We start from the raw sequence: 64,544 nt of genomic DNA, 5'->3' as shown, positions 1-64,544 counted from the left end.
GAACTTCTTCTGCTATGCTGGTTCGAACCCTGCTTGAACTTTTTTTTTTAATTTTTTCAATCATACTTTAATCGTACACTAAATATGACATTATATTTTTATCTGAACTTCGAATATTTTTTTTTAAAGTTTTTAACCGATTACATTTAACATATGTTATTTTCAATGTACGAAGTACATGAATCTGGATGGTACTTTTCGTAAAAACAGTGAAAACATAACAATTTCAAGCACCACGTACATTTACTGAAAGTTTTGTTTTCACAGAAATTACAAAATTTTGTATTTAACTCTGATGGAAAGGCCGCTTCATTTACATTGATAAAATGTGAACGATTTTCGGATAGTCGTACCTTGTAGCTCGTACTTTTTACCTTATACTTCAGGTAAAAAGGGATATAGCTGGGAAAAACAGTTTTATGACATTACCTGCTAACTTATGTTACTGTTCTACAATGAAACGCTATGTTTTGTACCTTTAAAAATATTCGACTATGTCCTTTTAAAATTTAAGATACAACCCATACTTTGTATTAAACTGGCAAACGGGATCACTTTTCCTTTGTTTCTAGTTAGTTCTATTTAGTTCGTCATAACTAATTGATACGGTTATTTCAAAACAATCGAGGAAAATCATTATTAATTAATTTCTGCAATTATTAATTCTACTGTTTTGTTTATGTTATAAAAGTAAGAACTCCTCTTATTGAAAAATACCACAGCGTGCACAATACTGGTAAAGAGTGGAATCTCATTTTAATTTATTAATTTTCAATCTTAAAGTATTTTGATTTTGAAAAATCGTATTAATAATATAAATATGTGTGCTCATACATGGGAATAAAAAAAAATTTCTTTTTTTTCAATAATTAAAATATGATCAGGAGGTCTTAAAACGTGTATTTCCGTAAAATAAATTTTACAAAATTTTTTTTTCATTATGGGTACTTTGCTTATGTGCGCCTAAGTAAGTACATAGGTCGGAAAGTAAAAATGCCTGGGCAGTCGAGAATCTCGGCTCGAGAATCCAAATCGTATGCCGTTGACGGGAGGTCGGATTTCAGTTGTTTAGAGCGAGAAGGCAAATGTGAGCCTTTCTCTCTCGACTTCCACGAGGCGATCCGAAATTACTTCGGGCAGCTTCGGAGAATCGAGAAAGAGGGCATGCGTCAGTTTGCCTTTGTCGACTTTCCGAAACTCCACGTGCTCACGTACGAGTATCTGGCATGTGTGCGTGTGCACCCGGCGGTGCTTTTCTGGCATCTCTGCTCATCAGTAAGGCTTTCTAGCAGGCCCTGCCTTAGACGACTGGGATATTGGGAAGTCGTTCGAGGAGTGTATACATATAAAAGAATAAAAAAGCAACGCGAATCGTGATTGTTCGCAACACTACCCTGAAAAGCAAACGCGAAAAATAGTATTTCGCAACTCTACGAGCAATCACGTTTATCAATAATTCGCAACGCTATTTTTAAGCAAACATTCGGTACCTAAGTTTGCAAAAAACCAATCGCGTATCGTGTCAAGGCGCAACACTACCCTGAAAAGGAAACGCGAAAAACAGTGATTCGCAACTCTACAAGCAAACGCGATTATTGGATATTCGTAACTCTATGTATATTATAACCGCGAGTTATGGGGACGGATGGCTGGCATGTATGGTGCAATCATGTACCATCAGGTACATGCATACGTGAGCGAGTCAGAAAAATAAACTAACTACAACTACAGACGAGTTAAGTGACAAAGTAGTAACAGGAATGACTTTCCATTCTCATCCGAGGATGAAGATGAAAAGCCATTTGTTGCAGCCCACTCTTGAGACAGTTTGTCAGGGCCTTTTCGGCTCATTGAGAGCCTTTTCTTTCTTCGGCGGTCCTGCCGATGCCTGAAACTTACGAAAGACCGGGCTCGAGATTTTGTGCAATACGTAGTCTTCCAACAATATACGAATTGTTGCAAGAGCATACGTGGTGAATCTCGAGCGGGACGAACGTTTCGAAAGGGACCTAATCCCGACCGCGAGCGCGAGAGAGCGACTTTAAGAGTCGCGCGATTCGAGGAGTCGAAAATAAAGCCGAAACAAAGAGCACAAGTGCACCGTTTGAATCAGCAAGATTTCTACTCTCGAAATCGTAACTACAGGAACAGAACTGCCACGCGAAAACGCGCCTACCCGAATTACTAATGTGGACAGTCCTGCCCTGACCCTACCTACTTAGGTTTAAACACACACACCAGAGAATAAGTTATCTACCTACCTAACCCTATATTTAAAAAAATGCAAAACTCAGTCTCTCAAACAAACACTCCACGGTTCTGATTCTCAATGTCCGGGCGCGACCTAAACTAGAGAGGACTCCCCGGGGTTCCTCCGACACCCGGACACAACCTCATTCATACTCTAATTGTGTACGTACCAGTTTTTGCAGTGAACTGACAAAGCTAGTGCCCATTGCGTACTTTTATTATTTATGTAAAACATTTTAATATATCTAATATAGTCTTTATTAAAATATACTCTATACATATACGATTATATAAGATTGAAAAGCTAATTCATTATGCATTTTACGCATTATGCATTATGCACGAGACACTAGCATTGTCAGTCGCACAGATAAATTATTATTATAAATGTTACAAACTAAGTCATCGTACCCCGTTGCCTTCGCTCGTGCAAATAACACTTGGGCATGTGCATGAACTTAGGCAACGAACACGGGAAAGTATCCTGAAAATCCTGACTAAAACAACTGGTTATTAATAATTAACTAAACGGTATCTATTCTCAGTTAAAATGACTCAACTTGATATATGTAATATATCAACAACAGAGCACGTTAATATTGAAAGATATTATTATTCAAGAAAAATTTGTGATTGAAAGGAGGGTGTTAAGAAATGCCCATTTTTGGCATCGACTGGAAATGAAAAATTCATGCAGGATCTTTTAGAGTGTTTCTCAAGGAACAAAAAATGTCTTTATCACTTTCCCGAGAAACGATGGGAAAGTTGTCAAAAATACGTTCAAAGTATGAATGTGATGATAATGGAACTAACGTATATTTTACATTTCGTCGTCTTCTTCTTCGGATATCGAACTGCCCTCGAAATATTTAACGACTTTTTATACGTCCTGCGATTACTTCAACAGTATATTGATATTTTGTAATGAATTTCGATTCATTAACTTGTTCAACTGTTAGTGGTTTCCGAGTTTCCACTACAGAGTATCGAAAGCCACGATCCGCAAGGAAATTATCACCCGGTTCAAAGTATCTTAATCGACAGTATCGAAGCGTCTTAAAAATGATTAATAAGAATCATTAATTGAAACTAATAAATCTTACTGACTATTAAATTAACGGACAAATGAATTAAGGGTAGTAACCAATTAACGCCATTTTACTTAAAACGAAACTGCATTCACGACACTCAAATAGTTTAAAATACTTTGTATATGTACTAATTGATAAAAGTAAAACCGCACTGGAAGCCATACTTGCACATTCATGTGGATGCAAAGTCGGAGCACGCGTTGTTGGGTGCTGTTCCCATGTAGCCATGATTATATGGTACTTTGGATTTGCTCGATTTCATGCTTCTATTCATCTGCCTGCTGAGTTCCTTACTACGTATTTCGAAGACGGTTCGATATCCGAAGAAGAAGACGACGGAATGTAGAATATACGTAAGTTACGTTATCATAACATTCATACTTTGAACGTATTTTTGTCAACTTTCCCATCGTTTCTCGGGAAAGTGATAAGGACATTTTTTGTTCCTTGGGAGACACTCTAAAAGATCCTGCATGAATTTTTCATTTCCGGGCGATGCCAAAAATGGGCATTTCTTAACACCCTCCTTTAATTGTTCAAAATGTAAGACTTTAATAAAGATTTCATGATAAAATAATTTACATTGCAAATTGAAATAAAGTTAAATTATTATTCAAAATATTCAATTAACCTTGGTCGATTCTGTCGTCAAAGTAAATTTAAAAAAAAATAAAATTAACATGCATGTTCCTTTGTGTTTAAAGATTGCATAATGCCGAGCGATTATCCTCGGCCGCAATTACCGTTAATCCTGTTAACGTACAATAACCAAGAGATTATCTCTAATTGGATTTGTATAGCGAACGGTGATTGAAAAACGTGTGTATTATTAGTTTTTCTGGCATCGGTAACGGCTCATTACCTTTCGATTCGAGTGTGCTAACGGTGTTAGTGACGTCAGTACCGTGAGAGAGTAGTGCGCCAATAATGTGACAAGGAGAGACGGCCGAAATTCAGACAGCGCCACGGAACGACCAGTAAGAGTACCGCGGCGACGTCTTCGGCTGTCAATCCGTAAACATTCTTACGGCGACTTCTGACCGAGACGCATCGGCCCCCGATCATATTTCGATCAGAAGTTAATCGCGATTTAAGAGGGAAAATCCTCTTGCGAGAAAGCCGAAAAGACTGCTATTGTTAAAAGGGTGTAGCGAGCCTTGCTCGAAAAGGTCGGAAATTCATTCCCACCTTGCTTGGAAAACACGATTCGCATCTCGATTCGTGCAAGTTCACCTGATTCTCGTTCGAGCAAATCTCGATCGAGTTTAATTAGTTTAAATTTACTGCATATTTTGGAGGGCTCGAGAATACACCAATAGGGTGTTCGACCCCTCCTGTGCGGAATTTAAAGGTCGATTCCAACGTATACACGTTGAATCATACAGAAGTCGGCGGTACCGTCCATACTTCTGTGTGATTGCCCTTCGGCTTAGGAGACACCAAAAGGGAGGCACCTACGTGGTGTACCTCCTGGTGGGCTCACTGTAGTCAGGTCCACGTCCATTTTGGACGTGTGATTTTCGGTCTTCGCCTCCTTATTTCTACAGATCCCGCCGGTGTAACGTTTAGAGGAGCACCAGTGCGGAGAAGTAACGGAGTCGTGGGTCAGGCCCCCGCGTAGTTCAAAATCTGCAACGTCACGTCGAGTAGTATCGGCAGTGAACAACGTGTGTGGGCTCGCAGTAACTCGGCAAATAAGTCATCTGTTGGAACGTGTTAAGAGAAGCCGCAGATTGACGGTCGTGCAGTGCACTGCAGTGCGACTCGACGCACAGACTCAGTGTGCATACTCACGGGAACAGTGCATTAGGAGCCTTACAACCTCCTCTTGCATCCCCGTCCACTGGGCAATCGACCACTGAATCGGCGAAGAAAAGAAGTTTAATTCTTTTCCTAGCCAAAATACAGTCCACTTTTATATTTCGTAATTTACGAAAGTTTACATTTCTCCGCTCCGATACGTTCGAATTACGAAGCCAGGAGCGCGAGCAAACGAGCGCGACGAAGATACGTATACCGTGTACGTGTGTCTAACACATAGTCGTGTTTTTCTGTTCATAGGAATCTTGGCCTACCTCAAGCCTGCGAGTTCGGCGACCCAGCTTCGCGGAACGGCCAGACACGAGGCCGAATATTAATATTCTCATTGAACAGTCTCGTTAATTTATTATAATTGTTATTTGGGTTTTCTTTGGTTTGTTTTGTAATAAAAGGTCGGTCCTAAAGACCGACGAAAAGAAAACCATTTGTGTCCGATTCACTTCCCCTATAATACTCCCACACCTCTATCCGGACTCACACGTTAAAAGTATATATCCATTACTTTTTAACACTTTGAGTTGAAAAACGACCAGTCGCGAAACGCCTTCTTGCACATAAAATACATCATATGATGTATTAATTAATAAAACGAATATTTAATAATTATATTAATGATGTAAGGTACTTTACTCAATCATACGATTAATATAATGTGTTTATGCGTCGCAGCGTCGACAATTATTTTAGCGACGATTAAACGACGCGGAGGAGTCTTCAGCGAATCCTGAAGTCCTATCAAAAGATGTGTGTGGACTGTAACTTTTGCTTTGTATAAGCTCTGGTGAGCACGACTATTTATTGAGACTATGGGTGATGTGTCTTCTTTGCGAGTGTGGTTTAGTCTGATTCGAGAGTGTTCGGGGTCCGCGCACGAAACCTCGAAGATTTTCCACGCGAGTGGATTGGTCGTCTTTTTCCCTAATCAGGATCTTAGACTACGATTTTCACTAAGGTTTACGCCCCTTTGCCAACCCCGATAGAGCGGGGGTGAGGGCAATGGGACGCATGGGGGTGCTCTCGAAGGCCCAGCGATGCAGCCAAGGATGCCTCCAGGTTGACCGTGCCCGGCAACAACCGTTACGCACATGGTTTGGCCGACCCTTCGGCCGCTCCAGGTTTATGATTCGGTCGGTTATTAAACGAAACGAAATTCTAAAGGCTAAAATAAATGGAAAACTCGAAGTGACTGAAATAAACTTTACTATCGCGAAAATGAGATTGCCGGTAATAGAAAAATAAACTCTAAAATATTCTTGGTCATTAAACGCGAAATAAACTAACACTCCCGTCCGTGTCATAAACGGACCTTCGAGAATCATCGCGAAAGGTGTTCCGCATCGGTCGGAACATACTCCCCCCCGTTGATCGATGCAATCGATCAACTTCTAACGTAGTGTTGTATTACTATTACGCGGGGGCGGGATACTATGCCTATTCTCTAACTTGTGATAGGTTATGTTATGCAAAACGACTGAAGTATGTCTGGATATACAATAAACCTAACTGTGGCGCACGATACAAGATATACCTAACATTACAATATAACTACAAGATAGTCAGAAACATACAAATGAAAATGTGTTATATACCTGGGTAAATGTGTGAGAGGGTGTGAAGTGTGAGGCTCTTAATCCTAATTATCCTACAACTGTACATAAATAATACATATGATACATATAACGACGAACTAGGTGTTAGTTTCGATTGGTAACGGTGCCACCTTCTTCAAGGCACGTTTATACGTGCCGTGCGGGGTCTGGATGGTGACCACGCGAACCACGCCATCTTCGCCTGGGTGTAACGCAATTATCCGTCCCATTTGCCATTGCAAGGGTTGGCAGTTGTCATCTCGGATGGTCACCAGAGTTCCTTCTTTAAGGTTTACTCCGTCTCCAAGGTGCCATCTGCTCCTGGTGTGCAGCTCCTGCAAGTATTCGGTTTGCCACCTTCTCCAAAAATGGAGTTTGATTTTCTGGATATGCTGCCAGAGTGACAGCTTGTTGATTGGCGTATCAGCAAAATTGTATTCCGGTAGGCTCACTAATGACTCACCTATAAGGAAATGGCTGGGCGATAGGGCTAGGAGATCGTTGGGATCAGAGGATATAGGTGTCAAAGGACGAGAATTTAAAATTGCTTCGATCTCAACGATTAGCGTATAGAATACCTCGTACGTGAACATAGCGTCACCAATTGTTTTGTACAAATGCCTTTTGAACGACCGTACTGCAGCCTCCCAAAGTCCGCCGAAATGCGGAGAGCGCGGAGGAGACAGATGCCATTCAATGTTTTCTTGTGTTAGGAACTGCTGCATCTTGTCTTTATATTCATTAGCCCGTAAGAAGTCAAGCGTCTGTCTAATTTCATTTTTCGCGCCTACAAAATTAGTGCCGTTGTCGGAATAAATATGACGCGGTTTTCCTCTTCTCGCAAGGAATCGTTTAAGTGCTCCAAGACACGATTCTGTCGTTAAATCGGTGGCTAGTTCTAAGTGTATTGCTTTTGTTACGAAACAAACAAAAACGACCACGTAACATTTCAATTTTGTTTGATTCCTAAATTTCTTCTCTTTAATAAGAAAGGGTCCGCAGTAATCGATTCCTACGGCTTCAAATGGGCGTGTATACGTAACTCTATTTTTGGGTAAATTCCCCATTAGGTATTGTGGTGTCTTGGGGTTGTATTTGCAACAGCGAATGCATTTATGTAATACTTGTTTGACAATGCTCTTGCCAGATATAGGCCAATACTTCAATCGTATTGTTTGTAGGGTGGCTTGCATCCCGGAATGGAATTGTCTCATGTGTACCTGTCTAATTATGAGTTCGGTAATATGGTGTCTGTGCGGTAATATTATGGGGTACTTCTGTTCGTACCTGAGCAGGGCGTGTTCTAACCTGCTACCGACTCTTATAATCCCATTCTCGTCGATGAATGGGTTTAAGCTAACTAGTTTACTTTTTTTCGAAATACTCTTGCCTTTCTTTAAATTTTCTATCTCGGATGGGAATGCTTCTAATTGAACTAATCTAATCACTCGAAAATGTGCGTTTCGAATTTCTGCTACTAACAACGGGCCTGTACTCTTTTTATTATTGCGTTTTGCATTGTTACAAAACCGGAGGATATATGCTAGAATTCTATTCAATCGATCAATGCATGAGTATTTATTTAGCAACTCTACGGATGGTTGCGTAATTAGAGTTATGGGGCGTCTTTTCTCTAGAATTTCTATTGCATCTAAGTGAGTGACCGGCCAGCGAGATTCATCTAACCCTAACCAATGTGGGCCGAATTTCCACATTGTGTTCTCCAACAGCTGAGAGGGAAGTTGTCCTCTCGAAACAAAGTCTGCAGGATTATCTGCTGTTGCGATATGGAACCACTTGTCCGGACGAGCTTCCGTTTGTATTTCATTCACCCGATTGGCAACGAACGTTTTTAATAGATGTGGTGGTGTTTTTATCCAATGTAACGTGATGGTGGAATCGGACCAAAATCTAACTTGTTTAAATTCTATCTTATGCAATGCCTTCCTAACTTCCTTGTACAATTTTACAAGGAGCCTGGCCGCGCAAAGTTCGAGACGCGGTAGCGATATTGTTTTCAAGGGCGCAACCCTTGATTTTGCACATAATAAATTTACCGCGTGTTGTCCACGTTCGTTAGTGGACCTGATATATATACATGCACCATATGCGCTTTCGCTAGCATCACTGAACCCATGCAGTTCGAGCGATGCTGCATTTTGTATGGCGGTTCGACGCGGAAGTGTAAAGCTATTGAGTAAATGTAACTCGTTTCTTATCTCTATCCACGCTTGTTCTATTCTTTGGGGAACAGGTTCGTCCCAGTCGACAGCCGATTTCCATAATTGCTGCATTACGATTTTTGCCTTGATAATTACTGGCCCAAGCAAACCGAGTGGATCGAACAATTGTGCAATCTGTGATAGAAGCACTCTTTTGGTAATGCGAGATTGCTCTAGCGATATTTGTTTGAACGAATAACTAATTTGATCATTCGCTGGATTCCAATATACGCCTAGTGTCTTTTTTGTTTGTGACGGATCTAGACATAATGATTGTTGCTGATTTTTAAGTTGCAAATCAGCAATCAACCTTGTGTCATTGGAGGTCCATTGTCGCAAATGGAAACCTCCGGCTCTAGCTAACGCGACGCATTGCTGCTTGATGTCTAATGCTGTTTCATAACTGTCTGCTCCCGTAAGCAAATCATCCATGTAAAAATCGCGTGTAAATATTTCTGCCGCTACAGGGAAATTTTTTGCTTCGTCTTTAGCTAATTGATTCAATGAACGCGTGGCTAAGAAGGGTGCAGGAGCGGTGTCGTAAGTGATCGTATTCAATTCAAATGTTTTGATTGCTTCCGCCGTCGATTCGCGCCATAGAATTCTTTGGTATTTTCTGTCGTCTGGATGAACTATAATTTGCCTATACATTTTTTCCATATCGGCTATGAGAACAAACGCGTGCTGACGAAATCGAATAAGTATCGAAAACAATGTATCTTGTATTGTCGGGCCAATTAACAAAGTATCATTCAATGACAGACCGGAACTACCTTTCGCGGAGGCGTCAAATACTACCCTAACCTTTGTGGTCGAGCTTGCTTCCTTTATCACTGCATGATGAGGTAGATAATACCCTACACTATCCTGCTCGTTCTCTATCTCCGTCATATGCCCTAATTCTAAATATTCGCGTAAAAATTCTGTATACTGTGTTTTTAACTCTAAGTTTGACTGGAGCTTGCGCTCTAAGCTATAAAATCGTTTTAAAGCCATTATCTTCGAGTTGCCGAGAAGATCCCGGTTTTGATTGAACGGTAACCTAACTATATATCGTCCGCGTTCGTTACGTGTTGTGTTTTCTCTAAAGTGATTCTCGTACTCCTTTTCTTCCGCGGACAAGAAAGTTTTCTCCGGAAGTTCTTCGATTGTCCAAAATCTACTAATTTCGGCATCAAGAGACGTAGCTACCTGACACACTTGACTTGCTCTACCTTGTTTGCTGATTATCTGATTATTTACCTCGCCGGTAACTATCCAACCTACTTGCGTATTTTGCAATATGACGGAGGGTCTATGTAGTTTAATCTGACCCGTTTCTAATAATTTGTAAAACAACGCACTACCAATAAGTGCATCTATCTCCCCTGGTTTGTGAAACTCTGGGTCTGCCAATTGTACGTGCCTCGGTATATGGAAATCGCTCAGGTTGACCTGGCGCAACGGCAACCTCCCCGTAATCGAAGGTAAGGCAATAAATGTTACCTCTGCATTAAATGGGCTAGTTTGCGATTTTATCGTGGATTGAACTAAATACTTCGCATTTGTATTGAGTTGCCCTAAACCGGAAAACGACAGATCTATGTTTTTCTGCTTCAATTGCAGCCTTTCCGCGAGTTTATGCGTAATAAAGTGGGTTTGCGAGCCACTATCTAATAATACGCGACACGCGTGCTCCTTATGGTGCTTGTCTAAAATCGTGATTCTAGCGGTGCCGAGCAATACTTCCGAATCGAACGACGCGGTCAAGGTGGTCTTAATGCCTTCCGCGGATGTTGATGGGGTGGATAAGATTTGGCTCGTCCCGACTGGTGTTTCGGTCGGAAAGTGAAGCAACGTATGATGCTTCTTGTCGCATTTACGACAATTTCCTAATCGGCAATTAATCACGACATGGTTCGGACGTAAACAATTTATGCAAAGTCTCGCCTTCTTAACTATGTTTAAACGATCGCGAGCGGACAATTGCAGAAACCGGGTACATGAATAAATTGGGTGTTCCCCCTTGCACATTACACAATTTTGCTGTCGCTCGTTCGTTGATATGTACGAATGATTGCGAACCTGAGCCTTGGGGCGCAACCTATCATGAGTGTTGTTTGTCTTAGAAGAATTTAAGATATCCGCTCCAAGATCATCCCCGCGCGCATATTTATTGATAAAATCTAAGAACTGTTTAAACTTGGGAATTTCCTCATCTTCTAATGTACGCTCCCACGCGCGGCGAGTATTCTTATCTAGTTTACTAGACACGATATGTATTAAAAATGCATCCCAATGCTCGGTGGGTTGATTTATGGCCTTTAATGCGTTTACGTGTACTTGAGCCTTCTCTGCTAACTGTCCGAGGTTCCCGGGTGTGTCTCGAGTGATCTCCGGAAGATCGATCAACAATCGCAAGTGTGCGTTTATAATTTTTCTGGGTTTGTTGCATCGCTTGCATAACAAATCCCAAGCCACCAAATAGTTTCCTTCTGTCGCGTTCAATGCTTCAATTACTGCGATAGCCTCCCCACGAAGAGCATTTTTTAATAAGTGAAACTTCTGCACACCGATCAACTCGTCATTATCGTGCACTAGGGATTTAAAGGTGTCATGAAAACTATGCCACTCTACGGGATTGCCGTCGAATGGCTTAATTTCTATCTTGCGTAAAAGTGAACTAGTTTGTCTAACTGTATTTGGCGATTCTACTACTCGATTTGCGGACACGGTTCCGCTAATTCCGCGTTGTTCTTTCAACCGCTCGCTGATTGTTTCCGCGGCACTATAATAATATTCTTCGAACGACTCCCATTCCGGCGTATGGTCAGATTCTTCGTCTGCTATTTCAATAGCTACTTGCACTTCCGAAAAGGCATTGAATATTTGCTCTAATTTGGACTGGCGAATTTCCAATACAGCGATCGAGATTTCGCGCTGCTCTGCGAGGAATGACTTTAAACGCGTTAGTTGGGCCTTAACCGCGGCGCGACGCCTTCTCAATGCTTTAAGGTCAGCAGATTCTAACGAGGGTGTCATATTGTCGAGATCGAAACACGTGGATGGGATAGATTAATTGGAAAGTGAATCGTTAGCACTCACCGATACAGATTATTGCGATACTGCCGTCTCTGGACGCTAGATGCGATACTGCTCAGCTGCTGATAGGATGCTGATGCACTCCTTCTGCTTCTTGTATGACGATTGATCACCGTCGTCGAATGATTCTCCAACTACCGCTCACTGCTTCGCTTGGCTGCTGTCGTTCGTGCAGGAACGTCGTTGGCTCGTTGGTTTCTCGTGAATTCGCCTTCTGAATCTGCTTCCTGGCTTAGCTTCCACTGGTCTTTGCCCAATGTCTCCCCAAATGGAGTACAATATTGTATAATAGCTGGAACCACTGTCCAACTCAAGCGCGATATTGTATATTGTAGCCGGAACCACTATCCGGCTCGAAGGACCAAAAATGTTTATGCGTCGCAGCGTCGACAATTATTTTAGCGACGATTAAACGACGCGGAGGAGTCTTCAGCGAATCCTGAAGTCCTATCAAAAGATGTGTGTGGACTGTAACCTTTGCTTTGTATAAGCTCTGGTGAGCACGACTATTTATTGAGACTATGGGTGATGTGTCTTCTTTGCGAGTGTGGTTTAGTCTGATTCGAGAGTGTTCGGGGTCCGCGCACGAAACCTCGAAGATTTTCCACGCGAGTGGATTGGTCGTCTTTTTCCCTAATCAGGATCTTAGACTACGATTTTCACTAAGGTTTACGCCCCTTTGCCAACCCCGATAGAGCGGGGGTGAGGGCAATGGGACGCATGGGGGTGCTCTCGAAGGCCCAGCGATGCAGCCAAGGATGCCTCCAGGTTGACCGTGCCCGGCAACAACCGTTACGCACATGGTTTGGCCGACCCTTCGGCCGCTCCAGGTTTATGATTCGGTCGGTTATTAAACGAAACGAAATTCTAAAGGCTAAAATAAATGGAAAACTCGAAGTGACTGAAATAAACTTTACTATCGCGAAAATGAGATTGCCGGTAATAGAAAAATAAACTCTAAAATATTCTTGGTCATTAAACGCGAAATAAACTAACACTCCCGTCCGTGTCATAAACGGACCTTCGAGAATCATCGCGAAAGGTGTTCCGCATCGGTCGGAACATAATGTTTTCACATTATATTAATTCATATTCTACTCAATTATTTAATTCATATAAAGATAATAAACATATTTCATATATTTTATCAAAATTGTGTAATAATCATATTGTGTAATATTTATTGATAACATTAAAAAACGCGAGTGCAAGAAGACCCTAGCTTGCACTAAAAAAATATAACTCATGGGTATTTTTCATACCCGCGGTCACTTAACTCGTCAAAAATACCAAGTATACAACTGGTCACCCGTGTTGATTCGGATATTTCATCCTACAACATGGTTGGGGACCAGAGGAAACAAAATAGCATGCGACTCACCAACTGTAGAATTCAAGCACCCGGGCGACGATGTCGCCTAGTAGGAGTTAGCGATACGTTTCTTATCTTTTAAAAGCTCGGTCAGGTTATGTTTACATTCTCGGACGCCGGCCTCTCGACTTCACCTTGGAGATGGACTCATGAATTCCTGATCTGCGTGACACTAACACTGTTGTTTTATGCGTCTATACTATGCATTGTCTGTGCCCTTAATCCCTGTGTTATGAAAAAATATCGCGTTAGGCGTCTACTTTACACTTCGTTTATGCCTGTAGAAGACTTCTTACCAAACTGCGTCAAGTTCAATGTTATCGACACCGCGTCAAAGAAGGTTGGATATCTAGTGAGAATTAAAATAAATATCTTTAGAAAATTTAGTAGAAACAAAAGAAACTTTTATATGAAAAACTGATTGAAATTTAGATTGAAAGTTAATACTTACGCATTATATGGTTATAATTAATATATTTTAATTGATCTAGTTATATATGCAACCAATAACAGATCGATATTAGATGAGCCAATGACAGCTTCTCATTGTGACGTCACAGGAGTATAAAGATTATAAATCATTAATTAATTGTTTGTTTGATATCTTTTTATATTAATTTTATTTTCTTCCTGTCTTAATTTTATTTATTTTCAGTTCTTCGAGATATAAGGTTTAACCTTTATTTCAAAGATACACATCAAGAGTCGAGACGGACTACGTGACTCCCTCACCCCACTCCCCACTCCTCGCGCGAGAGACGTGTCCGATCCTGTTCGTCATTCTTCGTCTGGAAAGTGGTGTGAGAAGTGCGTTGACAGCTTCGCGTCTAATTAGGTACGTATTTTTTATTTTTAACCATTTCTATTCTCCTCGTCATTCTCCATCGATGCAATTATACAATATTAATAAGTGCATATTAACAAATTTGTGTTTTATTTCTGTAAGAGCCCGTAATTACAATTCAAACACATGGGGCGTTCAACTACGGTCAAACGTATTTTTCATTTTTAATCGGTTCTCTTCTTTTCGTCATTATCCATCGATGCATTTATCCAATATTAATAAGTGTCTGTTAACAAATTCGTGTTTTATTTCTGCTACAGCTCGTAATTACAATTTAACCACATGAGACTCTCAACTGCGGTCAAACTACGGTCACGCTATAGACGCGACGCCATAATGCTTTGAGAGTTTGTGAACACGTTTCGACAAGAAACCAGTATCTATACGAAAAAGAGTATTTGGCGATGCCCACATGCGAAAAATGTAAGTATTCTTCGTATTTTGTTCCGAGTGCGCTTAAAAAACATTGTTTGATCTAAATTTGCCATGAAGTTTTCAAATACGGTAGAAACCTTTTCGTAAAAACATTTACTCTTTCTTTTTAAAGGATCCTGACATCTCATCATCGTACTTGTGGATCCAGAGAAACTCGACGATGATCTTGCAGCTGACCTTGATGCTGACTTCGTTTCTAACGTCGCTGATGACTTCGCTGATGACTCCTACTAGGCGACATCGTCGCCCGGGTGCTTGAATTCTACAGTTGGTGAGTCGCATGCTATTTTGTTTCCTCTGGTCCCCAACCATGTTGTAGGATGAAATATCCGAATCAACACGGGTGACCAGTTGTATACTTAGTATTTTTGGCGAATATAGTGATCGCGGGTATTTTTTGTACCCAAGCGTAGGAACATATACATACACTCGCCGCGGAAAGTATGTTGACAAGTTTCAAAAGAGTATTTTTTCGCTGCTAAATAAAAAACTCAAGTTGCGGGAAGTAAACAATTAACAAATATTGATTAATAGTATGTAACAAAATATACATTGTATGATAAATCAGATATGATTTTTATTAGCTACAAAACAATTGACATTTGTATTAGCCATCCGCGGAAAGTATGATGACAATATGTAATTTTGTAAAAAAATAAAATTTGAAATAACTGAAAGTATGGACTTAATATGAAGTTCGATATCCTCGATTGTTTATGACTTCCTGAAGTTTTCTTGGCGTACTTTTTATTAATTTATCAATTGTATGTTGGTCTATTTCAAACCAGGCTTTTGATAATGCCCTCTGGAACAAGATTTTATTATTTCTGCAGTGTTCGTCTACGTTTCTGTCTAAATGGTTCCATAAATGTTCGATAAGGTTAAGATCTGCACTTTGCGCTGGCCATGACAGTAAATTAATATTATTTTCATTAAAATATTTCTTTGCAACTTTACTTGTATGTTTAGGAACGTTATCCTGTTGTAGAATAAATGAGTCTTTGATGTTCATGTTTTCAGCTGATTGTACTAAATTTTGCTGCAAAATGTTCACATATACCTCTCCTATTAGTGTACCTTCTATAAAATGTAAATTGCCTACACTAGCCAGTGAAAACCAGCCCCATACTAACACCGACTCACCTCCATGCTTAACGGTTGGAATAATTATTGAGGGTTTAAAACATTCACCTACTTTTCTCCATACAAATTTTCTTCTCTTACTCGAACGAAGTTCAAATTTTGACTTGTCACTGAATATAACATTTTTCCAAAAGTCTATCGTTTTATTCACATATTGTTTAGCAAATGCTAAACGTTTTTGAGCATTACGCTTACTAATAAACGGTCGTTTCCTCGCTACCCGGCCATGAAATTCTGCTTCTTTTATTCGCATACGAATTTGTGTCTCTTGTATAGGGAGACACATTTCAGATTTTAATTGTCAGGTGGATATGAAACGATTCTTAAGCACCTCTCTTCTTATTCTGCGATCCCGTTTGATTGTGGTCTTCCTCGGACGTCCCGATTTTGGAAGATTTTCTGCAGTACCATTCTTTTCCAGACGATTTACTATTTGTCTGACACCTTCTGCAGAGATACAAAAGTCTGATGCGATTTTTCGAAGCGAATCTCCTTTCATACGCCTATTAAATATTTGTGATCTCTCAGATGGTGTGAGTTCACGAATTTTTTGCATTTTGAAATAATATTACCTTGAAAATGATAAAATGTAACTATAAAACACTACAATTAATGTTGAAGGATACGAGAAATGTAATTTAAGGACTAAACTTTGAACAAATTAGAGTAAAATACAACCGAAAATATCTGTCAACTTACTTTCCGCACAGCACTAAAGAACGTTTTAATAATAAATACTTGTATTCCAAGTTAAGCTCGAATATCAACTGTTTGTACCATCTCACGAAACACTGACAAAGCATTATGAGGAATAGAAACCTTACGTGTTTTGTTTACAACCGGGGAAAGTCCAAAATAAAAGATTTTTAAACGTGTCAACATACTTTCCGCTGTGAGTGTATATGCCTACATAGGTCGGAAAGTAAAAAATGTCTGCGCACTCGAGATTATGCGAGTTCGAATTTCAGCTGTGTTGAGAGCAACAAGGATAGACTCACATTCGCCGCCTTTCTCGAATCCTCGAAGCTACACTTTTTCAATCCCTCCCATAGTGCCCCCTCGGCGTGGCGCATCACCCAGGCTGGGCGGGGGGTCCTGATAGGAGCCCCCCTCCCGCCAGGCGGCGTAGGGTCGGACCGGATGGGGTGGCAGTGCCTCCTGTCCGGGTCCGGCGCACGGAGCGGCACCCTCGGTGGCATGGTGCGGCCATTAGCTGCCGGCCGCCGAGGGGTAGAAACGGGGTCGCGGGCGGTTGCGAGTTGGGGCTCGCAGCCGCCACTAGACGCGGCCCCGGGACGGATGGCGGCAGGACGAAGTGGCCTCGTCCTGCCGCTATGAGACAGGGCGATTGCCGGGGGGACCGTTTGTCCCCTGCGGGTGGGCGCAAAGCAGGGGCACGGGGAGGATACCGGAAGTATGCTTCGAGCGATTCCCGGTATCCTCCCAAATCGTGCGGAAGGGTCACCGTGGGGTTTTTAGTGGGTAGGTCCCGCGCCAGTGATAATGGCCGCGGGGAATCCCACACACTACTCCCGCCTCTCCCCAAAGAGGTGGGAGGGAGTCTTTCGAAGATTTTCCCCACGAAAATCCCTCCCATAGTCAACTCACATGTATTTACGCACACACTACAGCTGGCTGCCCATCAATACTAATTCAGTGCCTAGTTTCTCAACTGATCGCCATCCATGAGAAGAGGCCGCTAAAATCACCTCCGAATTTTCAGGTCGGTATGGCAGTCAGATTCGGCCGCGAAAGTCCATAAGGTGAAAGCACAGACGAGGTATATGAATAGACGTTTCACGTAATGTAATTTTTCGGCCGGAGTTTCTGTGGTCCCGGGACCCCATTACCATTTTCGTGTCACTCGCTACGTTATCAACAGATTCAGAAATTAACACAAGAGGAAGTGAGACAGAAAATAAAATTACATAAATTTTATTATTTTTTAACGGAATTAAAGCTGTAGGGTCCATCATTGGACATTAATCGATTAATTTCATTGGAGAAATCAATCGATTAAGAGTATTTAAAAATTTCAAGATTATTAAAATTCATAAGGATGTATTTCATTGATACGTACACCGCAAATTCTCTATTTTTAATTTTAAATTGTAATACATCATTTATTAAAAAAATAACTCGGCAGGAACGTATTTGCGACTCGAAATCAGTTTAATCAGACTGTGCATCGGGCCCCCGGAAACTCCTCATTCCTCGCTTTCGCACACTATGCTCAATTGCGTGTACGTGAGCTCGTTGAGTTTCGGAAGAGCCGAGAAGAACAGGCTGATGCTCGCTTTCCTTCTCGCTCTTGCATCGCTGACGTCGTTTACATTTCTCGAAAGCAAGTCTGGCATCGCCAACCGTTCGAATCGTCAGTAAACGACAAAAGCCATCGTGACTGACAGACCTTACATTTCTCGAAATCGGACCTGGGCGCTTTTTGAAGATTCATTGATTTTCCATACGAAGCGACCATGCGTTGTATACATATACATGTTATACATGCTAGGAACTATAAATTGTATAACTTTCGTTGTATATCTACTTTCTAATAACATGGGAAAATTTTAAAATATAAAAAAATGTAAGAATACTGTAGAATTTTTGCAATGGAGAATTATTGAAAGAAAATGAGGTAATTATTTAGAAAAGGCCGGGTCTCACCGATTTCGATGATTTTTGAATATGTTGTAGAAATCAACATTTTGAGCAACTTTTTCCTATACATATAACCGCCGCTCGGCCTTAGTTTCCGAGATTTTTCTTCAAAAAGATCGCTACTACTACAATGAATTCTGTCTATATGTACATATCTGTGGCTCTGTATTGCATCAGTCCACGATCGTTGCTTTTTTCTCTTGTTTGTATTAGTCGGCATGACAACCGACGACAAATAATGTATAATGTGTCGAGCTAAATCTAGTTCTGCATTGTTGTCAAAGGTTCGAATATTCTGAAGTATGGAACTCGCCAAATACATTATGTAGGCTATTTAGGTGAATTCTTCTTCCGTCGACAATATCATGCTAATGATCTAATAATTAAATTTGTCGAAATAATGGCTGAAATCTTTCCCACTTCTGATAATATCAATAAAGAAAATTGAAATAGAAAATGAATGCGTGGCCGCCGTTAGGCGGCCGGCTACACAAATCGAGTTTTTAAGCACAGCTGTTATACGCATTCATTGCCGGCCGCCTCGATGTATCTATAGAAACAATAAACAATCGGCGAGTCGTATACATACTGCAGATTTTTTGTCAACAATCGGCGAGTCGTATATATATAACAGGCACGTAAGTGTAGATAGAATTCATTGTAGTAACAGCGATATTTGTGAAGAAAAATCTCGGAAACTAAGGCCGAGCGGTGGTTATATGTATAGGAAAAAGTTGCTCAAGATGTTGATTTCTACAACATATTCAAAAATCATCGAAATCTTTGAGACCCGACCTTTCCTAAATAATTACCGAAAATGAATTGATTATATACATATGTTTATATCGGACACATCCCTCGTCATTCGATAGCTTATCCAAAACAAACTCTGTATGCAAATTTTTAACTTGAAATCTCGACCGTGGGGGTAATAATGTCGTGAAAACGAAAATCATGTTTTTGTACAATTTCTGTTGACCTATTAAGTAAAAAAATGTAAAACAATACAGAGACATTTCTTGTACCGGGGCACATATTTTGGGAGATTTTCAGATTTTTTGATTGAAGAACTAGGTAGTAAAAAATAAAAAACTGTAAAAAATGTCGAAAAATGCCGATTACGTATTGAAGAAGGTCCGGAACTACTTTTATACTTTTATAGTAAACAGGTATTGCTGTTACTATTATTCTCAATTTTTTTCAGATTTTTCATTCTGGTGCGCCGCAGTGAAAAAAAATAAAAACCGATTTTTTCCTCATTTTCTGCGTATTGGAATAACTTACACGTTGAATTTTTATGAATTCTTCAATATATGAGTGTTTTCTAGACTGTTTAATGTTTGTACACTAGGCAGAATTATATAAGAAATGAAACAAAATTAAATTAAATAAATTAATAAACTTAACTTAACTTAATTAATTAAATTAATTAAGTTGCTCGTCTGTATGCACGCTTCCTTTTTGTACATGTATGACTTTTGAACCCATTTATAAATAAATAAATAAATAAATTTTAATTTGTTGGTTATTACCTAATCATTTTTTATAATTATAATTTTATTACTTTACATTTTTTAAATTTCTTACAAATAACGTGTATCAAACCTTGAAATGAGAACACAAAACTTAATGTAAAATTACATTGAAATTCATTTGGTTGTTTAGACTCAATCGTATTAATAGTATAAATATATGAACGCACGTCCATAAGCGTAGTAAAAAAATGTCTTTTTTAATAGTTAACCCTTTGCACTCGGCACCTTTTCGGACGTTAGCTATCAGCAACTCGACGCTACTTTCTCGCGAAAACAAAAACCCTTGAGTCGTGATATTATATGGTACAACTTTGGAACCAAGTAAGGCATTGTGTTGAAATTTGGTTTATATGTATTTATGGACATTGAAGAACACATATTTACAATACAAAATAAAAATTTATTTCTCATAATTTTCTATGGTATGGTAAATTCTGAAACAATTCCCAATATACATAGCAGGTTGATTTATACATGTTTCACAATAAAATGTTGTTTGACGTCTTTCTCCTGGTGTTTTCCTGTCGGAACAAATAATGCAGTCCCGGTTTCTTTGGCCTACATTTGGAATATGTAGCTTATTATTCATTCTATTGTCCGACAAAGAACGTTAATTTATTTAGATTATAACGAAGATAGCAATAGGAATGGTTCGACTTTGAATGAAGTTTCGATTTTACGTTTATAGTTTTTTACGTTTACGTTTTATGTTCTTTATGTTAAATAATTTTAGTAAACATTAAATAATATAGTTTATATAGTTACGTTTATTGTCCACGTGTTTGAATCCGACCATACGCCTCTGACCATCCTCGACAATCCTTCCACTTCCAACGTAAAAACGGCTGATATATTTCTCATTTTAATAGAATATTTCCCATTTTAATAGGAAAGTACAGGAAAACATGTGTTTCTTAAAAAATTGCGGTGAAATCAGTTCATTCTCCTTAATCACTAATAAACTTTCATGTCCCCTCAGAGGGGACAACCGAGTGCAAAGGGTTAAAATATGTTCATAAAATATTATCGTTTTAAAACGTGTATTTCCGTAAAAACAAATTTTTGTAATTTTTTCTTCATTATGGTATATTGCTTATACATTGTATATGCCTACACAGGTCGGAAAGTCAAAAATGCCTAGGCAGTCGAGAATCTCGGCTCGAGAATATGCGAGATCGAATTTCAGCTGTGTTGAGAGCAAGAAGGATAGACTGACATTCGCCGCCTTTCTCGAATCTACGAAGCTATACGAAACGCCAGAACTCATATACAAGGTGGTTGACATTAGTGTGTGTGAGTGGTGGGGCAGTTCCCTTTCGGCACGGGTCTGCCGTCTGATAATACTCCACTGTCTTTTCCAATCCCTCCCATAATCAACTCACATGTATTTACGTACCCACTCAGCTGGCTGCCCATCAATACTAATTCAGTGCCTAGTTTCTCAACTAACCGCCATCCATGAGAAGAGGCCGCTAAAATCAGCTCCGAATTTTCAGGTCGGTATGGCAGTCAGATTCGGCCGCGAAAGTCCATAAGGTGAAAGGTCTATTCATATATCTCGTCTGTGATTTGATTTTGACTTGACTGAGGCACTCTATCGATAACATTTTCAACGCGCATGCGCGGACAGCTTTTGTGGGACACGCCATTGAAATGACGTTTCTACGGACACGTTGTCACATGGGCCCTCCACACGTTCGCCTTTGCGCAGACGCGTTGAGTCGGCAGTGTAAGGTTTACAATTCGTATGCGTGGAACTCGTGTGACAATTCGTTATTTTGAAGGTAATTCCTATCTAAGAAAACGGCACGAAAAATGTCAGGAAAGTCAAAAGCATTTACGAAGGAAGAGGAGCTTCTTCTCCAGGACTTTTCGCGAAACGTATCAACTAAATCCTCGGCGTTGTTCTACGGCAATGCATTCATCGTCTCTGCGATTCCCATCTGTAAGTAAAGAAGCCGAAACCGTTAATAAATATACGGTTTATCGTTATTGTGTTAACGTTCGTGCGATTTCTGAGAAATTTCAATGTGTGTTTGTATCATGGATTTGAGAACGAGTAAATTGTTACGAAGAAAATAGAGCGTATCACGAGTTAACCTCTATCGTTCTGTTACAGGGCTTTTCTGGAGGATTCACCTGATCGATATATACGCAAACTTGATTTCCTTCGTTTTAGTCACGTTAACCAGTACGTACGCTCTCGCGCTCGCGTATAAAAATACGAAATTTGTCCTGAAACACAAGGTATTGTAAATTGCGTGCTCCTGATCTCGCTGTCCCCGCGTTTTTTCAATTCTTTGAGGCAAAGCGTGTTTCGTTGTAGATCGCAGTAAAGAGAGAGGATGCTGTAACAAAGGAAATGAGCAGAAAGCTAGCGGAAGATAAAAAGATGAGCAAAAAAGAAAAGGATGAAAGGTAATTCGACGTGTTAGATACTTTAGAGTAACAGTAATCGTGATGTAATGCATTCAAATTTTTATAGGATTCTGTGGAAGAAAAATGAGGTGGCTGATTACGAAGCAACAACCTTTTCTATCTTCTACAATAATGCCTTGTTCTTAGCGCTTGTAATTGTGTCTTCGTTTTACATTCTAAAGACGTTCACTCCAGCCGTTAATTATATATTCTCTGTCGGTGCGACGAGCGCGCTTCTGGCACTGTTATCGACTGGTTCTCAATAATGTATGCAATTCGGGGATGTGTGACATTAAGTGCTTATTATGCCAGATGATTTTGCGAGATTCTGTAATTGACCTTTTGATACGAGTGAATGCGTACATATAATAAAATCATCTTTATTTATAGTAATTTTAATTGTATTATTTAATTCCTTTACAGTGTAAATGAAACAATTATTGTAATATATTTTTATTTTCAGTTAGAGTACTAGCCTCGAGAAATACGCCGTTAAACGGCGATTAGAAGTTTGTAAGAAAAAGTGCGATACTTGCGTGCTTCACTTACTGCTTTTGTTAATCTGCTTAGAATATGAGGTCGAGGAATCAACGGATTATGCTTGTTATCGAACATTTCGTGGTTGAAAAATTCATCATTCTGGCAAAGCGAACGACTACATTAACCACCGCGGGTAGCTGATAATTTTAATACGAATCAATTAAACCGGGTTTTATTGCGAATGACGAATTATAGTGAATCGCAGATTGTAATCCATTATAAACAGTCCAACGCGGATCATTCTAATGCTTTATTTGCTTGTTTAAATTGGAGTCTTGCCAGCGTATAGCGCGCCGAAGGAAAATCTCTCGCCAAATTGTATATTCTATTCCTGTGGCAGTAGTGAAAATACAAACATTTACTTAAACGATACCAACCTATTATAGATTATTTTAAAAACGTCAGTACCTCTTGGCATAATTAACGAATCTGTATATAATGCTCCGTTTACCATACGTCGCGCCGTTCTATAAAGAAATGAAAAAAGAAAAGTGCAAGTCTCGACAGGCAATAAGAAAAATCATTTTGCGGGTTTTCGTATTGCAAGGAATTTTCATTGGTGCGATCGTACGTGTGCATTTGGCAAAGACCTATCATTTTCCTCGTTTGATATATCGCCGCATGATATTCGCATAATCTAGACTATTTTTTTTTATTATTACGCAGCAAAACATTGGGAGTCGTAATCTACCAAGAATCTTGGGATTTCCATTGGACTAAATGTTTCGAATAGCCGATAAATAATAGTTTACAACGTTTATTGTACAGTGTGGCACTTAAGCACGTGTAGTTTGGACCTTCTCCAAAAACGTTAATCCACTTCCAGACATTACCTCGGTGATTCTCACGGAGGAACCACATTAGCTCACTTTATTACAATGTTGCGTTTTTAATAACCATATTATCTCTCCAGTTGTCGATCCTCGATTTAGAAGAAGCGATTTGATATTCTTGTACAGGGAAAAACGATTAGAGCTACAAAAAAAATGTCACGAGAGAAAATTAGACGGCACTTAAAAAATTTAATTGTATCCTTTTCTTAAACGGAATTCTATAATTTTTATTGCACTATCATTTATGCCCTAAACTTAATGGTTCAAGAGTTATACCACTTGAAAGTTTACTAAATTATTTTTATGGACTTTACAGATGTTTTGAACAAAAATTTATCGTACACAATGCCCTACTACAATCTTGGATAAAAGTAATTTAATATTATTGTTAGCGTAGTCGCATATTCAGACGAAGTTTATGTACTTATAATTTTTACGGGGGGCAAACTGATTCCATCAATTACGCAACCGGGTATGTATTTCATTCTACCGATTGAGATTTAATATAAGCCTACAGTTTATGGTCCTGAACAGTTTACGGTGATAAACTTTAATAGGCGTAATAAAATGTTTCTTTATAGAAGTATATTTGAAAAATACAATCCTCGAATTTAGGAAAAATAATGATAGTGAAAAGGAGAGACACAAGAAGCTGTAAGATATGAAAAGGTAACGTTTGTTTATTTTTTTCCTAAATCTCTGTCCAGACCGGAAAAGACACTTTACTGGCAACTATCCATTGAACCACCACATTTCTTTGATAGTCTTCGAGAAACTTGACCTTGCTGACGAAATCTCGAATGGAGACACGGAAAAGGACGGTCCGTCGAGCACTTTAATATATTATACAACGCAGTTCTTTCTTTATCCGTTTTTAATAATACCTGTATTTATTTTGGTTTTCGGTATCGAATCCCTGAAACAAACAACAGCGAGCGCATAAAAATAATTTAAAGAAAACATTTTTGCAGATCAGGATCAGTTCAACAGGATTTGATAATCGAAACAGTCAGAATAGCAAGTCTCTCTTGCTACTACTCAAGAATCCCTTGTCTATCAACAAAGAACAAACCGGCAATCGTACGATGTTTCTTGAGGGTCAACAACCCAAACTGCGACTGTATTCGCAATTACGACAATAAGAAAATATAGGGGTATCGGCGTGGTAAGACACAAGTATAAGTATTGCGAATTTTGTAGAATAGAGCCTCGACCGTCAGAACAATCATTAAATCTGACAATTTAATTGAACGAAAGATCTGAATTACGAATTTAAATGTAATCGTTTTTCAATTGTACTGTAATTAATTAGATTGTAATTCCGCAGAGTTCTGGGAGTGAATGAGGGAGGGAGGGAGGGGGCGATCTGAAAGGCGAAAACTAAAAGACGGCCCTGATTTCGAGCCTCGCGGCACCGTCTGCATCCCAGAAATAGCGGCAAGCGCCTTTCCAAAAGCTTAAGGCCCGCTACGAGTAGCGAAGCGAAGAGAAGGAGAGCTCAGGATTGGCTGGAGGTCGCGGGGTGCGGTCCGGGACCGGCACGCAACCGCTATATCCTCCTATTCGAATATTACCGCAACGGTGGCCGTTGCTCGTGACAGTGCTCGACGGACAGCCAAAACCTCCACCATACGTAAAAACCACGACGAGAATCTCTCACCCATCGCGAGTCAAGTCGTCCTGTACGCGAACACGACGACACCCTCCCTCCCGTATCAGTAGTATACACAGTGTTTTAAAGTAAACGTTTATAAGTAAAAAAGACCGCGCCACCATGGTATGTTCTATTGATGATATCGTAAGTCGTCGCCCTGGTAAACATACACGTTTTCCTACTGTTTACTTTATACTTATTTAGTGTAATTTTTTTTTTTTAATTTTGTTCTCTTTTATCTTGAATTACGTAGTCTTGCCTCGCCTCACTCTCTGTCTTTCTATTATCTATTTGGCTGTCGTTTTTCCTTTCTGCGGCACCAAGTTGGGCGAAACCATACTTTCGAACAGAGTTCGATAATTTGTTCCATCGTTGATTAGTTCCTAGAGACGCGACGGTATTTAACCCGTTACCTAACCCTGTAACTTTCAGTAAATGTAATGTAAATAATAAATAAAATGTAAATGTAATTTAATAATTTAATTATTCGTTTCGTTAACGCTAGATTTACTCACTTATGAAACGATTTACTCTCGTCGAGTGAAAAGTATAGTTCCGCCCGTTTCCGCCAAGGAATGCCTGCATCCACCGTTCTTGTTTCTCTGTTTCTCTCGCACATTTATTTTCCTTTTTTTCTCTTTCACACTGGTCGCCGCAATGTCTCGTCTGTGATTTATGTCTCACACATTGTTTCTGACCCTGTATCGTACACAGTGATTGATTGCAGCCTTAACCGGTGATCGAAATCGGCCGAGATCGCGGGTGGAAATTGTTGTTGTTCCAGAGATGCGAGGTCCTGGAAACGTGATTGTTACTTAGATGGCGAACCTTCATCGAGCCTCCTTCCTTCCCGTCGATTCGAAGAGCCCTTGGTCCGTATAGTTTTCCCAATCGTGCTCGGTCGGTTCAAGTTACCGAATTTTTTGGAACGATTCTAAATAAACTCCTCGAACCGACGGAACAAAGAATGTGGCTCGACGTCTGACCATGCACAGTTATTTCTACTTGCGTTAAGTTCCGAGCAGTGGTGGGACTTTGAATCTTATTGTGTGTTGCAACACAGATTTGATGTTAAGAAACTCTTGTAAATCTTGAAAGTTTTTAAAGTCTCGAGTGTTGATTTAACGAATGTTTAATATCATAAGTAAACGCGTCACTGTTGTCCATGCAATTTCATAAATTAAAGGAAATCTGAAAACATGTTTATGATGTAAGAAAAATATATTAACGAAATACTTATTTATTCAATGAACAAAACCTTTGGAAATTCTTTAGAATTGTAAGATTTTTAAGACTTTCAAGGCTTCGATGTAATTCAACTTTTCCACAATTTTATTTATTCGAAGCGTTCCAAATCCCATCGCTGACATTCCGAGCACTGTGAAACCTTAGCTTGTGATTATTATCTCATTTCGATCAAATTGCGAATCTGTCAGTCGTGTAACCAAGAGTAATATATTTGATCGTGGTTGCGAATTGCACGTTTTTTTTAATTTTTTAATCGATGTTAACACGCACGAAGTTTCTTCGATCGGTTTTGTATTCGGAAGAGTATGCTTTCGATCGGATTAACAAAAGTACCGTCGATAATTCTTGAACATCTACGGATAACCATCGACGGAAGAATAATTAATATCGATGAATTAATATCTCTCCGGAAACGTCGACGTTAACCTGTCAGAAGACGACGTCGAATTTAAATTGTGTTTGTGTTCACAGGCCGACGAACTTCCCCCCGAACAAATCGCTGGTACGTAACAGTAATTAATTCCCGATAATTCGTACGGTATCCGTTCGTTTCGGCGCGAAGAAAGTTGCTATTCGGGCGCGGAGACGTTGGCGGGCTAAAAAAAGACCCGCGATCCGCCTTCTTGCTCTCCAGGATCGAATATCAACGGAGGAAAACTTGTATCGCGTTTACCAAACCGTGACTATATTTAAACTTAAGAGTCATGCCCAGTACGCGACAATTAATAGGTGAAAAGAGATACTCGTTGCAAGCGCGAGATACCGTTGGAGTTGGCGGGTTAGTTCGGATTACACTTTCGCTGGAATTACGAAATAGTTGCTGACTACTGATCCGCCATTTTATTTCGATGTATTAAAAAATGCCCGACAAAATCGAATCATCGACCGATAGATCTGTCGTCGAGCCTCTGTCGCGTAACGTTCTCAATCAGGCGCGAGAAACAACTTTTTAGAACGAAACTTACGCGACAGAGGGTGAATTCGGTATTTGGCGGATCGTTGTTCGCGCCATTCTTGGCTTTCTGGGTGTTTTAGTCCACTCGACGTTCGTCGAAAGCGAACGGGTATCGTGTTTACTGGACGCAAACTAAATTTAGTATCACTCTTTCTCGCTCGTCGCTTCCCTTTCTGCTTCTTGACCCTTCCATCAATGTAAACCTCGTTTAATCGTTCCGGAAGATCTCGCGGCGCGTTACGGCCTCAACTATCTTTAGTTTCTCGATCGTCTCGAAACTTGCAAAACGCAGAGGAGAAGCCGGCTTTGTTCTCGCTGCGCCAGGCATCAATTTCTGAAACGAAAGAAACTCTGTTATCGAATCTTTGGGGCCGCGGTAACGCAAGATTTATCGAAACCCGTCATGTTGAGGATTACGTTACAATACGGTACTTATTTTAATTAGGATACATATTCATGTATCATTGCATCGATCGAGTTCAACGCAAATTGCTAACAAACGATGTTTATGAGTTCTGTAACCGTGAGTATGGAATCTGAGGCTCGTAAATCTAGCTTCAAGAGCGAAACCGTGGCACGATAAACGCGAATAAAAAAAAAAATTAAAATAGAGCGAGGAACGAGAGGGGCCGGATAAGTTATCTCTGCTTCTACACGCCGCGTTCCCAGAGTTTATTTGTGCATTGATTCGATCGAGGGCAGCCAGCGGGTGGCTATGTATAGCTACGGAACCGAGTTAGCGCGTATCGCGTGACGATTCGATCGCAGGAATCGGATCGGTAAAAATAGAGGAAGGATGATTCTCCAGAGGGAAACGACTCGACGATCGAAAAATAGAAGTCTGTTGCGTCGTTTCTCCGATGATTCTGCAAAAAAAAAAAAAAACAAAAAAAAGTCAAAATTTTGTGACCACTGGACATCGTTTCTCTAATCATTAATTATCTGCAAAATTGTTGCTTCGTTACCAAAAAATTACCTGGAGGGCGACGAGAATAATTCCTCGCGCGACCAAAAATCATTTTCTTTGTAGAATTCGGCAAGAATATTTTGCTTTTTTACGAGCTCGTGTTACAAAAACTATACATTAGAATGTATCCGTATCGAGTAAATTAATTCGATAAGTTCTCCTACGTGTTAAATCATTTGTCTGGAACGGTATAGTTCGGTGTCCAACATTTTTCCAACGGTCAACGTATATGTTAACGCGTAAATTACCGTAAAATTTCATCGCGCGGATCGTCGCCAGTCGACAACGGTAAATAAACGTTCTAACTAGTATGAACGATGGTGCATCAGGCCAACGGTGCTTCGAGCCAGAATCGCGGGGGTACGGAAGGGCATTAACATCGGATTCTAAATCTGAACCGTATCGTCGGGAGACTCTCAACTCGACGTGTCGACGAAAGTTGGACCGAGATCCGTTCCCACCGATTCTCTTACCTTCGCCAGAATCTTTACGTTCGAGCAATTAAAAAAGAAACCCGAGTCAAGAGTAATTTATAAAATTTTTCACTCTCTACGTCTCCCCTTAATCGTTCTTTTTCATAGAACCTTTATCTTGCCGTGCCATTTTCATTTCTAGATTGACTATCCATTACCCTTTCTCTCCTTTCTCTTCTAATATTTATCTAACACTGCCTTGCCTGCCAACCTCTTTGTTCTTCCTTCAACTTCTCACACGTGCTCCCACGTTTCCTCCTCCGCCACAGTGGCCGACATCAGGACAAAAATCGAGTTTTAACTTTTACTTAGATCACCGAAATCAATTATTTTACGTCTTTAACAATACCCTAAAGTTTATGAAAAACAAGTAAAATGAATTAAAAGTTATTAAATATAAGTTGATATGTATATTTAAGTATTGTCGTTAACGGTCATCCGTTTAATTTTGTAATATTTTTATATCTGTTCAAACTCATCGTATACAGCTAGAGCTGCATAAAAAATTATCTAAAAATTTGCTTATAGTATAGCTTTTTATACAATGCATCGATAAAAAAATGTTTAATAATTATTTACAAGTTTAATAATTGCCCAGCGTATTAGCTCGATTTTGAATAAAAAAGTAAATTTTCGATGCGCAATTTAATAAGTTTGCCTTATTATGCCTGAACGAAACTAGGATAAATCTTTTCTTTAAAGTATCCTTAAAATTAAGAAACAAATCCCGTTTGCCTATTTTTGCCTATTGAAAAGATATTAATAATATAATATTATCTGTATTTTCACGTAGACAGTTAAGGGGGGATTACCCAGGATCAAGAAAGGCTATTTATGTGAATCTCTTATAAAAAATATCTTGAATTAAGTTCATTGCATGTGTTAATAACATATTAAAATTAATAACAAATTGTTATTAACAAATGAATATATTTAAAATGGAATCTATATTACTTAATGAGCGAAATATATTGGACTATCTACTTTGTCGTGGTGAAAAGACTTATAATCGCATATATTTTAAAACATAATTAAAACAGCAATTAAACCAAATCCAGTCACTGTTTAACCTGAAGATAATGTTCAATATTAACCATCCAGAAATCATCACTAATATACTATATGTATATATGAAATCTCTTCCATATAAGATTCGCCATAGTTAATTTTTAAATTTTAATTTGATGTTCGAAATAAGCGACCCCAAAAACACACATTAGATCACCAATATTAAAATAATATCATTCAGTATTCAATGAGTTACCGATTTTTGTCCATATTTTTCGAACTCTGCCAGGTTGAATCAGCCATTTTGAATTCCACAATTTCGAATGCAAATTCAAAATCAGCATGCCCAGTTACTCAGGTATATTAATTTTCAAAAAAATTTATTAAATTTTGATTTTTCCGTCCGCCATATTGAATCGACCATTTTGATTCAAAATTTGAAATCTATGTCCAAAACAACCTAGAGATACCAATTTTCTAAAAATTTACGGCAGAATTCACCGAGTTACCGAATTTTGTCCATTTTATCTGGATTTTGCCCACTGCGGCTCCGTCTCGCGTATCTTGCACTTTCTTTTTTCCTTTTTTAACCAAATACTTCTCCTTCCTTGACCTCGTTTCCCAACCGGAGTTCCTTCCATCGCGAATGGTGAGAAAAGATGCTACACAATAGCGGAAAATATACGATTTATAATATATCGATTAAAAAAATCTCTCATAGAAACGATGGAAACTTTTGCGTACCTCCAATAGTAATCCCTCGAAGATCTCGAAAAATGCTATGATTATGTTTCCAGTTCTTCGCAAAGCGTTCGACAGCTTCGATAGGGAGAAGAGCGGGAGCATCCCCACCGATATGGTGGCCGACATCCTCAGATTGATGGGCCAGCCCTTCAACAAGAAGATCCTGGACGAGCTGATCGAGGAAGTAGATGCTGACAGTAAGTAGAATGGGTCAGACATTGGTTGGACAGAATTGTAAATTTGAAATGTAAACTAACCATTGATCGGGGGCCTTGATTCTGATCACAGTCGGGCAAAATATAATCAGATTAATTTCTAGAATCCGGACGCCTCGAATTTGAAGAGTTCGTCACATTGGCCGCAAAGTTCATCGTTGAGGAGGACGCTGAGGCCCTGGAAAAGGAACTTCGAGAAGCATTCAGACTCTATGACAAAGAAGGTGAGTTCTTGAACTTGTTGCGTGTCTCTCTTCGATTCTCTGTTAATTCATTTCAATATTTTCCTTTCCATTTTTTCTCACCCATTTCTTGGGTCACGGCGAAAGGTCAAGTGGTTCGTTTGGGTGTCTGTCGCGTTTCAAAATAATATTGTAAAGACCTCAACCTTCTAAAAAAAAACACACAATTTCTTTTAAACTAGGTAAACTACTTAAACCTCTGTCTTACGATATTAGACTAGTATACGGATCTCAGTTCAAAGTACCATGACGTTTTGAATGTTCCAAATTCTGTCACGAGTCATTTAACGTAATTTTATCGAGGTTTGCATATTATAAAAGATTAAATGAGTGCAGAAATTTAGCCATCGACGTTTGGTTGGCGATAAACTGGAGTACGAGGCGAAGAAAAAGCTGAGCGGGACCAGAACGAGGAAAAGATGTATATCGGTCGTACCGGAATAGCTCCAGTTCTTGGAATACGTAGTAAAAGCATCGACGACGTCTCGTTTCGCATGAGAATGAAAGCTGACCGAATTCGAGAAGTCTCGCAACCCACGGACCTAGATGGGCCGACGGCCAAGAATCGACCGCATTTCGTCACAATGCCTCCGTGAATTACGATTAAGCCAAAGAGTTTCGGACGTGTATTAATGCGTTAGTTCTGCACGGTCGAAATGCCTTCATCTTCCACTCCTGGATCTATAAATCATGTTACAAGATCGAGACGTAATTGATCCTCGAGAGGGACCGGTTTCATAAGTTACAGCTTCTCAAACTTTTATCGCTTGCATCCCCCCGTTCGCCAAACGAAATCATTAACGACTCCTTTGGTGAATTGTCTAAATTGAAGAGTACAAAGTCATTATGAGTTTAATTAAAATGTTTGGAACGATAATCACATTTGTTTTAAACTCACTTTTAAAGTGTACTGAAGAAAAATAATAATTTAATTCTAATTGTAAATCTTGTATCGAATATTGTTTCCTCCCAGGAAATGGCTACATCCCGACTACCTGTTTGCGCGAAATTCTGAGAGAACTCGATGACCAGCTCACGGACGAGGAATTGGATATCATGATTGAGGAGATCGATTCCGATGGATCCGGCACCGTTGATTTTGACGGTAAATCTTCTTTGAAACGTTTCTGTTGCTTGTTGCAGGGCATACGATTACGCGTGGACGTCGTTTTAATAATGGAGTCGCTCACAGAATTCTTTAGTATTTTTAAAAATAACTATTCATACCAAACTTGTGGTTATTCCGTTATGGTGTTTACTGCAGTAAGGAGCAAAACTGAACACACAAACGACATTTTAACAAAAATAATTTTTTATTCAATATTTGCATATAGAATACAAAGACAAAATACTTAGGATTATCTACAATCTTCTGGCTCTTCAAAACAAATTTAACATTCGTGATATCATTATTATTTCGATTCGTACAATTTTTGTTCATGTAGTCAGTTTTGCACCGCAACTAATTTTTAGTAAACATTTCGGATTTTGGTACATTTAATATTTCGTTCATAAACCTTTAACCTTGATAATTGCTTCAACACATTTAGACATACTTAATACTACATTTTCGTAATACTCTGGTGTAATAGAATACCATTGTTCTTGCACTCTATGCCACAAATCAGTTATCGTTATTGGAGGAGCATTATATTTATTTTATAACTTCATTTTTAAGTATGCCCAGACATTTTCAATCAGATTTATGCCTAGCGTTTGAGCAGGCTATTCCATGGTTTGAAATAGTTGACTTTGCAGTAAATTCTTTACGCTGTTGTCATATTGGAATACAACATCAACTCTGATATTGGCATATTTTCAATTGTTTCTAGTAAATTTTTTCTAAAATATCCTTATATTTATACTGGTTCACTGTACCTTCTATTCGATGTAGTAATACCACATCATATGCAGTAATACACCCCCACACTATAAGTGACACACTACCAAATTTCATTGTTTGCTTCACATGACATGGTATAAGGTTCGTCTTGCTTTTTTCCAACATCAACAACATCCATCCGATGAAATTCGATTAATTTTTGATTCATTGGAAATAATTACATTTTTCCATTGCTCCATATTCCAGCTTAATTGCTGTAAAATTGGCTTCTTTTAATGCTCTTCGAGATGTCCACTTACTATCTCATTTCTAACAGTTTTATTTTGTCAATCTTCTCTTATCCTGACAAGATAATAATTTTGGACGGTCTTCAAAAGATGCAGGGACTTCATTACAGTTTCTCTGTATTGTATGTACAACTCCCTGACTAACAGCAAATTTTCTAGCAATTACTTCCGTTGATAAACTCAATTTTAATTGGAAAATGATATTATTCTTTATATCTTTAGATAATGATTTCATAACGTTATATTGATGCGATTCTATTGTACCAGAGTATTGCGAAATTGTAGTATTAAGTATACCTAAACGTATTGAAGCAATTATCAAGGTTGAAAGTTTATGGACGAAATATTAAGTGTACCGAAATCTGAAATGTTTACTAAAAATTAGTTGCTGTGCAAAACTGACTACACGTAAAAGAATTGTATCAAGCGAAATAATAATGACATCACAAATGTTAAACTTGTTTTGAAAAGCCAAAAGATTGTAGATAATACTAAATATCTTGTTTCTTTTGTATTCTATGTATATGCAGATATTGAGTAAAAAAATATTTTTGTTAAAATGTCGTATGTACATATGTTCAGTTTTGCTTCTCGCTGTATATTTACAGGTTTTTCTTTCATGTTCTTTTACCGAAGAAGTCTCGAAACACCTGTTTGTACGCATTTATAATTCATGGAGTAATAAAACTCATCGTTATTTTCTCCTGTCATAGAAGTCGTAAGACCCGTCATACGTACTTGTAATTTATTAAGTAACAACAGCGGCCCGCCCGTTACTATTATTTTCAGAATCTTCTTGCTACTAAATCATTGAGGTGTCCAAGTTCTCCGTGCTCGCGAAACACGCATTTGACTTTCTAGCGATTCTAAATTATGCAAGCTACCACCCGCGTCGCGATCCAACTTCGTTAAACGAATCTTGGCGTTTCCCCGTTCGTCTTTGCTTCCTCGACGCCGAACCTGCAAACTGCACCGCGTATCAACATTAATTTATCTTCCGTGTAACGTTGCCAATACCAACTGCATATACGAATACGATTATTATTTTTCCTCTGTTTGTTTTGGAGAGCTCGCCGTTAAATCGGCTACTTGTTAACGCTTTGATGGCCCCAATATCGAAACTTTGCATAAAGCGTTTGATCATGTTTCTAGATAATGCGATTAAATCAATATATCATTATCTTCATTATTATTTAAATAGTTGCACGCAGCCTGCGATACGGTATTCCTCCGGTATCGATTGGTGGCTTTATTCTCTTAATTGTTTGAACAAGCCCTAATATTTTATCGTGAACATTAATCGTTCGGACAGAGTGCATTATTGAACAACCATGACTTTCTGTTTCAGAATTTATGGAGATGATGACTGGAGAATAAACGTCCTAACTGGTGATACAGCACGCCAATTCAAAGACAATATATGTGCCGACGGTCACGTTACTTCAAACTAATTTATCTGCGTGTTTCTAAAAACAAAAAATAATAATAATAATAATAATATACAATGCACGAGAGCAGTGTTTCAAAAGCGTACAAAGGTCTTCTCTTAACGTCATGACGCGTCTCCGGTTCTTCAGAGACAAGTTCGTCGGATCTCGAGACGGCTTCGCAATGGCTTCCGGCGTCTCAACAATGGCCTCGCATCAGATTTTCCTCCTGTTTAACGAGTGCCGCAAATTAACTGTTTCGTACGCGAATCGTAATTAATTATAAAGTAACGAAATCACGTGTTCCATACACTTGCAATCACGCCTGCTAAGTTTTCCATGGACAGTATTTATTGTTGTTAATAAAACACCATTGAAAAAAAGACCTTACCGTTGTTTCTATTTCCGACCAGCGTTATCGGAAGGGATTATTTAAAAGCTTCTTTGATCGTTCGCCTAGATTTCTTTTTTTATTTCATTTAACATTTGATTTATAATCACAATAATTTGAGATTTCTTCGTAATTGACATATCAATAGTCGCAAACGTAACGTGGTACAATACTTTTAAAAAAATAGAGTTGCTAGCAATAGACTAGAAAGTTTGATAACTATATGTAATAATGGCACTAATAAACTTTGAAAATTTCAACGCGACGAGAATTCTCGAAATTATGAAAATTCCGGTGCCGCGATCGCGATAGCTCGCAAAACGAATCGTTTACGTTACTCGATTTACACTAAATATATAGCTTTCAAAAAAGTGTGTCGATCATAAATTAGGAAATAACGTATGACTTAGAATACTATACGGACACGTACAGACGTGGACTAGACTATGGTTTACAAGGAAAAAGAGAGCGTAATCGGGACTAAATTGATTATTTTCCCAATGGGGAATTTTTCTCCACTGTTACAGAGAACTTTTACGTGTTCGAATTCATTTTTAAATATCGTATCGGAACAAAACTTTACTCTGCAATTTGATCCGTGTAGTCGATCTACTGATTCCATTAACAGCTAATTCGGTTTACCTATTAAAGAAATTGGAATGACTCAACGTGCTTTGATGGTCCTCATACTTAGAATGAGATAAAAGTTTCTCGCTTACATATGTACAATAATTTTTTAAACGCTGGTCTATCAATGTATTCGTAGTTTCCATTTTATCTGGAATAAGTAGTAACTACTTAGATTTAAACGTACAAGTACTACTCGAAGTACTACTTTAGTACCTATAGTACTATTTGAAGAGTAAGTAGTACTACTTATTCTTACTTAAAGTGTAGCGCTATAAAGATTAAAATGGGGAAAAATATAATCTTCATGCGTTTAAAGGTTCTGCGGATCGTGTGCGTTTACCATAATTACATTAGCTGAGCAAAATATATGCAAAATAGAAGTTAGAAAAATAAAGAAGATTTCTGATCGGTAACTTGTTCTTTGTCGCTTCTTCGGTTTGCGTACGTACCAGGGTCTTGGTTTACACAAGAGTCTGCAAATCGTCCTCCTCCAAGTCTTTGTTATCGGAGGGCGAAAATAAATGTCACATTTTGAATAAATGTGGAAATTCGTTGCTAATCTCGCGTACGGACTGCTGGTCTTCTTGGCTTTCTCCGGTTTCCTCGCAAAATATTCTGTAAAACGAAAATTACCCCCTGTCGTGACGATCGCGGCTACCCGTCGCGTTTAATACACACCTCGTGAAGCATTTCAATAAATCTTCCGAACGATATTTGTGCTCGTTATAACTGGAAGTGCGAATCACCCTTCGACACAACTCCAGATATTGCCTGCGCTGTAAAAGCAATCGCTGTATAACATTTGCTACTCGCACGCGATTAAAACTGAACTATGTTTTCGTATCTCGATACCTTGTCGCCGGGAAACATGTCGTACAACTGCCGCAATATAATATCGATTAGAACCTTCACGTCGTTGGTATAAAAGAGACCCGCTGTGATATCGTTACTGAACAGGTCAATAAATAGTTTCAATATGGAATGCGGCGGCGGTGGAACGTGATCGAATATTCGCACAGGATCCTCTGTAACAAATGGCGCATCTTATTAAAAACTTTATTCTCACGCTTTTATGGGAAAAGCTTACCTTCTCTGTTGAATAGAAGCAAAATTTTCTCGGTAAATGTCTTTGCCACCGTTTTTTCCTTCAAAGCGTCCAAAACTATATTCTCCGAATTCGTGAACTGTAAATTGTAGGACAATATCAAATTCACGAACAAGTCGGGAATCTGATCCTCTAAATCCATATCGGGCGGATTCTCTATTAAATCCAAAATGAACTCTACGAAGTCCGGCCCTAGTTGCTCTGTAACGAAATTTACGATAAGAATCGGTGCGATAAAAAGTGAAATAATACCGCGACAAAGGAATAAACTAACAAACGTAACGCATTACCTACTTTACTCACCCAAATGAGTAACTGGCATAGGTTCGCCCATTGAAAAAATCATAGTAAGCAACAACGAGGAATAATTTAACTTTGTCACGTTTCTAGGATTACTCCTCATGTCTCTGTACAGAGATAGATTTCAGATCGTTAATTGAACATTACGGACATTTGTTTATAATTTTCTTTATACTACCTTGCTAGTTCCATAGGCAATACGCTGTTTAACATTATGGTCAAGATCACAGAATCCAAGCTACACATTACTCCGAACGACTGTAACAGCAATTGCCTAATAGTCCATCTTGGCTCCATCTGATAATACTCTATTAATACATTAACCCCATTGTATTGATCTTGTTGCAAAATATACCTAGATACATTTGCATCCGCGTTTGTCTGCAAAATCGATAAATTACTTGTACATTTAGGGTTAAAGCAACTCAATTTTACGAAAATATTCGGCTGAGTCGTAAGTAATTGCTGGTTCTAGTAGTGGATTAGAAATTTCTTAGGGAATTTCAAATACAAATAAGTATTAAAACAGTAGTTGGAAAGTATAGATAATACAATCAATTAAAAAAAAACAGCAATTACTTATGACTCGACTCAATAATATATAATGTACCAATATCGAGGTAAGTTCTTTTATATAATCGACTATAATAGATTCGTCCTCATAAACCATCCAGTTTCTTTGTTGTGAATCTTCCTTGCAAGAAGTGAGCTCTATGAAAATTACTTTCAATCTGTTCGCATCATACGTTTCCTCTATACTCATTTGCGATACCGTGAACGGCATTTCTAATTGGCGCAACAGTTTGTCAAAATAATGGCCTACGTTTTTCGGCAATAATTCTTGAAGTCCAGAAACCACTACAGTGACTGCTACTTTAGACATTTCATAGCTTAACTGGGTACTTCTACGTACTTGGTCCAGTAGTTGATAAGCTGTATGGGAATTAATGTCGCAAGTCGAAGCTTTGTTCTTTATAGGCGAGCTATTGGGAGTTTGTCGCGCGCTGCTGTGAGAAGGACTCTTAAGAACTTCGGCCTGAACTTTCTGAGCCTCCGAGGACGATTGACGCGGTAAAGACTGTATTCTCTGATCACTTACAGAGGTACGCCGACACTGCGGAATAACGGGTGCCTCTTCTTTTTCAGTATTAGTATGCAGCGTTGTTTGAGCAGTCATGTAAGACGTGTTACTCTGAGCAGAATTAACATCCCCTTCTTGCACATTATAAACAGACGAACATATTTCTTTGCTAGGCGTGGTGTTTCCAAAATCTGGTGGCATGGGAGCTTGTTTCTTAGTTTTTTTATTTGCCTCTGCCTGCCTCTTCTTTTCTATTAACCTCAGAAGAAGATCCTGCTTGTCCAGCTGCAACGATCCAGTCTGCTTTTTACTCTCTACCTTAACGTTCTCGATACAGTCCTCCAAAAATTCAATCAACGTTTGAGACGGTACCTGAAAATTATTCGATTTTGTAAGGTTCTCGATCATTTATTGTAAAGTTATCGAACATGTACCTTCACAGTAGTGACATAATTGGAGGGTATGTATCCGATGAGTCCATCTCTGTCGACCACCTGCCACCAATTCTTCTGTTTGGTATTAGTTTGATACAAAATAAAATAGTCACCCTCTTGGAAGCTAAGGGTTTTTGCGAACGTGGCCTTGAAATCGTAGAGGGCCTTAAGCATTTCATAGTTTTCTACGTGTAGTAAAACGACGACGTTAAAAAGGGGTCATTTTTACGTGATATCGTAGATTTTGACGGTTGCAGATTGATCGATCACCGACTCACCTAACCTCATAGAATTGTCACCCATGATCGCGAACTGAAACGGAGAGCGATATTCGTTCTCGATGAGACAACGCCCAGGTGAAAAGTAAACGGGCCGAGAACTGCCTACCACCACACGCTAATTTCACTTTCATTCGTGCTCGACATTACTTTTCTACAGTGTCCTTTTTTGTCAGTAAACTATATACATAAATGACTTGGAGGGGCCCCCTATAACGCAATATTGGCGTATGCCAAGTGCCACCGAACAGTGTGGCCAGATCAGGCATAATTGAGTGCATCGAAATCGACAATAGTGACGACGAACTTCCTTAGCGTCTAACGGAGTAGTGGTGATAGTAGGCATGTACTATCAGTGTGGCCAGATCTGGCATAATTGAGTGCATCGAAATCGACAACAGTGACGACGAACTTCCTTAGCGTCTAACGGAATGGTGGGGATAGCAGGCATACACTACCGCACGAGCCACGTGTACGTGAGCTCGGCACTTCGCACAACTTCGGCAAATCGATAAAGAACGCTAGTGTGAGCCTTTCCTTCATGCTCTTGTAAAAGAGAAACAGCTGAAATACGACCTCGCGTTAATCGGCATACGATTCCAAGTCTCGACTGCCCCAGCATTTTTACTTTCCGACCTATATGTAAGGTATAAGGAAATTTATAAAGTATCATAATGAAAAAAAATTTTGAAATTTTTTTTTAGCGGAAATACACGTTTTAGGACCCCCTGATCATATTGTGACTATTGAAAAAAAAGACATTTTGTTTGTTCCTCAATGACTAACAATAAGTGAATTGCAATAACGAAAAAAAATTTCGAAATTTTTTTTTAGCGGAAATACACGTTTTGGGACTCCCTGATCATATTGTGACTATTGAAAAAACGATATTTTTTTTTGTTCCTATGCTATTGTCATGATTGCGTCTAAACAGCTGAATGAATTTCAATGAAACTTAACATTTAAGTTTTATGTTCTCGTTTTAAGGTCTCATTATATTTTAAGCGTGATCAGTTCCCATATAATGATGATTATACGTCTGTAGTTTTATAATTATTTCGATACATATACATCATTTGTAACAAATTTTTAAAGCGATTTATATAACTCTTAAGAAGGATTAAGATCAAATATACTTTTCTCCTATCTTTCCTACACAGGAAAAATTAAACGAAATCTTATGCCTTGCATACCTACCTAAACCACATAAGAAACGTATTCCACAAATATTTTAGAATAATGTTGTTCAAAGCAGCCTTACTCGTAAAGGGTTAATTAAGGGTTATTTAAAATGAAAAACCACTCTTAGCCAGTACCGTGCACGCTACAGAAATAGATTACTACTGACTTTTCCCACTATGTTTTTTAATAACCGTATCAAATTATTACACACAATCAAATGTTATATATTTGACTTAACTTTACATAACAAAATAATTGTAACGATAGGTAAAACAATAACGTGCACGCTACTGTTCAATGGAAACCACGGGAAGGTGGTGGTCACTTCCATCAGGAGGGAAATGTAAAAAATTGTTATTTCTTTGTAACATTATCACATGCCATATATTAGAACGTCTATATTCTTCTTTCCTTTTTTTTGATTCCCCTCTAAATTCATTTCTGCAAAATGAAATATATTAAATTGACGTCTATATACTGCTATTCATTCAATAGAACTTTATTTCTAATTATTGCCTTTTAAAAACCTATGGGAACTGGGCTATATCTACGCGATGGTTATCGCATTATACATCCGTAGTTACACTTTTAGAGAATTGGGACTCTGTATTGCTTTTTTTGCAAGAATTGACAATAAGCGAGAAATCAGAGTCCGGGGAACGTCTGTTAATCTCGATGCAAAATCCAGAGGCCAAAGCATATCTTTATTTTCTAAATTACGCTCTTGAGTTTTTTTATAAATTTAGCATTTTCTTTCAAACTCAAGAGACAAGAATTCATTTGCTTCAAAAGACTGCGGCAGAACTTTTATGCGATATATTACGCAATTTTCTGAAACCGCAGCTTTTGAAACACATGGATTTAGTAAGAATGATGAATTTTTCTGTAGTCGAAAATCAACTCTCATTTAATAGTATAAATTTAAGAACAGAGTGTCTTAATTTTCTGCATCAACTGAATGCAGAAGGCAAGTCCGACATCGTAGAAACCGTAAGGAAAAATTGTTTAATGTTTTATATTACAGCTGCAAATGAAATTTGTCATCGATTGGCAATCGATGACGAATTTCTTAGCAAGTTGTATGTTTTTGAACCAACTTTTATATTAAATGATACAAATAGAGACATTTCCTTCAGAAATGTTCTCTTAATCGCTAAGAAATTCGGCGGTTTCGACGAAGAAGGACTGCAAACAGAATGGTCAGTATTGCCTTTGGAATTTACAACGAAAGGTAGACAGACGCTTATCGAGATGAAATTCGATGGTTTCTGGAAAACAATTTTATTAACGCGAAATTTGGACTATAAAATTAAATTTCCTGAATTGATGAAATTAGTAAATACAATTAGATCACTTCCAAATTCCAATGCCGATGCAGAAAGATTGTTTTCCATGTTACCTGACATAAAAACAAAGAAACGGAATAAACTTTCTTCGGCCAGCGTCAACTCTATTTGCGTTGTGAAATCTTCGTTAAAGGCGCAGAGGGAAAACTCTCAACCCATGGAGGTAGATGACGATCATCTAGCTCTATTGTATTCCAAAAATTTATATCATAGATTTGCTAAGAAGCAAAAGTGTAATTTAAGATTAAACGCAACATATGACAATAACTTTGAGAATTTTCCCGCTACGTCATATGACGAAAATTAAGGTACCGATTTACTACAAAGCTTTTCTCTAGAGAGATTTTTCTCTCCAGAGAAAAGCTCTTTAGTAAATTCGTACTATTAGGCTGCAATGATAGTATAAACGTTTTCATGATAGTATAAACGTTTTCATGCGACGTCGTGGTAGACTGGTCTTGTTACGTCAACGGTACCGCGACGTAGGCGCAACAAGGTGTGACGCATGTATGTGCCATAACGTCACGCGAAAGCGCTTACACTGCAACCGCAGTCTTGTTAGTGATGTCCAAAATATTTTTTTTTGGACATCGCTAATATGTAAATAGTCGTTCTATTTGTCTCGCGTTGTTACTTTTTTTACGTATTTCGCTTGCTGTAAATACTATTCTGCTTGCTCTAACTATCATTTTTTTTCTTCATTTATTTGCTTATATTTTGCCGTATATTTTTAGTTAGTGAAATTGCTTGCTGTAGATAGTGTGGCTATGACGTAGAATGTCGCGCCTTGTTACACTTACGTCACGGTACCGTAAGAGCAACAATGCACGACATAACGTGCCAGCTTAATCGCAAACGTCCTATCCCGACATCCCATCCTTTGGAAATGTAAACAATTATATCATTTTTCCATTTTTATGGCTCGTGTGTATATTAATAAAAATTAATGCATTCACGAGTTAGTTTTTCATTATATTGTAATTTCATTACATTAATAAAAACATTTTAATATACGGCATGTGATAATGTTACAAAGAAATAACAATTTTTTAAATTTCCCTCCTGATGGAAGTGACCACCACCTTCCCGTGGTTTCCATTGAACGGTAGCGTGCACGTTATTCTTTTACCTATCGTTACAATTATTTTGTTATGTAAAGTTAAGTCAAATATATAACATTTGATTGTGTGTAACAATTTGATACGGTTATTAAAAAACATAGTGGGAAAAGTCAGTAGTAATCTATTTTTGTAGCGTGCACGGTACTGGCTAAGAGTGGTTTTTCATTTTAATTAACCCTTAATTAACCCTTTACGAGTAAGACTGCTTTGAACAACATTATTCTAAAATATTTGTGGAATACGTTTTTTATGTGGTTTAGGTAGGTATGCAAGGCATAAGATTTCGTTTAATTTTTCCTGTCTAGGAAAGATAGGAGAAAAATATATTTGATCTTAATCCTTCTTAAGATTTATATAAATCGCTTTAAAAATTTGTTACAAATGATGTGTATGTATCGAAATAATTATAAAACTAAAAACGTATAATCATCATTATATGGGAGCTGATCACGCTTAAAATATCATGAGACCTTAAAACGAGAACATAAAACTTAAATGTTAAGTTTCATTGAAATTCATTCAGCCGTTTAGACGCAATCATGTCAATAGCATAGGAACAAAAAAAAAATATGTTTTTTTGTAGTAGTCACAATATGATGAGGGGGTCCTAAAACGTGTATTTCCGCTAAAAAAAAATTTCGAAATATTTTTTTCGTTATTGAAATTCACTTATTGTTAGTCGTTGAGGAACAAAAAAAATGTCTTTTTTTCAATAGTCACAATATGATCAGGGGGTCCTAAAACGTGTATTTCCGCTAAAAAAAAACTTCAAAATTTTTTTCATTATGATACTTTATAAATTTCCTTATACCTTACATATAGGTCGGAAAGTAAAAATGCTGGGGCAGTCGAGACTTGGAATCGTATGCCACTTATCGCGAGATCGTATTTCAGTTGTTTTGTCTTTTACAAGAGCAAGAAGGAAAGGCTGACACTAGCGTTCTTTATCGATTTCCCGAAGTTGTGCGCAAGCGCCGAGCTCACGTACACGTGGCTCGTGCGGTAGGGTATGCCTGCTATCCCCACCATTCCGTTAGACGCTAAGGAAGTTCGTCGTCACTGTTGTCGATTTCGATGCACTCAATTATGCCCGATCTGGCCACACTGTGTACTATCGCACGAGCCACGGTACTTACGTGAGCTTGGCATTCGCGCAACTTCGGGAAATCGATAAAGAACGCTAGAATGAGCCTTTCCTTCTTGCTCTTGTAAAAGAGAAACAGCTAAAATACGACCTCGCGATAATCGGTAATACCGATTCGGCATACGATTCCAAGTCTCGACTGCCCAGCCATTTTTACTTTCCGACCTATGTAGAGGCACATAGAGCAAGTACAAAGTGTAGAGAAATACACGTTTTAAGACCCCCTGATCATATTTTAATTATTGAAAAAAAAGAAATTTTTTTTTATTATTCCTATGTATGAGCGTAAATACATATGTGTATTATTAATACGATTTTTCAAAATCAAAATACTTTAAGATTGAAAATTAATAAATTAAAATGAGATTCCATTCTTTACCAGTATTGTGCACGCTGTGGTATTTTTCAATAAGAAGAGTTCTTACTTTTATAACATAAACAAAACAGTAGAATTAATAATTGCAGAAATTAATTAATAATGATTTTCCTCGATTGTTTTGAAATAACCGTATCAATTGGTTATGACGAACTAAATAGAACTAACTAGAAACAAAAGAAAAGTGATCCCGTTTGCCAGTTTAATACAAAGTATGGGTTGTATCTTAAATTTTAAAAGGACATAGTCGAATATTTTAAAAGGTACAAAACATAGCGTTTCATTGTAGAACAGTAACATAAGTTAGCAGGTAATGTCATAAAACTGTTTTTCCCAGCTATATCCCTTTTTACCTGAAGTAAAAGATAAAAAGTACGAGCTACAAGGTACGACTATCCGAAAATCGTTCACATTTTATCAATGTAAATGAAGCGGCCTTTCCATCAGAGTTAAATACAAAATTTTGTAATTTCTGTGAAAACAAAACTTTCAGTAAATGTACGTGATGCTTGAAATTTTTATGTTTTGACTGTTTTTGTGAAAAGTACCATCCAGATTCATGTACTTCGTACATTGAAAATAACATATGTTAAATGTAATCGGTTAAAAACTTTAAAAAAAAATATTCGAAGGTCAGACAAAAATATAATGTCATATTTAGTGTACGATTAAAGTATGATTGAAAAAATAAAAAAAAAAAGTTCAAGCAGGGTTCGAACCAGCACAGCAGAAGAAGTTCGGAACTTGCAGGCAAAGACCTCATCACTCACGCCACGCTGATTAGTGGTGAACATAGTTCTATTTCTGAAAATATGTACCTGTAATAACTTTAATAATATCTCAAAGTAAAACCTAACCCAAAACCTGGTACCATTCCAATTTTTCCTCGTTAGAAACGAGTTTTCAATTTGTCTTAGCGAAAATCGCAATCACATTTTGCACATTATTCTAAAACATTTGTGGTATTCGTTTTCAATGCGATTTAAGTAAGCATGTAATGTATAAGATTTAATTTAATGTTTTCTTTTCTAGAGAAGATAGAGAAAAAGTTTATATAATTTTTTTTATATAAAATTTAATTCGTCCTAAGATTTATATGAAACATTTAAAAGATTTTTTATACATTATGTCTATATATCGGAACAACTATGAAACAAGAGGTATAATCTGTAAGGAGTGTATGTGTGTGGCTAGGAGAACCGTTATCGTTTGCGTCGATAGGAGAGTTTAGTCTAAGCTAGAGTAGGTATCGAGTGAGGTGTTTAGGTTTAAGCTGAAATACGTTTTAGAGACTGCGTCTCGAACGTGTGTTTTGTTTAAATCATTATTATAAGATAGGAATAAGGAAGGGTCGACTTTGACTGCAGGAACGTCACTCTGTATCGAACGTTAGTCGAGAGCAATCACAGTTTTACGTTTATGATCTTTTACGTTTACGTTTTATGTCTTTCTTTTATGTTCTTTATGTTAAACAGTTAGTAAATATTAAATAATATAATTACATCGTTACGTTTAGTGTTCACGTATTTGAATCCGTCCACACGCCTTTGAAATGAGAACATGAAACTTAAATGTAAAGTTTTATTTAAATTCATTCAGCTATTTATATTCAATCGTATTAATAATATACATATGTGTGCTCATACATGGGAATAAAAAAAAATTTCTTTTTTTTCAATAATTAAAATATGATCAGGAGGTCTTAAAACGTGTATTTTCGTAAAATAAATTTTACAAAATTTTTTTTCATTATGGGTACTTTGCTTATGTGCGCCTACATAGGTCGGAAAGTAAAAATGCCTGGGCAGTCGAGAATCTCGGCTCGAGAATCCAAATCGTATGCCGTTGACGGGAGGTCGGATTTCAGTTGTTTAGAGCGAGAAGGCAAATGTGAGCCTTTCTCTCTCGACTCCCACGAGGCGATCCGAAATTACTTCGGGCGGCTTCGGAGAATCGAGAAAGAGGGCATGCGTCAGTTTGCCTTTGTCGACTTTCCGAAACTCCACGAGCTCACGTATGCGTATCTGGCATGTGTGCGTGTGCACCCAGCGGTGCTTTTCTGGCATCTCTGTCTGTGACCAACGATCGTTGGTCGAAGAAGAAACAAACGAAAGTGGAAAGAAACGAAAGTGCAACCAATGAAAGTTGCACAACCTACGAAGAGAGTTGAAGTGAGAGTTATTTGTCATATTAAAAATTGCGGCGTGTAAAAACATCGCACGCTTAAATAAAACGCGACGCGACACGTGCTCATAGCGTGCAGTGAGTGTGGGTATCAAATTGATCCCCCCACACACGATCACAACAGGACCCGACTTGTTAGTACTAAAGAAAGGACCTGAATCAAGAACTCTCGCCGGAGGTTATTCTCTTCTATACTATTATATAAAGAGAGAGCCGATTTTTATGTTCGCGCAAAACTCAAGACCTATTGAACCGATCTTCCTCAAATTTTGACACGTTATTCCTGCATACTCTAGGACAGACATAGGCTATGTAGCATGTCTCAAAAGTGCGTTATTAACATGTAATTTATATGCAAAGATTTCATGTGTACGACGTTTGGTAGACCACGTGACCCCTGTATACGACAGTCTACTTGCGCGCGCATGCGCATATTCGGCCCGCGCGATACCTCGCCCGTAGCAGTACTGCGATGTTACCGCCAGGTGGCGAAGCTTCTCGAGCGCTTTCTCGCGAGAGAATTACATTATCGCGGATATACATGTCAGGACGATCGTCTGGTCATAAATTGCTTTTGCACAAGGTTGGGCGAAGCCGAGACGGGGCATGCTAGTTTCCGTATAAAGAGTAGAACATATGGTCGATGAGGCCCCACTTAAGCTGAACCAAGCTGCACCAGGGTTGAAGCGGTTAGAGCTGTCACACCTACTACACAGGTGATCACATGTTTCATTCTATGAAACAGAGGTGATCGAGCAGAACTCTCCGGTCCTTTCAGTCGAGACATAATGTCGGAGAGCGAGAACCAGAGAACTAGCAAACAAGAGAAAGTTATACATATATGTACTCATTATACATTTATTTTAAAATGAGTGTCAAATTAAAAATAATTGAATCTACTATGACATTTGTCATCTTAAAAATCGCGGTGTGCAAGAAGATTATAATTTTAAGCAAAAGATACTAACTACACTTGCCAAAGAAAGCAACCAGTCGAAGCTTAAGTCTAGTTTAATTGTACCAAGCAATTATTTTGTTTAAAAAGGGATGAAATCGTTCTGGAAAAATTATTTTCGGTTGCAGAGGTCAATCCCGTTGCAAGTTGCAAATAATATGAATTTGATCGCGATTGTTTTTAGTATTGCGATTATTTTTTCGCGTTTGCTTTTCAGAATAATGTTCAGGAATCACGAAACAGCTGAATTGGCTGCATCAGCTGTGATTCCCCGCAGCCTAAAATGGCTGTTCTTGATTACACTGTTCAACACGAATTTTGTTTTTCCGTACCCACTAGGTGATTCTTGTAGATCTTGTTGGTCAGTTTCTTCTTCAGAAATGTCTGCAGAATCAGATCCTGTGTATAGATTTCGTGTCAGGTAAACAACTTTTCGTAAATATGCAAAAGTATTGTATATAAAGTATGTACTTCGACACTTTTTCAAACTTTGGCGATCATTTACAACCGTTCAAAAGTACAAAATATTATAACTATCGATGTTAGCATATTCAGGAATCTCTCCTCTATCTTTTAAGATTAATTGGAACTGTCTGATGTTTTTAATTTTCGCGTAATACCTCGCTTTTGCCCAAAATTGTACGTTTTCACAAAAACTCGTGTTTTTCGAAAACTGAGGGTGATACAGCAATTCCATTTTCAGATTCGTGTTTAGGGTACAAAGCTCTACAAGAATCACCTAGTGGATATTGAAAAACAGAAAAAAAAATTGAATTTGTAGAACAGTGTTATTAATCGTGACTTACTTCTGACGACTAAATTTTCAAACGCGACTGAAGCGTAAGATTAGATTGTTAGTCAAATTAGAAATAAATATGTACACGATGTTACATAATTTCGTATATATTATTCTAATTCACGATTCAATTATTAATACACACTCGGTTATCATCTGGACCAGTCAATACCTTATCATGGTATAACAGTTTGAGAAATAACCGACTGCATGCAATTTTATTCGTACCTTTTTAGCCGATGGTAAGTTATGCTAGTTCAAAGCACAGACGAGGTATACGAGTAGACTTTTCACCTTATGGACTTTCGCGGCCCAATCTGACTGCTATACCGATCTGAAAATTCGAAGGTGATTTTAGCGGCCTCCTCTCATGGATGGCAGTCAGTTGAGAAACTAGGCACTGAATTAGTATTGATAGGCAAACAGCTGTAGTGTGTGCGTAAATACATGTAAGATGACAATGGAAGGGATTAAAATTCATTTCTGAATCTGTTGGTAACGTTGCGAATGACATGAAAATGGTACTGGGGTTTCGAGATTCCATAAAAATGGATCGAAAAAATACATTGGGTGAAAGATCTACTCGTATACCTCGTCTCTGACAATACTCTAGAATTTTTGGTGAATCAATGAGAATCAAAACGAATCTAGCGAAGAAGCTCTATATTTATGATGATCTATGCAAAGCCGATCGCAGCTAATTTGCTAATATTATTTAGTTTTTAATTAATAATTATATTACCCAGCTAAGAGTGATACGATTATTAATTAAACGTTAAATAATATTACCCAGGTTTCACCACGTGGAGGTTGCTGCGAGTGGAGACCCGCCCTAACCGATTCCCAACCACCCTCCATTAATAAAGATCTTCTGTGACCAACGATCGTTGGTCGAAGAAGAAACAAACGAAAGTGGCAAGAAACGAAAGTGCAACCAATGAAAGATTCACAACCTACGAAGAGAGTTGAAAGAGTTTTCATAAGAATTCGTCTTCAAATAAAAGTAACCTGCCTAACACAATGCCTAACCAAACACCTGCCCAACTATAAATCAAAATTCGTTTATTATATCAAGAAACAATTCTAAATTTGCAGCCATTAGCTCGGTGTTATCCACGATAGAAAAGCTTTTTTATCGTGGGTAACATCGATTACCAGATCTCACCACGTGGAGGTTGCTGCGAATGGAGACTCGCCCTAACCGATTCCCAACCACCCTCCATTAATAAAGATCTTCTGGTGGAATCAAAGTTCCATCGATCTCCCTTTTACATTCTTACCAGCTAGATTACTAAACTAGGAAGATAGAAGGAAGCAATGTTCTTTCGAGCTTCTAGTTTAGTTGTTCCAAGTAATTATTTTGTTTAAAAAGGGATGAAGGTAAATCGAGGGAGACGAGATGCCGATCAGCAGTAATCGATGCAAGGAACGAGATACGCGACACGAACCGAGTAACTGGTCAAGCTCCGTTGCCTCTTCGCAAGTCCGATCGAAGAGGAAGCGAATCGAAGTACCCGACATAGAGGTTCCCCATTTCTCCCACGCATCCTGTTGGGAGCCAGCTGGACCCAATTCGGGACGACTGACAGAGAGAGGGAGCGGGTGTCGGGGCTACCGTAGACAGGAACAGTCCCTGATCCCCTCTGCAGCTGAAATACGCTTTCTCTTGGATCGTCTCGCCAGAGGACGGCAACTGACCCTTCGGGCCAGCTAAACGGCCGATCACTTGCTTTCTATTAGGTTGTCCGGAAAGTTCTTTTCGCGTTCGTCGCTCAAGGCCTTGTCTCGCTGTGTTTAAGTAAATAAACAACCAGAGCACTCTACCATCAACTGTATGGTTATTAGTCATCCTCTGGCAGTACAAGAGAACAATTTTTGACGTCAGTAGAAAGTTTGTCGAGTGTTTTTCGCCTTGTGAAAGATGGAAAACCAAAAGATGCATTTGCGTCATGTGATGTTTTACTGCTTTTAAAAAGGCAGTAAGTTTGAAAATACTGCAAAGAAGATTTGTGACGTTTATGGGGACCAGTCTATAACTGTTCAAACAGTCCGTAATTGATTTAGAAGGTTTAGAGCCAGAAATTTTAACCTTAAAGATAAAGATCGCAGCGGCCGTCCATCCACCACTGATACTGACCTTATCAAGGCCTACCTCGATGAAAACCCAAGATCTAGTGTTCGTGAGATAGCAAATGCTTCAAACATCCCGCGAACAACAGTTCATGAACATTTGACAAAGCTTGGATACGTTAAACGCTACGATGTGTGGGTCCCTCATCAACTGACGGAAAGCAATCTTCTGAACCGGATCTCAACATGCGATTTACTCATCCAACGTGACAAAAGAGAGCCGTTTTTGAAAAGTTTGATTACTGGGGATGAAACTTTGATCCTCTACGACAACACTGCACGCAAACGATCTTGGTCGAGTCGAAATAAGAGTTCTTTAACGGTAGCAAATGCTGGACTTCACCCGAAGAAAATATTGCTTTCAATTTGGTGGGACTGGAAGGGTGTTCTTTACTACGAGTTACTTCCGCAAGGGCAAACGATTAACAGTGAGAAATATTGCACCCAACTCGAAAAACTGAAAGAGGCTATCATTGCAAAACGTCCAGAATTGGTGAATAGATGTGGTGTCGTGTTCCACCACGACAACGCGAGGCCACACGTTTCTTTACCCGTACGAACAAAACTTTTAGAGCTTGATCGGGATGTTCTACCGCATCCTCCATACTCTCCAGACCTTGTACCATCGGACTATTATTCATTCCTTTCCCTCAAAAATTTTCTTCGCAATAGAAAATTCACATCAGTTAATGAAATAAAAAACGGCCTCGAAGAATATTTTAACAGTAAGGCAAGGGAATATTGGAAAAGCGGCATTATGAGGTTTCCGGAGCGATGGCAAAAGGTGGTAGAACAGAATGGATCATATATTATTCAAGAATAGTACACAGAATCCAAAATATTTTATACTTAATACCTGTTAAAAAAACGAAAAGAACTTTCCGGACAACCTAATACATTAAAACAGTGGTGACCGGAACAAGAAACGGGAGAGCGGGTGAACGAGAAGCTAGTTGGTAAAGAATTACTTGGCGCATACGCAAACGCAAGGGAGTCGTCGATGCTTATATCTAATTTAAATGTATCAAGCAATTATTTTGTTTAAAAAGGGGTGAAGCTGAATTATGGGATACGCGACGCGACGCGATGCTGAACCGCGCAGCAAGTCTTCGGATCGAATCGACACTGCCCTTGGTAGATTGATTTCTATTTCTAGAAATCGAGATCTACCATGGGCAGGCGACTAGATCTTTCGGATGAACTGGACGGCCGATCACATGTTTCAATCGATAAAACAGCGAGAGAACAAGTGAACGGGAAGTTAAGTTAATAATTGCTTGGTATCGCGGCCTTAAAAATAAATTTACCCCAAGGGCCCTGGAGATAAATGTCCCTCGATGTTCTTGCGTTGTCGTCCCACAATGTCCAACTAAAACAAACTAAAAAACATTTATCTTATTCGCTCGATTCGTGAAATAAGAACTTTAATCAAAATACACACTCTATGTGGATTTGTTTAATATGTTATATATTTCTACTAGTTTTTGTCTAAATCTACATATAGGTAGAATCTAAATCAAAAACAATTTTATAATTTCTGTGAAACGAAAACCTAAAGTTAATTCTATCTTCGGATTTTAAATCCGCAAATTATGCTATTATGTGTTTAATAAATGTTGCACGTACTCTATAAAACGTATTAAGATAGATTACAATGTTATTCAATTGTTATCCAATGTAAATGTATTTCGTAAATGAGAAATTTTCTCAATATCTGACTTATGTGACTCAAAAGAGAAACGAACGAGGGAGAACGTCATTTTCTATAACGTGACAAAATGGTCAAATTAGTTATCGACGATGTTTAATCAAAACAGCATCGTGTTTGAGTTTTATTTATTCTATAGATTAATCGGATAACGATTCAAATAATATTTACGTTCACGCGTAAGAGTAAACTGTTCAGAATCATCGTAGTTTCATATAAATATTAACAATATAGTAACATATTGTGTTAAATTTTGCACACTTCGGCTACAATTTCATTTGTGGAAATAGGAAATAGTCGAGGGGAGACAAATTTGGGGAGTACGGGGATTGGTGTAACGTTACGATTTGTTTTTTCGTCAAAAAGTGACGAATCGTTTTTGGGTAAAAAATAACCACTGCATTCGTCGTCTCTCGCCGACTCTCCATTCTCTCGGAACCGTGTGTATCGTCGAAAAATGTTTGCACGAGTCAATAATGCATTTCCGTAAGTTTTTTAACTCACGTTCGATCTTTGAGGCTGGCAAACCAGCTTTGAAACTAAATTTTATTACTGTACGTCAATCTTAAGTTTTTTATCGAAAATAACGAGCACAGGTTGCGCAAAACATCCATAAAACCATATTCTAATACATAATTCTGCCTTACAAAGATCTCAAAGACCCTTAACTACCGAGTGTCGTCAACATTTAACGACTATATGAATTCGATTGATTATATTGGATCCACTATCTTTAATTTTGAAAAATTATATTAAATTTGGAATCGATGGAACTCAAATTCTGAATTTTTTATACAATTTCAACAATTTTTGTTTTCTAATACACTTGTGACGCTTTAGGTTTCTTTTCACCTAACAGCGAAGCGGTTGAAGAATGTTAAATTGGCTGCACCGATAAACACTGAAAGCGATATAAGTCAGAATATAATACTAAGATAGGCGTACCTAAATTAGATAATCAAATTATAGCGTTTCCGTGATATAGAATCGGATAATAACAGTACGTTAAGAGAATTTATAATACGGGAGATTTAACCAATTGCGTATCGGACACCTAAATCGTAGCTTCACAATAGCTTTGCTATTACGGAATATAAACACCATTTGATGGTGAATACAGTGAGTGTAAAAAGTATTCGTACACTAGTCAATTTGAACAAAAACTTTGCAGAACTTTGATTATTACGAAAGTATGTTAACAAAAACATACATACATATTCTTAGAAATCTCTGGGACAAATGTCATTAACAACAAATTATTTATTTATATTTATTATGAAAATATTAACAAATTTCCAGAAATTGGCGTGAAATATACGTGTAATAAGTATTCGTACACTTCTAATTTTACAACAAAAACTATAAATTATAGTACATAAACGTAACAAAAATCAGTCTATTTGCTATTTTAGTATCTAGTGGGATTTCCTTTAGATTGTATAATCGTTTTAAGCCTTTGCGGCATTGAATTTACTAAATTTTTGGTTGTAGTACTAGAAATTTTGTTCCATTCCTCTAAAAGTGCATTTTTTAAATCTTGTTTCGAAGAAATGTGATGGTCTCGAATTTTTTCTTCAAGATGACTCCATAAGTGCTCTATCACATTTACGTCTGGAGACTGTGGAGGGATTTTTAATTGCTGCGGCACATTATATAGGATCCACTAACGTGTATTATAAGCATTATGCTTTGGATCATTATCTTGCAAAAATATATAATTGCCCTGTAACTGCATTTTATTTGCACTAACCTGAAGATACTCTTTTAGAATATCGATGTACATTTTGTGATCCATGATACCATAGATAAAATGGAGGGATCCAACCCCGCTCGCACTCATAGAGCCTAACTGCCAAACTGTGACTGATCATCCTCCATGCTTTACAGTCGCCTTCAAATTTCTTTTTTCGTACTCGGTATTTTTTTTCCGCCATACTGTACATCGTCCATCTGACCCAAATATGTTAAATTTATTCTCATCAGTAAATATAATACGGTTCCAGTGCTCCATAGGAACATTAACGTACTCTTTCGCAAATTGCAATCGTTTCTTACTATTAATTTCATTTACGAAATATTTCTTACGAGCTACTCTGCCGTGATATCCTCTATCCCGTAAAAAATTACGCACTGTGCTACTGCATACATTAATGTCCAGATCATTTTTAAGTTCAGCTGTGATTTTCACCGCACTTATCTTTGGATTTTGCTTCATTTTTCGAATTATCCATCGGCCGGTATACTCATTTATTATTCGTTTACGTCCGTTTCTTGGATTAGTTTTTTCAGTTTTTCGATCGCCGTATCTGTCAATGATTCCTTGAATCGTGGACCTCGGTCTATTTAAAACTTTAGAAATTTCACTCAGTGTTTTACACTTATTATGTAAATTTATAACAATTTTCATTTCTTCTTCAGAGGTTTCCTTGCGTTTTCGTCCCATTTTACTGATAATTTCGTTGATAATGGTTGAATTAAGGATACTACCTATACCGACAGCGTCTCCAGACATACTGATGCTAAGTATGTTTACATATCATGGATTACCTTGTAATCGTTCTATGTGGAATGTTACGAATCAAAGACTGTACGAATACTTATTACACGTATATTTCACGCCAATTTCTGGAAATTTGTTAATATTTTCATAATAAATATAAATAAATAATTTGTTGTTCATGACATTTGTTCCAGAGATTTCTAAGAATATGTATGCATGTTTTTGTTAACATACTTTTGTAATAAACAAAGTTCTGCAAAGTTTTTGTTCAAATTGACTAGTGTACGAATACTTTTTACACTCACTGTATATTAAAGAACTGTCAAATGGAAAGAGACGACTTATTGTTTAATGCGTACTATAAACATTTCAAACAACCAGATTGATTGATATACATATTGCAATTATTATAAAGATTAAATTAAACAAGACAAGTTACCTTCATTCATTTAAATGATTTCTAAACTACGTTCAACACTTTTCTTTTTCAACCAAGTTAAGTTTCTAAAGAAGCATTGTTTATATGCATATTTAAAATAGCCAACTGCTGTTTTTCTTGATCTCCATGCATAGATTCTCTGTAGTGTAAATATTCCTATTGATTATTGTTCACATCTAATCTAAATTTAGACATATATTGCAATTGTATTACGCACCCGAGTGCGTTGTTAATAATCACGTAGAGCAGTGTTTCCCAACCTTTTTTGTGCTATGCCCCACCTAAGCTTTTCTAAAATTCTTATGCCCCCCCTCAAACATATACATAATTTTCAATATTCAAAAATTGAAATGTTCACTAAAGAAACTTGAATGATAGTGTTGAGACGGACTGAAAATGCATCGTTGCGGCAACGTGAAGGCTGTTCCGCAACGATGTGAAGCTGCTCCTTCGAACGAGCAGAAGCGAGAGCCCGTTCCTTCCGGTTGCCAGAGGAACCGGCAACGATTTAAAAGTAGAGAACTACGTGAGACCTCATAGAGTACTGACGTACTAAAATTGTGCTCTGTTTAAATAAAAAGCTTACTCTTGTTCATTAGTTCGTATTCCTAGTGTTACGATAATTTGTTCCGCGATAATATGAGTTGTGCGCGAAACACCCCGTCCCGGCGCAACAATAGGTTTTAGGAAGAAATCACGAGGAAATTATTGAGCAAAAACAGTAAGTAAATTTTCAAAAGATATAATGGAGAACTGAAATTCAAATACAAAATAATTTTAATGGAAGATTTTTCTATATTATTTTAATTATTAGTAATTATTTATTATTTAAATTTAGTGAGATCCTTGTGCTTGATGCTTACTGCAAAGAGATTTTATGTCGGGTTTCAATTTAGTTAACTTCAGTCTCAAGCCCCCCCGTTTTGTTATATTTAACCGATTTCTTTTTTTTAGCAGCAAATCATTTATATCACTAAATCCGCATTAAATATACAGATGGAATCGGTAATAACAGTTCTCTTGCACATTTCGTTGCATTTGGTTATTTTATTTCGGTTTTCTCGCAGAGTCGTCGCTCCTTTTATATTAAACAAAGTTTTAATCGACTCATCATTTTGCATTTCTGCGAATTCTTCTTGATACCTCATATTTGAAATATCAGACAAATCCACGAACATTGGCTGCATCATCCAAGCGGGGAAATCAATTTTTTTCATATCAGAAAATCTTTCTTTTAAATCAGCCAATAAAATTTTCAGATGATCGACGATAACATGTATAGCGGTATCAGTCGCTTCACATTTCTGGAGCCAATGAAACTTTTCAAAATTTTTGCTGCAAATATATGTCTAACATAATTTAATAAAGGTAATGAAACCAAATATCTTCGCTTTTGCATCGACAAGAGTTCTATTTGTTCCTTGAAGCTGTTTATTTAATATATTTAGTTTTTCAAAGATGTCGACTAAATAACTCACAAATGCCTTACCATCGATCGTTAACAGATTTTTCATATCAGGTTTATCGCTTAAAAAATCATTAACAGTATCAAATAGTTCCATAAATCCTTTCAAGCAGTTCCCTTTTGAGAGCTATCTTATTTCAGTGTGGATTGCAAGTCTCACATGGTCTCCATTTTGTTCTTCACAAAATAACTTGAAGAGACGTTCACATTTGGCACTAGCTTTAATAGCATTCATGCACTTTGTTTTTAGCTACCAGGTTTTCCCTGCGAATAACACAATGCACAAGAAGCATTTTTGGATTCCCATCTTTCATAAATTTTAAGCAACCATTTTTCTTCCGCATCATATTAAGAATACCACCTGCAGAATGTTATACTTTTCATTGGTATATTATTGACATATAAATAATTTTTTATCTTACTATGTATATCTTTGAAGGTAGTGATATTTTCTAATGATTTACAGAACAACATTTCTTTAGTTAAATCACCTTTATCAATATATCTTATGTAAGTTCATCCATTTGCACCGAAATCTACTTGTTTTCAGTTTTTCAACAAGTTGTATTTTAATATCCTCACTCGTATCGTCTATTCTTCTGCTACCACTATTGTTACCCAGTGGCATAGCTTTAACGTCTTTGTCATCTTTTAATTTGGTTTACCCAGCTCGAGTAACGACTGATTGTGAGAGTCGCTATACGGTTAACTTAAACTTTGGGAGAGTCCATTTTCAAATTTAACAATCTTAACAATCGAATTGTCCCCCTGTGGGGCGTGGGCCCCACGCTGGGAAACACTGCTGCAAACGGATACAAAGAGTTCGATTGAAAAAACAAACTTACATCGCAGAAACATGTTTTTTAAGCAATATTTATAAAAAAATTGATCCGATTGGCTCGAAATAAATAAAAAATACACTGGTCAAAATTTCGTATAATCTTATCAAATCGCACGGTCTGCGAATGTTTTTTACGATCGTCGCAAGTCGTTGGTATTTCAAAGCAAACAAGCGAGTAAGGGGAGGAGGCAGGGGTGGCCAGCAGCAATTTCAATATAATTAACCCAGCGCGAGCTGATTTAATAGATCCTCAATTACTGCTCCGAGTTGCAAAATATTTACATAATAACGGGCCACCTGTTATAACTGTAACGGGAACAATGTGTTTGTTGATTTACGGCGGAGTGCGGGTCGTCTGTTAAATTGAACAATCGTAAGGACAATGAAAGTACACAGACGATCCTTCGCCGGGCCAATTCATAATTCATAGTTCGTTATAGCTCGAGAAGGAAGTATTCGGCTGAATTTCGAGCGTAAAGCAAGCTTCCAGTACCTTATGCATATTGATGCACATTTCCGCGGAAGCAAAGACGAGATACGTTCTACCAAGTGTTTGAACGTCTTCGTTGCTCCGTCGAAATGTTTGCGCGCCGCTTTGTTTACTATCATTACACACTTTGCACGCGTTTGCAGCTGAGCTTGTCCCCTTTCCATTGGAAAATAGTTTCTCATTTCGTTCATTCAACAGTTTGTCTTTGTAATCGTTCAGGTGCAACGGATATTTTCATAACTTTGCTACGCAGTGGTTGTTGGTAATAATTAGAAATAATTATTCGGCTAGAAGTCCTTGTTATTCTGCTTCTTTGTTATTTCGCACGGTAATATTTGAAAATTCAATATTCGTTAGTTGTCAGGATAATCTTTAGTACAGTATACAAAACATGGATAAGAAATAAAAATACCAATTTGGTGTGATAATATACATACAGTGAGTGTAAAAAGTATTCGTACACTAGTCAATTTGAACAAAAACTTCGCAGAACTTTGTTTATTACAAAAGTATGTTAACAAAAACATGCATACATATTCTTAGAAATCTCTGGGACAAATGTCATTAACAACAAATTATTTATTTATATTTATTATGAAAATATTAACAAATTTCCAGAAATTGGCGTGAAATATACGTGTAATAAGTATTCGTACACTTCTAATTTTACAACAAAAACTATAAATTATAGTACATAAACGTAACAAAAATCAGTCTATTTGCTATTTTAGTATCTAGTGGGATTTCCTTTAGATTCTATAATCGTTTTAAGCCTTTGCGGCATTGAATTTACTAAATTTTTGGTTGTAGTACTAGAAATTTTGTTCCATTCCTCTAAAAGTGCATTTTTTAAAAATTTTTTGCAACTTTTTGAAACGATCTTCGAAATGTTTTATCACGGGAATATAGCTAATACAGTTTTGAGTTTGAAGATATATGTACAAAGTAAACGAAATTCATGGTAATTAAATATTTTAAATAATGAAACTTAAATCTCGAGTATTTTTTTTAAGGCAAATACAAGAGTTCTATGAATTATTTTTTCACTAAGACTACGTCACGAATAAATGAAATAGAAAATCCCAAGTTTTTATCGACAGAAATGAAACAACTTCCTTTCCACAAATGACAACACTAGCAATACATACATAGACTGCAGATCTTTATGCAAATTTATATTTTTATTAATAAAATTAACGAGATGAGAGCTTTGTAGAGGGTCTCAATCCCTAAATATAATAATTCGTGCCTTATTTCAAGTATTTCTTATATTTTTGCATATTATATACAGTCTATAGTTTTTTGGAAATTTAATTTCCCCACAAATTACATAAATATCCACAGTCTAATCATAATGGATTTCTTCCTTTCAATTGAAAAGGAAGAAAATATACGAAAGGATTTTTTTGAAATTTTCTAAAGTTCAATGATTCTTTCGAGAAAGCTGTCAACTAGTCGCTAAGATCTTGCAACTCGACGCCATTAGACTCTTAATAAGTCTCTTGTATATTCACACAATTCGGGTTCTTCGTGAGATACAGCTTGATTTATGTTGTAGAATCATCGAAAATTGGGTTTATCTCATTCATCTCATGAAATGCAATCGTAATGGTCATTAACACATTCGCAGAAAGTAATCGAATGAACTGCAAAAATGAATAGGTTAAAAAAGACACAGTAAAACAAAAATATATTAGGAAATCCACATTAATTTTTAAATGGGTACAAGTATAAATTATTCTAAAGTTTTTCGATAAATTATATTCAGTTACCTATTGCAAAGAATAAGTTTCACTGTAGGTGCAGTGAATTATCTTTTGATAATCGCAAGATATCTGCTCATATTGTTTCAGTGATTCAAACCATACTTTTTTTTTTACAATTTTGAGCTATCTTTATCACTGATATTACTGGCTTTACTATTAATCTTTTTGAAAAATTGCTGCTTGCAAGCTCATTAATGATTGATAGCCATTATTCAGTTCATATTCACGAAGCACATCCAAAAATGACAGTCCAAAATGCTTTCAAGCCAAAGATGTGACTCAATTAATTTTAAATCGTACTATTTTTATACATAGACTGTATAAAGTAATATCGAATCCTTTGTAGCAACGATTTGAATATTCGCGCAATTAGAAAAGAAATGCGTGCGCGCGCGCGAGAGAAGGAAAGAAAGAGAGAGCGTGTGCGCGAGGTGTATAAATAATCCGCGAGCGAGCGGGCTCGTTCTTCTTCTTCTTCTTCTTCTTCTTCTTCTTCTTCTTCTTCTTCTTCTTCTTCTTCTTCTTCTTCTTCTTCTTCTTCTTCCTGTTTTCTCCTCGTTTCGGCAGTCGATTGTATCAATAAAATATTGTAGTATTTTGTTAAAACGCACTCCGACAATTATCAGAAGTGGGATTGGTCCACGTAAACCGAAATTGCGAGTGAGAGTCGTGAACTGATTTAAATCGAATTGACTAAATCACGTGTGTTTGAATTATTCGCGAGCACGTGGCGAAATTTTATCGGGCAGTCATTATTGGAACGTTCGGGAATTCAGAGCGCGAAGTGCAGTGGACAAGTTTTCGGTGTCTAAGTTGGAGCACAGACAGGCGTTGGAGCGCGAAATACTGTGTTGTGCGGAATTTTGAAGGAAAAAGGCTGAGTGAGCGTATACGTATACCATTTTCTCGAAATGATGGCCAACGAGGGACGAGACGAAGAGGAGAGGCATTTTCGCGATGTGACGAGTGTACTGCCGACGTTCGATCCGGTGAAAAACGATCTCACCATCGAGGAATGGATGGAAAAGATCGAGGAATACGGCGACCTTTATAAATGGGATGAAATAGCGATTCGACATCATGCCCTTGCCCAATTAACAGGTGTAGCCCGGAAATGGAGAGATAGCCTGCCAAGCATTCAACGCTCGTGGCTACAATGGAAGGAGCTCTTGCGAGGAAACTTCCCGTCGGACCAGAGTATGGTGAGTGTAAGAATGGAAGCTCAAAATTATAAGAAGAGGCCTAACCAAGATATGATCGAATATTTTTATGAGAAGCTTGCTAAATTTACTCGAGCTGGAATGGGCGATCGTGAGGCGATCGAATGGATCGTCGACGGTCAGAACAGCCCGCGAATTAGGGATTTTTTGGGCCCGTTAAGTCGTTATAGCCGACCGAGCGAACTCCTGGCCGATTTACGGCAGTCAAATTTGAGTTTCAAGGAGATACCAACGGTCCTTGAAAGACGACATGTAAACAGATCGCCACATTCCAGCACGCAGTTAACTTGTTTCGCCTGTAAACAAACAGGGCATACAGCGCGTGCCTGTCCGAGGCCGAGACCGTTGCCGACGTGTTTCAAATGTGGCCAGAGCGGGCACATGTCACGGTCATGCCAGGCGAGTATCTCTCGAGATCAACAAAGAATGTCAACACGATCCACAGCAGCGACGACAACCACGGCAGCACGAGACGAGACTGCCCAAGTTCTGCACGTTACTATCGACACGCATCAAAAATATTTCAAGGACGCTTTGCTGAACGGCCATCCGGTCAAGTGTTATCTCGATTTGGGGAGTAGTGTGGTGACATTGCGGCAAGACGTGGCTAACGAACTTGGTTTAACTTACCATGAGACATTTTTAAACAGTTTTATAGGGTACGGTGAAGGCAGAGTCCAACCGGTGGGCATATTAACGGCAACCATCAGCATCGAAGGTGTTGCGGTACGAACTGAAATTCACGTGGTGCCAAAAGGAAGTCAAGCCCTGCCACTGTTGGTAGGACATCCTTACACCGAGCATCCCGAGGTCGTCATCGTGAGCCGCAGCGGCGAGTTGAGAGTGATGACCACTTTTGACAAACCAGGGGATGACGTAACACAGTTCAATGAAAAAACCACATTCCGAGTCGACAAACAGTATGTAATTCCAAATAATTATCTGGGTCATATTGTTGTAGCAGGTCATGTACCAAACGAGCAGATGTGTATCGAGGGTGGCCTACGGGAGGTAGGCCCCATAATACCTAGATGCGTCGTCGCCACGGACGAGAAAGGACAGACCGTTCTACCTGTCCTAAATGTGACCGGTCAGCGAGTAACGATCCAGCCAGGCGACATCATCACCCGTGGGGAAGTCTGCGAGGAGCGAGCTCTTGAGCGAGAGATCAACGACGAGCCGATTACCGAGGATCGAGTTGACACAGACTTAGAGGGAGAAGAGAAGGACGATCTACTGCGTGTGCTCAATAAGAACCGTGACCTTGTTGCGAATACGATGAAACAGCTAGGTAGAACAGATAGGGCGACAATGCGAATAGAACTTGCGACGGACAAACCTGTAGTTTATAGACCGTATCGTATGTCCTATCACGAAAGACAACAATTGAAAGACATGATTAATGATTTACAGACGGCGGATGTCATAGAAAATAGTAATTCCCCCTTTGCCAGTCCGGTTTTATTAGTACGAAAAAAGAACGGCGAAATGCGGATGTGCGTCGATTATCGTGCAATTAATAAGGCGACCGTTAAAGATAAGTATCCATTGCCGCGCGTGGATGATCAGTTGGATAGACTACACGGGCAAAAATATTATACGAGTATAGATCTTTTTAGCGGTTATTATCAAGTGCCGGTAGAACCAGGGTCGCGAGAAAAAACAGCTTTTATAACACCAGACTGACATTACCAATTTAAAAGGATGCCCTTCGGCCTATGTAACGCGCCCGCGGTATTTCAGCGGTTGATAAATACTATCCTAGGTTCTCTGCGTTATGATATAGCTATGGCTTACTTAGATGACGTCATTATACCGAGTATGACTGTAGAGGAGGGCTTGAATCGTCTAGTACAAATTTTCGAAGTTTTTAAAGACGCGGGATTAACCATAAACCTAAAAAAATGTCATTTCCTTAAATTAAGAGTAGAATATTTGGGGTTTGAAGTATCAGTTTTAGGTATACGACCAAGCGAACGAAAGGTGCAGAGTGTCAAATCATTCCCAATGCCAAAGACGATCCGCGACGTGAGAAGTTTCGTGGGGTTAGCAAGCTACTTCCGACGATTTGTCAAAAACTTTGCGCTTATAGTAAAACCTTTAACCGACTTATTAAGAAAGGAAACGAAATTTAATTGGGATGCAGAGCAAAATAACGCGTTCGAAACGATTAAAAATTTGTTAATGTCAAAACCCTTGCTTGTCATATATAACCATACCGCAGATACAGAAGTTCATACAGACGCGTGTGCTTTAGGACTAGGTGCAGTACTTTTACAAAGACAAAATGGAAAAATTTGGCAACCCGTGTGCTATTACAGTCGTAAAACAACGCCTGAAGAGGCAAAATACCATTCGTTTGAACTAGAAGCCTTAGCCATCGTTTGTGCGCTGGAAAGATTTCGCGTATATCTGATAGGAATCCACTTTGTAATAAAAACAGATTGCAATAGCCTTAAAATGCTAGGTACCAAAAGGGATTTAAACCCGCGAGTGGGAAGATGGTTTGTAAAATTGTCCGAGTTTGATTATGAGATCGAATATCACACCGCGAAACGGAATGAGCTAGCAGACACGCTAAGTAGGAATCCGGTCGAAGAGAGCGAAGATATGGAAGTCACGGGACTTCCCGTTCTAGGAATAAAAATTGGCACAGATTGGGTAGCGGCGATGCAGAGAGCAGATCCGGAAATATTAAGTCTGCGCGATAGATTAGAAGCAGGGGAAGCGCAAGCTCACGAAAAATTCACAATGTACAATGCGCGCGTTTATAAAATTACCAAAGGCCGATGGCGATTATATGTACCGAGCGACCTACGTTATGAAATAATATCCGAAGCGCACCATTCAGTGGCACATTTAGGCATCGATAAGACTTTAGAAAAGGCCAAGGAAGAATATTATTTCCCGAAGATGCGTGATTTTGTTACCAAATACGTGAATCGATGCGTAACATGTTTATATTCTAAGGTCCCCACAGGGAAAAAGCCCGGATTTTTGCACCCGTTAGACAAAGGTAGTGCTCCGTTTCAAACTATCCATATCGACCATTTAGGGCCGTTACCGACGACGGAATGTGACAATAAATATGTAGCTGTGATTATATGCGGATACAGCAAGTATGTAGTGTTAAGGGCAACAAAAGATGTAGGGACGAGATCTACCTTGGCGTTCATCCGAGATTTTATGTCACACTACGGTAGGCCCAAACGTATCGTCAGTGATCGAGGGACAGCGTTTACCGCGAGGGAGTTTGAAAAATTTTGCCAGGATCACGGGATCCAACACATAAAGGTAGCTACAGGCACACCGCGTGCGAACGGGCAAGTCGAGCGGACGAACAGCGTTATACTAAATAGCCTAACTGCGATGACGCACGAAATCAATGGCGAAGACTGGGATAAAAAATTGTACGATGTGCAATGGGGCATCAATAGCAGTAGGCATAAAGTTACGCGAAAAACACCGTATGAAATTGTTTTTACCAATAAAGCCCCGGGATGGCACGAAAGCAAGCTCACCCAAGAGATTCGGGAGATTAACGCGCAATTTGGAGTAACAGAGACGAGCGAAGATGTTAGCGAATTATTAAAGAAAAACGAAAACGCGCTTAGCAGACAATTTAACAAAAAACGGGCCAAAGCGAGGGAATACCAAGTAAACGATCTAGTCCTTATAAGAAGCGAAACGCCAGCATCAGGTGAAAGTCGCAAATTGTCACCCAAATATCGAGGACCGTACGAAATCGAAAGGGTACTCGGAAA

General features: G+C 38.3%; 4 protein-coding genes and 1 pseudogene across 8 annotated transcripts; 3 read left to right on the top strand and 2 right to left on the bottom strand.

Moving 5' to 3' along the window:
- Positions 1-6,849: 6,849 nt before the first annotated feature.
- On the bottom strand, positions 6,850-11,994 carry LOC122403446. The gene has a single exon (XM_043406975.1). It carries the CDS (start codon positions 11,992-11,994, stop codon positions 6,850-6,852), a length of 5,145 nt encoding a protein of 1,714 aa, XP_043262910.1.
- Positions 11,995-21,726: 9,732 nt separating this feature from the next.
- Positions 21,727-22,846, top strand: LOC122403442 (translocon-associated protein subunit gamma). The gene is made up of 4 exons (XM_043406970.1): positions 21,727-21,989; positions 22,164-22,291; positions 22,371-22,462; positions 22,530-22,846. The coding sequence occupies exons 1-4, from the start codon at positions 21,860-21,862 to the stop codon at positions 22,726-22,728; spliced, it is 549 nt and encodes a 182-aa protein (XP_043262905.1). The 5' UTR covers positions 21,727-21,859; the 3' UTR covers positions 22,729-22,846.
- Positions 22,847-25,169: 2,323 nt separating this feature from the next.
- On the top strand, positions 25,170-35,699 carry LOC122403455 (troponin C, isoallergen Bla g 6.0301). Of its 2 annotated transcripts, none has more exons than XM_043406981.1 (6): positions 25,170-25,633; positions 27,209-27,239; positions 30,938-31,081; positions 31,204-31,323; positions 32,315-32,446; positions 34,820-35,699. In XM_043406981.1, the coding sequence occupies exons 1-6, from the start codon at positions 25,610-25,612 to the stop codon at positions 34,846-34,848; spliced, it is 480 nt and encodes a 159-aa protein (XP_043262916.1). In that variant the 5' UTR covers positions 25,170-25,609; the 3' UTR covers positions 34,849-35,699. The 2 variants fall into 2 exon arrangements, with proteins under 2 accessions (XP_043262916.1, XP_043262917.1); XM_043406982.1 differs by having other exon boundaries at positions 25,172-25,612; positions 34,820-35,327.
- A 109-nt stretch (positions 35,700-35,808) lies between these two features.
- Positions 35,809-39,349, bottom strand: LOC122403454 (NCK-interacting protein with SH3 domain). 4 transcript variants are annotated; one of them, XR_006259623.1, is made up of 11 exons: positions 39,118-39,349; positions 38,840-39,024; positions 37,935-38,777; positions 37,503-37,705; positions 37,328-37,431; positions 37,007-37,225; positions 36,772-36,944; positions 36,598-36,695; positions 36,369-36,534; positions 36,009-36,067; positions 35,809-35,931 (listed from the first exon to the last, which is right to left on the bottom strand). XR_006259623.1 is itself a non-coding variant. In XM_043406980.1 (9 exons), exons 1-9 carry the CDS (start codon positions 39,140-39,142, stop codon positions 36,444-36,446), a joined length of 1,941 nt encoding a protein of 646 aa, XP_043262915.1. In that variant the 5' UTR covers positions 39,143-39,349; the 3' UTR covers positions 35,809-36,443. The 4 variants fall into 4 exon arrangements, 1 of the variants encoding a protein (XP_043262915.1); XR_006259621.1 differs by having other exon boundaries at positions 36,009-36,534; XR_006259622.1 differs by having other exon boundaries at positions 35,809-36,067.
- Positions 39,350-50,142: 10,793 nt separating this feature from the next.
- LOC122403449 lies at positions 50,143-50,834 on the top strand (annotated as a pseudogene).
- Positions 50,835-64,544: the final 13,710 nt, after the last annotated feature.

This window comes from Colletes gigas, unplaced genomic scaffold (genome assembly GCF_013123115.1).
Source record: "Colletes gigas isolate AHSC1104 unplaced genomic scaffold, ASM1312311v1 Colletes_gigas_Sc00053, whole genome shotgun sequence".
NCBI lineage: Eukaryota > Metazoa > Arthropoda > Insecta > Hymenoptera > Colletidae > Colletes > Colletes gigas.
This window is presented reverse-complemented; position numbering and strand designations above follow the sequence as displayed.

Coding starts and splice junctions, on each gene's coding strand:
- LOC122403454 (XM_043406980.1), bottom strand. CDS start 39,142: ATGGGTGACAATTCTATGAGGTTAG. Junction 37,706..37,934: donor AAGAACTTACCTCGATATTG/GTACATTATATA, acceptor TCGATTTTGCAG/ACAAACGCGGATGCAAATGT. Junction 36,535..36,597: donor TTATTGAAATGCTTCACGAG/GTGTGTATTAAA, acceptor TTCGTTTTACAG/AATATTTTGCGAGGAAACCG.
- LOC122403442 (XM_043406970.1), top strand. CDS start 21,860: ATGTCAGGAAAGTCAAAAGCATTTACGAAGGAAGAGGAGCTTCTTCTC. Junction 21,990..22,163: donor CGTCTCTGCGATTCCCATCT/GTAAGTAAAGAA, acceptor GTTCTGTTACAG/GGCTTTTCTGGAGGATTCAC. Junction 22,463..22,529: donor AAAAAAGAAAAGGATGAAAG/GTAATTCGACGT, acceptor AAATTTTTATAG/GATTCTGTGGAAGAAAAATG.
- LOC122403455 (XM_043406981.1), top strand. CDS start 25,610: ATGGTATGTTCTATTGATGATATC. Junction 31,082..31,203: donor CGAGGAAGTAGATGCTGACA/GTAAGTAGAATG, acceptor ATTAATTTCTAG/AATCCGGACGCCTCGAATTT. Junction 31,324..32,314: donor CAGACTCTATGACAAAGAAG/GTGAGTTCTTGA, acceptor GTTTCCTCCCAG/GAAATGGCTACATCCCGACT.
- LOC122403446 (XM_043406975.1), bottom strand. CDS start 11,994: ATGACACCCTCGTTAGAATCTGCTGACCTTAAAGCATTGAGAAGGCGT.